The sequence below is a fragment of the Alligator mississippiensis genome, chromosome 2, assembly GCF_030867095.1.
Source record: "Alligator mississippiensis isolate rAllMis1 chromosome 2, rAllMis1, whole genome shotgun sequence".
NCBI lineage: Eukaryota > Metazoa > Chordata > Crocodylia > Alligatoridae > Alligator > Alligator mississippiensis.
The window spans coordinates 1,702,538-1,773,454 of NC_081825.1; the positions used below are offsets into that span (position 1 = coordinate 1,702,538).

A 70,917-nucleotide genomic window follows, 5' to 3' on the forward strand; every position below is an offset into this window, starting at 1 on the left:
GCCACCAAAATTGGAAGATTCAGGAGGAGTACGCTGCTCATTAGGAAAGTGGAGAAGTTAGGTGGGTACCACCTCCAGAGTACAGAGTGGAAATCATAACTGCTTGTCACAGCCTCAGGCACGAGGCATCTGGAGCCACAACAGCTAGGGTACAGGAAATTGCCTACTGGCCAGGGATGTCCAAAGATGTGAAGGCGTGGGTGCAGAAGTGCTTGCGTTTTGCAGGGGAGGGAGCAAAACCAAAAACCCCGGATTCCTCTTCCATCAAAAGCTAGTGGGTCCGTGGCAATGGATCCAAATGGATTACATTGACAAGCTGCCCTGCACAGCACAGGGAAACCAGTACTTGCTAGTGGTTATAGCCTCCTTCAGCGGGTGGGTGGAGACATTTCCTCTGCGCACCCACACCGCTGAAACCACAGCAAAGAAACTCTGGACAGAGGTAATATGCCGGTTTGGAGCTCCTAAAATCATAGACTCAGACCGAGGTCCCCATTTAACTGGGGCTGTTGTTGAACAGCTGCTGCAGGCCTTAGGCATCAGGCAGCAGCGGCACATTCCTCACCGCCCCCAGGCATCTGGGCAGGTAGAGCGGATGAAAAGGACAATGAAGGAGTGGCTAAGGAAGGTGGTAAATCAAACAGGTACAGACTGGGATCTTGATCTTCCTTTGCTCTTAGCTGCTCTCGGGAGTGGGAACCGCTTGGGAACCAGCCTCCAGCCCTAAGAGATCCTATTTGGCAAGTAGATGGCTCTAATACCCACCGGGCTTATCCCATACCCAGACAATCCACAACCCACAGAAATTATTGAATGGGTGAAAGAGCTCCCATATCGTTTGAGGCAGCAGCAGTTGCAGATTAATGAAGCTATTCAGCAAGCTCGGCTGCGGATGGACAAGCAGCTGGAACAGCTTCCCAGGTTGGGAAATTGGACAGTCGGACATGTACCTTAGACTCACCCCAAAGGCACACGTCCTGGAGTCCAAATGGATTGGACCCTTCACTATTATCAATCGATTGATCCCAACCGTGGTCCAAATTGATAAAGGGGAATCAGGAAAATGGGTACATGTGTCCCAACTGAAACTGTTTAAGGGGGCGGAATAGATCTAACCCTGAATCTAGCCTTGTTAATAGGATTCCTTGCGTCATGAGGAGAGCATCCCAGTGACCCAGCTTGGAGAAAAGAAACAAAAAGAAGTGAGCCACCAAGCACCTGACCCTCGAGGAACAGGTAACCAATCTCTGAATCCTGCCGGCCACCCTTCTTGTCTAGCAGGAAGGAACAGCTCTGAGCTGTTGTAGATACGCATCGGATGGGCTGATCAGTGCCCACCTCGATGTTGAGGCAGAAAGAGGCCAGAGAAGTCTTTGACTTGTGATGACCATCCTCCTGTACGTAATTGCTCCGCTTTTTGGCAAAATTCTGGATTAAAACAGGTAACGCCAATTAATCTCCCTCTCCTCCTCCCCTGCCTTTCTAAACCAACCTTTCCTTTAATATAGGACTTTGATACAGAGACCCTAAGCCTATGGGGAGTCCTTGTCCTGTGGATTCTCCCGGCCAATGGCAGCCTTCACTGTCATTTAGACAGTGAACTGACATTACAGAGCAATAGTGTCAAGTGCTGTCTAGAGGTAATTAGTTGTGACAACAGCCTTGAAGGCATCCAAGACTCACAGTGCCCTCTCCCCAGCCAAAAGGATGCCGACTCTGGGCTGCCCAGCGTTGGCAAATTCGAAATGGTTTGAGTGAAGTCAGCCTGCAGGATCCCTTTAACCCTATCATCTTCCTTAAGCCCAGGTGTAATCCCCACGCGGAAAGTGTCCATGTAGGACTAAACCCCGGCAGGGAAATCCGAGATTACCGGGGTGACAAGGTCTGGAGATCCACCAGGATTTCCTTCCCAGCAAGGCAATGGGGAAGAGTAGGGTGGATGCGGGATGGATTAGTAGGGTGCACTGGGCACTCTCTCATCTTCAGACTGGTTCACCCACCAAAACCTGCACCTACCCCCATAGCATCTACAACCCTGCCACCTTCACCACCACCTCCCACTTGCTCCTGTATAGCATGGCACCTCTCCAGCCGCCTGACTGCTGGGGAACACACCATCCAGGTGTGCTGGGGAAGTAATAGTACTAACCCGGATCTCCCAGCACGAATAATCATCACCTCTCCTCAAGGACAGCTACCTGTCGACCTTACCTGCCCAAACCCTGGACCCACAAACATTACCCTCAATGCCACCAGCTGCCCTGAGCAATGCCCTCTGTCCAGCTGTGGCACCTAGTACACAGTTTTTCCCTATCCAGTTCTGGAAGGTGGAGAGTTTCTGCTTCCACAGACCGCCCAGCTCTGACCACAGAAATCATACTACACGAGGAAGCACACAAACACGAAATCAGACCCTTTGTGGTGAGACAAGACATTAGCAAACCTTTATTAACTGACATAACACAGTCTTTATGGCATGTCACTATTAATCCGCAAGCCCACAGTATCACCCAACTCTATCCACAGTGTGGCAATGATGTTATCCCTCTGAATGCTGGCTGGCAGGCATGGACCCAGGAGGGCGGGGGTGTCGTGACACGTGCTGTAGGACCGGGGGGGGGGTGTCGTGACACGTGCTATAGGACCGGGGGGGGGGGGGTGTGCGGGCTGGGAACCGTGCCCCAGGCCGTGGCGAACTCGGTGTATCGCGGGGCGGGTTGGGGTGAGGGTGAGCCCCGAGCCTGAGGGGAGCTGGGGCCGGCGGGGCGGGAAGCAGTCTGGGCCGACCGGCTCTTTGGGAAACTGAAGCAGGGCCCGAGGGGCGCTCGGGGGACACTGCGGCCGGGGCGCGGGTTGGGGGCTCTCCAGTCCCGCCCGGCAGCAAAGGGTTAACGCGCAAGGAAGGGGGGGGAAGGGTGCCAAGCGTGACGCAACGCTGACGTGTGGTGACGTCACGTGTGACGCGTGGGGCGGAGCCGCGGAGCGGGTGAGTACGTAAGGGTGAGCGGGAGCGCAGGACAGCAAAGCAGGCGGGGGGGGCAGGAGGGCGTGGCGGGCGTGCAGCCCCCTGCTCGGCCCAGCTCCCCGCGGAGCCCCCCCAGCTCGCAGCGGGGCACGACCTGCCCGGCCCAGAGACCTGGGGCCCCGTTTGCGGGGCCTGGGCTACGGGGAAGCCGCGGGGCCGCGGGAGGTTTGCAGCCGCCTGCCTGCCTGCCTGCCTGCGGGAGCTGCGTGTGCTCTGGCTGGAGCCCCAGCGCCGCAGCAAGGAGCAGGTGCTGGAGCTGCTGGTGCTGGAGCAGTGCCTGCCATCCTGCCCCGGGGATGAGATGCGGGGGCAGCACCGCCCTGGCGGAGGGGTTTATGGGGCTGGGGCACCACGAGACGCTCCGGGAGAAATGGTTTTGCTCTGATCGTGGATGCTGCTGTCCCCGTCCCCGTGCGATCGGGGGACGTCCCCCCCCCCCCCCCCCAACCCCATCTCACCCACGTCCCGGCTCCACGGTGACGCGCGGATCTCGTCCCCAGGTCGCGGTGAGGGTGAAGGGCGAGGAGGGGCCCTCCGACGAGATGCAGCCCCCGGGGGCCCTGCAGGACCCTGGTGATCCCCGGCGGGAGCAGCCCAGCACCCGTGGTGCGGACAGGCCTCTGGACCAGCCACCTCCCGGCCCCAGAGACGAGCCCCTGCCCCCCCAGCAACCAGGTGAGACGGAGGATGGTGCCCTCCGCGTGGGTGCGGGGGCCCGAGTCTCTGTGCTGCGAGGCTTGCGTGTCTGCCCTGCCCGCGAGGGAGTCGCTACCTGGCTGGGTTGTCACCAGACTTGCCCGCCACTTTGGGGAGTTCTCCTGGATTAGGGGCACGTTTCTGGGGTCTCTGCAACTCTGTCACTGCGCTGCTTGTGTTACTGGTGTTCCCATACGGAGCGGTATCTCTCCCTTCTGCAAGTCCTCACCCCCACTGGAGCGGTCTTTTAGGACTGAGTTTCAGTTTCAGGGCTCCTCCAGCCACCAAATCAGTGAAATGCACGCACGCATGACACCTGACCCGGTGGGGTTGATTAGCACAGACAGGCTGACACCCTCATGTACCAGGAATAAGTTCATTAAGGTAACAATGAACTGCAGTCAGACACAAGCACACAGGTGAACAGAAGACCTCTGAATCCGGCTGGGTGTGCAGCTGACACCCTCGTGGGCCAGCATCCAGTTCATCAGGGCACGTCTGAGCCAAATGGGGTCAATTGGCCTGTACATGCTGATCCATTATGTGTCTGAAACTCAGCACTTCCCGATCTTTTGCCCCAGTTGTCCTAGTAGTGGTAGTCTCTTGATGAGGGGACCCCACAGTATTTTTGGGCTTTAGAGGGATCTTTGGGTCAGGTAACAGAAGCGTTGCTGCAGAGCAACTGGGGAAGGGGAAGTAGAGAAAGAAAGAATTACCCAGTTATCACCAGTTTGACCATAAAAGTTATTTATTGGTAAGGATATGAAATTTATAATGGTGCTAGTAGTAATAGACATGCAAGGGAAAACAACAGGCCTGTGCGAGTCGGCATCGATCCTATCCGGCTTTAGATCCAGCTGCTTCAGATGCCAGGGATCTGCTCTGGAGCTCTGGACTGCGTTTCTGTCTCAATCCAGGGTGCTGCACGTGGGCAGTAGTAACCAGCAGCACACTTATAAGATGGGAAACTCCCTTCTTGAGAGCACGGAGGCAGACGGGGATCTTGGGGTCATCATTGACTCCAAGATTTACATGGGCCGACAGCGTGAGGTCACGGTTGGCAGGGCTAACCGGACCCTAACGTGCATCCACAGGCGCATCTCAAGTAGGGCCAAGGAGGTGATCCTCCCCCTCTACGCAACACTGGTCAGGCCACAGCTGGAGTACTGTGTCCAGTTCTGGGTGCCGCACTTCAAGAGGGATGTGGACAACATGGAGAAGGTCTAGAGGAGGGCCACCCACATGATCCAGGGACAGAAGGGCAGACCCTACAATGAGAGGCTACGGGACCAGAACCTGTTCATTCTTGTTTCCACCAGCACCCCCCGGGATAACAAGGAATAACGGCCACAAGTTGTTGGACAGTAGGTTTAGATTAGACATCCGTAGGAACTACTTCACAGTCAGGGCGTTTAGGATCTGAAACCAACTTCCAAGGGAAGTGGTGCTGGCTCATCCCTTGGGGTCTTTAAGAAGTGGCTCGATGCCTACATGGCTGGGGTCACTTGAGCCCAGTTTCTCTCCTGGCCAGGCAGGAGGTCAGACTTGAAGATCAGCAAGGTCACCAGATTTGCCTACCACTTTGGGGAGTTCTCCTGGATTAGGGGCACGTTTTTGGGGTCTCTGCATCTCTGTCATTACGCTGCTTGTGTTACTGGAGTTTCCATACGGAGCGGTATCTCTCCCTTCTGGAAGTCCTCACCTGCAGTGGAGCGGTCTTGCAGGACTGAGTTTCAATGGGGCTGGGCTCCTCCAGCCACCAAATCAGTCAAATGCGCACGCGCACACCCCCCCCCCCCCCCCCCCGGGTTGATCAGCATGGACAGGCTGACACCCTCATATACCAGGAATCAGTTCATTAAGGTTACAATGAACTGCAGTCAGACACGAGCACACAGGTGAACAGAAGACCCCTGAATCCGGCTGGGTGTGCACCTGACACCCTCGTGGGCCAGAATCCAGTTCATCAGGGCACGTCTGATCCAAACGGGGTCAATCGGCCTGTACACACTGATCCCATTACGTGTCTGAAACTCAGCACTTCCCAATCTTTTGCCCTAATAGTCGTAGTAGTGGTAGTCTCTTGATGAGGGGACCCCACAGTATTTTTGGGCTTTGCCGGGATCTTTGGCTCAGGTAACAGAAGTGTTGCCCACTTCAAGAGCGATGAGGACAACATTGAGAGGGTCCAGAGGAGGCCACCTGCATGATCCGGGGACAGCAGGGCAGGCCCTACAGCGACAGGTTACGAGACCTGACCCTGTTCAGCCTCCACAAGAGAAGGCAGAGGGGGGACCTGCTAACCATCTATAAACTAGGGGGCACCAGAAGGGTTTGGGGGGGGACCTTGTTTCCCCTAGCACCCCCCGGGATAACAAGGAATAACGCCCACAAGTTGTTGGAGAGTAGGTTTAGATTAGACATCCGTAGGAACTACTTCACAGTCAGGACAGCTAGGATCTGGAACCGACTTCCAAGGGAAGTGGTGCTGGCTCCTACCCTGGGGGTCTTTAAGAAGTGGCTTGATGCCTGCCTGGCTGGGGTATTTGAGCCCAGTTTCCCTCCTGCCCAGGCAGGGGTCGGACCTGAAGATCCGCAAGGTCCCTTCCCACGCGACTTCTGTGATTCTATGATCCGGCTGCAGATCCGGCCATAGGGTTTAAAGGTGAATCAATTAAATATCTATAACTTTGTTGTTTTTTGTCTGATTTAGATGAAAATTTCAGGGATGGTAGCCTCTGCCAGGGTCATGAAGCCTGTCAACTTTCAAGAGGATTTATGCAGGGGCTTGGGGGGGAACTGTACCCCAAATTTCTGAAAGCAAAATTCCTGTCACATCTAAGTCACGAGACAGGGAGGTTAAGACTGCAGGGGTGGTAGCTCTTACTGAGGCCACAAAGTCTGCCAGGTTTCAGGAAGGTCGGTGCAGGGGATTGGGGGGAACTGTACCCCAAGCTGCGGACAAGCAAAACTCGTGCCATGGGTGACCCTGTGCATGTTGGGGCGCAGCGGGGTGACAGCTGCAGGGATGGTGGCCCCTGCTGCACCCAAGACGCCTGCCAGCTGTGGAGGAGATCGGTTGGGGGCGGTCTGGGGCCCTGCACCCCTAGGTGCTGACAGGCAAAGCTCGTGCCATGGGTGCTTGTGGGACTGACTGTCTGTTTTGGGGCAGCTGATTGTTTGTGTTTATTCTTTCCTCTCCTTAGTCTGGGTTTGTAGGTACGAACTGCTGGCAATTAACTGGCTACATTAGCTAGGTCCTGTGTATTGCGCCGGTCCCTGTGTGAATCATGATTGATTGGTAACTGGTAACACAGGAGCTTAGCAGCTAGGCCTGCAGTAGTGCCTCCCACACCCCAAGACACACACAGTCATTCCCACAAGCACCCCTGGCATGAGTTTTGTCTGTCAGCAGCTAGGGATGCAGGGCCCCAGACCCCACCGCACCGATATCCTCGACAGCTGGCAGGCTTCGTGGCCGCAGCAGGGGCCACTGTCCTTGCAGCACTGGGAAGCCTAACGAGGCCAGCGCTTCGACCCGGATGTGCTGCTTTGGACCCCAAAGCGTCCGAAGCTTCTCTGGATCCGAAGGTCTGTCCGAAGCCTCACACAGCCCTAGAAAACAAAAGAGAGAGTGAGAGCTGGGATCTCCCCCTTCCAAGGCACTCGGGTGTTTTGTTGACAGGGAAAGTTGCCAGCACAATCGTTGAAGGTTAACCAGGCAACAGAAAGATGGTGTCAGAGAGATTTCTCTCTCCTGAAGCACACTGTTTTCTGCTTTACAGCTTTCTTATACCCTTAGTCCACCGTCTTCAAAGCATTCTTTTAATAGTGTAGATCAAGAGGGTCCCAAGCCATAATTGACAGGGAAAACCCTGTTATAGAAACAGTTTCCATTTAAATGAATTGCCTTTTTCAGTGACAGGGGGTTATCTGGTTTGGAACATCTCAAGAAACTGATTCACAACAGGAAGATCATCAAGTTTTAAGAAGTAACCAGACACCTAGGAGCCAGCTTGAAATTATTATGAATACATAAGATGGACTTGAAGGGCTTCTCAGATGGCCTAGCTATGCTTGCACTGTGAAGTCAGCATCGGTGTTGTGTGTTTTACCTCTTGTGAACAGACCTCAGCTCAGCATGACTTTCAGATCATAATGTTGTCTTTGAACACACTTAAAGGGATTGATTACTTGAAGTGTTCATAAACATTGTGGAGAGGACTTCCACCAGTCATGCTGGGAAAAGTATGACAGCATTTGTGGTCGGGGCTCCACTTGGCCGGACGCCGCGATGAACCCTGAACCATTGTTCAAGTGTCGCCCGTACCCGCTCTGACTGAGTCTCTTTCCTCCGCATTCCCCAACCCAGCAACCGAGTTTTACTGAATCAAGTTTAAATAGGCCTCCCATAGTGGGACCGGGGAATGTACGTCCCAAGATGCATATCAAACTTTCCTTCTGCTTAGTTTTGGTTAGATGAGGTGGGAGAGGAGAGGGGAGAAAAATTGCTTGGTAAATCCAGCCAGCTGGGTGCCAGGGCTCCCTCAGGAACACAGAGCTGACAGGTAACAGGGTGGGCAGCTTCCAGGCCGAGACCCGGATCTTCCTCCCTGCACGGGTGCAGCCCCTGCACAGAGAGGCTTTACCTTGCTTGGGGCTTGTCGTGCTGCCACAATAACTTCACATGCCTGCAGTCAGTGTTCACTGCCCTTTCTTCATGTCCCCGTGAGCCCTCTGTGCCCGAGAAGGGGCTGGTGTAGGTGATGGGGAAATTAGATTCCCCAGCAGGCCTTGACTAATGAAGGTACAGCTAACCCAGGCCTGTGTGCTGCTGCAGACTCCCCTGACCTGGAGCAGACCTGGGAGCTGTCCGCAGACGAAAGCTGCTCAGGCTGGTGGCCCAGGCGAGGCTTGATCCCAGGGGCAGGGAAGGGGCGGTGGGTCTCCACTCTCCAGCAGCGTGAGCACCGTCCCGCGGTGCAGAAATCTCCCTTCCACAGCATGGTGGCGGGGTCAGTGCTCCACAGATCAGTGGTTCTTGTTCTCCTGGTGCCCCTGCAATCGTTTCACAGCCCAGGAGCAGACTGACCTTGCGTTTCCCCTCCCCTGCCCTTAGGATGTGGATCTGGTATGGACCCAGCATCGCTCGAGCTATTTTCCCCAGGAGCGATGTCCCTGCAGGCTCTGTTGTGGTGCAGCAATCACCTCCCCACGCTGGGACAGAGTTACCAGGGCTCATCTCCAGCCTCATGCCTGTGGAGGTGTGTTAGCAAGAGCTGCGGGATTCTGAGTCTTCTTTCTCCCCCCTCTTCCACACACTGAAGCCCCCGTCTCCTCAGTCCCAGGACAGTGCAGGAGACTCGCAGGGCTTTCCCCATGTCAGCAGCACCAGGGCTCACGTGTGCACTCCCTTCCCCACGCGCAGGTGCTGGGACCCTGCAGAGAGCTGAGCAGCAGCCTGCTGAGGAGGGGCCGGTGATCCTGGAGCTGCAGAGGACATGCGCAGGGAGCCTGGAGGAGAGGAGCTTCCTGACCCCTGAGCCAGGCCAAGTGCAGAAGGGGCAGGGCATGCCTCCAAAGCAGGAGGAGAGCTCGGAGGTGAGCAGGGCACCCAGTTCACTTGTGGTGGGGAGTACAGGTGGGGCAGAGCGCAGGAGTAGCTGGGCATGCTGTAAAGAATTTGGGGAGCAGAGAGACCTGAAGAGCATGAAGGCTGCATTGATGGAGGATGCAAACACCCCAAGCTGCATTAGCAGGAGCTCCCTCCCGAGTGCAGATACCAGGGGTGCTGGCGCAGGCATGGCAGGTTACAGTGCGTGGAGCCGGGGCTCCCTGCCTCTAAACATGCTGGCCAGACTGCCCCAAAGGACCGAGCAAATAGATCGTGATGAGCTGGGCTAAGGTCAGCACATCTGCTCCTGTGTCCACATCTGCATCCACATCACATGTCTGCTGAAGACTGGGGAGTTGTGTCCCCTTACCTGTCATGGCTAGCATGGGAAGCTAGCATACTGCAGAGTGCACGACTACACGGCCAGGTGGGTGGCCAACTGGCTTAGGGACCACACCCAGAGAGTGGTGGTGGATGGTTCCTTCTTGGCCTGGTGGGAGGTGGGCAGTGGGTTCCCACAGGGTTCGGTCCTCGGACTGATATTATTCAATATCTTCATCAGCGATTTGGATGAGGGCGTGGAGAGCACCCTCTCCAAGTTGGCTGATGATACCAAGTCATGGGGCAAAGCTAGTACACTGGAGGGCTGGGAGCAGATTTAAGCTGAGCTGGATAGGTTGGATCAATGAGCAAAGAGAAATAGGATTCAATTTAATAAAGATAAATGTAAGGTACTCCACCTGGGAAGGAGGAAGCCCCAGCACACCTACAGATTGGGGAGTGTCCTTCTCAGCAGCTGGGAGGCAGAGACGGATCTTGGAGTTATAATTGACTCCAAGAGGAACATGAGCCGGCAGTGTAATGAGGCCATCAACAAGGTCAATCGCACCTTGTCGTGCATTAGCAGGTGCATGACCAATAGATCAAGGGAGGTGATGCTCCCCCTCTATGCGGCACTGGTCAGGCCGCAGTTGGAGTAGTGTGTCCAGTTTTGGGTGCCGCACTTCAAGCGGGACGCGGGGAATCTGGAGAGTGTCCAGAGGAGGCCACTCACATGTTTAGTGGTGTTCATGATAGACCCTACGGGGGGAGGTTGGGAGAGCTGAATCTCTTCAGCCTGCACAAGAGACGGCTGAGGGGAGATCTCTTGGCCGCCTTTAAATTTATTAGGGGAGGTCAATGGGGAATAGGGGAAATGCTGTTTACTAAGGCGCTCCAGGGAGTGACTAGGAACAATGGGTGTAAACTAGTTGAAGGTGGATTTAGGTTAGATATTAGGAAGAAATTTGTCATAGTAAGGGTGGCCAGGATCTGGAATGGGCTTCCAAGAGAGGTGGTGCTATCACCTAGCTTGGAGGTTTTCAAGAGGAGGCTAGATAGTCACCTGGCCGGGGTCATCTGACCTCGGTCCGCTTTTCTGCCAGGGGCAGGGGGTCGGACACGATGATCCATTGTGGTCCCTTCTGACTCTACAATCGATGAATCTATGGCTAAGATTGCAATTCGTGGTAGTACCCAGTGATTGCAGACAGGGCTGTTGGGCCGGGATCAGCTGGCGCAGGAGACACTGATGGTGCAACGCTTGTGCCTGCAGCTCCGGGAGGTGTTCGAGGACGTGGCTGTGTATTTCACGCGGAAGGAGTGGGAGCTGCTGGACGATGAAGACAAGGTGCTTTACCAGGACCAGATGCTGAAGAATCACCAAGCCCTCGTTTCCCTGGGTAAAGCTCTGGGTTCTGCTTCCCCCCAGAGATATGCGAACTGTGCAGTTTTGTAGTCACCTCCCTGTTTCAGTAGTCTCATCCTCATGAACTTATGGCTGGAGGTTTAAATCCCCTTCCTCCCCACTGCCCTGCCAGTGATCAGGCCTCCCTCACATTTCAGACTGAGATCTCCTCCTTCATTTGCTCTAGCCGCCTTCACCTGTGCCTTCCCCGTTCTTGTGACTCCTGGTTCTTCCGTATGCAGCAGTTTCTTGGCAACATGATCTCCCTTTGCCTTCTCAGCATGTTCACATCATCTCCAGGTCATTGTACATGAATGCACTAAGAGGTGTTCCTTGGGGGAGGATTCTGATTTTCTCCATCTGAGCTAGGGAGTCGTCTCCAGACGATCCTTGCATGCTCTGTTCTGTGATATCTAGGTCCCCTTTCTCCTGTCATTATGACCTGGCAGAAGTTAATAGAAAGTTTTATCTGCCTCTGCTGCTACAACGGGAAGAGGCATTTCCTTAACTGCTCCTCTAGCGACATGTGTACATGAGATGTAAGCCAGGTTTGTCTGCCAAGGGGTCGCTGGAAGCTCCCGTCCACATCCCTTCCTAACATCTTCATCTTCGTAGGTCAGAGATTCTCAAGCTCCCTCTGCCCCTCTCAGAAGTTTTCTTGTGCTCTTCCTAAAATCCCTCTGCTGATCGGATGCCCATCATTGTGACGACAAGAAGTGGGCTAGCTGCAGGACCTAGTGAGAACCAGTTTTCATTTCCAGAGGATCTCTAATACAGGGGCTTGTACTGGCTTGTGCTCAGGGTTGCAGTACTGAGCTTTTTTTACTAGGTCAGTTTGCTTTTCTGATGCTTTCTTTCCCCCGCCTTTCCCCCAGGGGATTTCCTTAAGGAAGTGCTTCTGTGTTTGGTCTAGCTTAACAAAGATCATTTAGACCATTTCTATAATATGGCCTTTCATGTGCTGTTAAATGTGTCTCTATCTGCCTTCTTTTGTCCGTATCCACAGCTCCCAGGAACTTGGTGTTCAACCCCTCAGTACTTGCCAATCTGTGCACTCATCGCCCCTCCTGGGGTGATCCTCCCAATGGACAGGATGATAGCTATTTTGCACCTACAGGTATAATTTCCTGTCCCTGGTGATGATGAATTAATTATTCTCTCTCCCAGAAAAAAATGTCATTGTCGCCTATGTGACATGTATGCTTTTCCCTGCCCTAAGTCCCCTCACTAAGCTCATTTTCACTTCTTTTCCTGGTATTACACTGATAAGATAAATATTATGCATCCATAAGTGTGTCCAATATTTCTTCCTCTTGGGACCTTGAAAGCAGTGAAAGTTTTTTTTTTGCTCCGTGGTTCATCATGGGTCAGTGCATCTCTACACTTGTCCCTGGTGATGCTGTCAGTTTAAATACCCGTCCTTCCTTGTCCATCAAGCCTCTAGCAGACATCTTGGGTTCACTGGATGCATTCCCGAATGCCAGTTGGATTCTGCATCCCGTACCCGGTCACAAATGCTCTTTAACCACTGCCCAAACAGGCTATCGAGGTCCCACACCTGACTTAATCTGCAGCATCCAGCAAGGACGGGTGGATCTTTGGACCTGTGCTGATGAGGACTGTGGGGAAATGTCAAGAGAGGAGGACCTAGTGCCAGGTGAGTTGTGGCTGTCCCTCGCTCCCGACTGCTGTCAGTAAAGCTCCATGTCCTGAGTGCCAGCAGGACCTGGGAAGTGCACGCCTGCCCTGTGTTGCCATTGCTGTGTGCTGGCCTCAGACACAGTATATTATGCTGTAACACAGGGACAGGCAATTATTTAGGCTGGAGGGCTGGGTAAGCAGTTTTGTTGAGTTGTCAAGGGCTGCAAGGGTGGCCCCATCCCTTGATTGCCATCTTGGAACCAGACGTCCTGTCCTAACCTCTGATCTTTGCCACCAGAAGTCCCTCCCCTTGTCCCGAAATGTACTCCTTTTGGGAAGGGGATTAGACATCCTGGAACGGGAAAAAACCAAAAGCCAATTGTATACTAAAAATCAAATATCCATAATAATACCTTTTAATTTTATTTAAAAAATATATTTTTGCCCTGATTTGTGAGTGTGTGTGCTGTGTATCTTTAGGAATGAGTGCATAATAGCTCAGAAAGAAGTCTTACTCTTGTATATCGTGTGGGGGCGGGGGGGTTGTGTGTGGAAGACTGTTAGAGGTGCACCCATATATTGGTCTGATATTGGATCAGCACTGATATAAAGAATATTGATGGTATTGGAAATCGGCCTGATGTGGCCAAGAATTTGGCGGATCAATGCCTGTGTGTACGGGATTTGTGTGGGGCAGTGGGGTGCGTGGAGGGGGAGGGGAGGTGCGTGTGTGCGTGTGTGAGGTGTGTGTGCATGTGGAGGCGAATGGGTCTTCCCCCAGAGGCTTGCGGGTGTGAGTGTAGGGGAGGGTGTGGGGTTTATGGGGTGTCTGATTGCGTGGGAGATGGTGTGGTTGTGGGGTTTGTGTTGAAGGGTTTGAAGGTATGTGGGGTGTGCATGGGAGCCCCTGTCCCCACCCCTGCCCCGCAACAGCCCAGATCCTGTATACCTGTGGATTTTTTCCCTGCCACAGCCAACAGTGCACAGCCCCCGCATGGCCCAAGCCTGCTCCTCCCGTACATGGGACTTTCAACCGACCTGGGCATTCAGCATGGCTAGGACAGCTCCTTCTCACTGCCACCGCAGCTGCCCCCAGCTCCATGGTAACAGCGGGGGCCACTGCTTGCACCCCCAACCCCATGCGCCCTGTGCCAGCTCTGGGCTCACCCCTCCAGGCTGAGCAGCAGCAGCTGGACAGAAACTTACTCATTGCGGGGGGAAAAACAGGCCCTCCCCCTTGCTGCTGCCAGGCAGTGTTTGGTGCGGCTCCCCGCGCCATGCTGGGTTTCCCTGTGACACGGTCACCACCGACTCTGGGTGCCCTGCGACTGCTCTGTGCTGCCACTGCTGCCCTGCCAGGCAGCTTGGAGGTGACGGTGATGTGGTAGAGACTGAGGGCAGCTCGGCACGGGACGCTGTCACTGTTTAGCCAGAAAGGCGAACCTGAAGCTGCTGTGGAGCGCACGAGATCAGGGCTGCGTGCACTGGTACCTGCCACTGCACCCCGGCTTGCAGCCAGAAGGAACATGCCCGGCAGGCAGCAGGATGCAGCACAGCTGGGGAATGCCTCAGCCAGGCTGGACCAAGGAACTCTGTGTGCTGACAAAGCCCCTCCGTGGGTTGGATGTGGGCCACCGGCTGTATTCTGCCCAACCGACTGTAATGTTGTTACCACTCTGTGAAACTGAAGAAGGTGGAAACAAGCAACTCTTCCCTTCTTCTTCTTCTAATGACACATCTTAGGGCACAGTCAGGTTTGCTGTCTTGATTGTCGTCCCAAATCTAATTTCCGTGGGCTGCCACGATCTCAAGTTGCCATCTTCACTCAGCAAAATAAGCATTCATTCCCCAGCCCAAGGTAGCCATATCTGTGTAACACCCTCTGCCAGGGTATGATGGGATTTGTAGTCCCCCATTGAAATGATCATGGTATACAGAGGGTTTGTGTAGCCATTCCTGTTGGTCAAGAAAGAAGCTGCGGCTGTCCCTGACTTCTTCTGGTCAAGTTGACCTGGAGCCCAGGAAACGTTTCATCCTGGTCTCAGGCTGCAATTAATGGCTCCGTGGCACGGGTGGGATTACTAAGATTTCAGGTTGTGGGAGGAAGTGAATTACCCATGGTTTGCATCAGAATTGTCCCCTCCCTGTTTCCTCTCTGGGGCCTTGAGTGTCAAGAAGCCTGAGACTCAGCGCAGAGTCCTGGTTCAGGGTCATGCCAAGGCCTTAGGCCCTTTGCAGATGCCTGTGACATGCAGGTCATCTGGGACCGGTCAGCAGAGGAAAGCTCCATGGGTGCATTCGCTGCACAAGAGCTTTCCCTGGAAGCAGGCAGGAAGCACAGCCCTGCTCCTCTCCCCAGAACAGGGCGCCACAGCTCTACATCCTCCCCTCAACCTCAGCCCATTAGAGCATGAAGTTATTCAGGAACTGCCCAAATGTACGTCCCACATGTGCTTGTCCCAGCAGGGCCTGAAGTGATGGTATGGACAGCAGGGCCAGAAACTCTTGAGAGTCGGGCTCTGAACTGGACTGAGTAGGGAACATTAGCCCAGCACAGGGACCTGGCCCTTCCTCACCCCAGCACTTCAGGTTTTGGCAGGAAGACCTCGTTTTCTTGAGGGAACACAAGTGCCAAGGTCCAGACCTCCTCTGAGGCTTATCCAAGCAGAAGGAAAGCAGTGTTTGCTCTCTGCCAGCAGCGTAGGGACAAATGTGGAGTGTCTCTTCCCCATGCAGGAGGTGCCTGGCTGCTGAGCAGAGCTGAGGAGCAGCCTCCTGTGGAAGAGTCTGCAGACATGGAGCCAGCGCAGACTTCCCCAGGGAGTATGGCTGAGATGGACTCCCTGAGACCTGAGAAGGAGCGATGCTACGAGAGTCAGGGGAGGCCCCAAAAGCAGAAGCAGAAGGAGAAGGTAGCCACAAGCCAGGTACCATCTCTAGTTGGGCATGAGGGTGGAGAAGGCCAGAACCTAGAAAGAGCCTGGGTGCAGGCAAGAAGTTGTGCAGTTGAGAGACCTAAAGAGCCACTGGAAAGATGCACTGCATGCAAGCAAAGGCAGTGGAGATGACCTTGGAGGGAAGCAGGAGCTCAGTGCCCAGCACAGGGGCAGAGCTCAGCCCTAGCTGAAGGTCAGGAAAACCTTTAAGTGCTCATCACTCCTGGCTCTTCACAAAATAAGGTAGACTGGGGAGAAGTCCCATGTATGCACTAAGTGTGGGAAGAGCTTCACCTGCCTCTGCCCTGGTTGCTCACCGCTAGACCCATTCTGGAGAGAGACCCAAGCACTTCACCAAATTGGGGAAGAGCTTTGTGCTCCCCACAGACCTGGTCAAGCAGCTACATGTGCAGAGGGGGAAGTGTCAGACACAGCTGTGGCACAAGTGGCAAGACCTTAACTGCTTTCTCTCCTTGTCCCAGGACCGGTGCATCCCCCGAGGGAGGATCACTCACCACTGCACTGAGTGCCGGAAGAATTTCACCTGCTTGCAAGACCTGTCCCAGCATGAGTGTGTGCGGAAGCACTGCACCAAGTGTGGGAAGAGATTCAGGCAGCTGTCCAACTTGGCGAGGCACTGGTGCATGCACACGAGAGAGAAGCCACATCAGTGTTCAGAGTGCGGTAAGACCTTCGCTCACTCCTCCAGGCTGGCTCAGCACCACCGTATCCACACAGGGGAGAAACCCCATCAGTGCTCAGAGTGTGGGAAGAGATTCACTCGCTCCTCCAGCCTGACTAAGCACCAGCGTGTCCACACAGTGGAGAAGCCACATCAGTGCTCAGATTCTGGGAAGAGTTTCACTCAGTCCTCCAGCCTGGCTCTGCACCGGCGTATTCACACAGGGGAGAAAACACATCAGTGCTCAGAGTGTGGGAAGAGCTTCACTCTCTTCTCCAGCCTGGCTCTGCACCGGCATATCCACTCAGGGGAGAAGCCACATCAGTGCTCACAGTGTTGGAAGACATTCACTCGGCCGTCCCACCTGGCTCAACGCCAGCGTATCCACACAGGGGAGAAGCCCTATCAGTGCTCAGAGTGTGGGAAGAGCTTCACTCAGTCCTCCAGCCTGGCTCTGCACCGGCGTATCCATTCAGGGGAGAAGCCACATCAGTGCTCACAGTGTGGGAAGACATTTACTTGGTCTTCCAACCTGGCAAAACACCAGCGTATCCACTCAGGGGAGAAGCCATATCAGTGCTCGGAGTGTGGCAAAAGCTTCACTCAGCCGTGCAGCCTGGCTCAGCACAAGCATATCCACACAGGGGAGAAACCCCATCAGTGCTCAGAGTGTGGGAAGAGCTTCACGCTCTCCTCCCACCTGGCTCGGCACCAGCGTATCCACACAGGGGAGAAGCCACATCAGTGCTCAGAGTGTGGGAAGAGCTTCACGCTCTCCTCCCACCTGGCCCAGCACCAGCGTATCCACACAGGGGAGAAGCCATATAAGTGCTTAGACTGTGGGAAGAGCTTCACTCAGGCCTCCAACCTGGCTGATCACCAGCGTATCCACACAGGGGAGAAGCCCCATCAGTGCTTAGAGTGTGGGAAGAGCTTCACTCAGGCCTCCCAACTGGCCCGGCACCACCGTGTCCACACAGGGGAGAAGCCACATCAGTGCTCGGAGTGTGGGAAGAGCTTCACTGTCTCCTCCTCCCTCACTGACCACCAGCGTATCCACACAGGGGAGAAGCCACATCAATGCTCGGAGTGTGGGAAGAGCTTCACTGTCTCCTCCCACCTGGCTCGGCACCAGCGTATCCACACAGGGGAGAAGCCACATCAGTGCTCAGAGTGTGGGAAGAGCTTCGTTCAGTCCTCCCACCTGGCTGTGCACCAGCGTATCCACACAGGGGAGAAGGCACATTAGTGCTCTGAGTGTGGGAAGAGCTTCACTCTCTCCCCCATCGTGGCTAGGTACCAGTGTATCCACAGAAGGGTGAAGCCAACTTCATCAGAACTGAACACCACCAGGTGCAAACTGCCCCTTCTGCCCTCCTTCCCTCCATGCCATTCTCGAGAGCAGCATCCTTGGTAATCAAGCCCAACAATTTAATGCGATCCCCCTGTGGTGGTTCCCTACATCCTCTCAAGACCTATGAAATGCGATAATAGAGGTAAAGAAGGTGTATGCTGTGACATGTCCTGCCCCTTGTGTGGAAGGGCGGGGAAAGAATGAAGGCATCCTCTGGGTGAAATGCATCTTGTTGTAATCTCCCTTTTGGTAATACTGAGGCTTTCCTCCTTGAGGCTGAACAGGTTCAGGTTCTTCATTCTCTCCACGTAGGGCCTGTCCTGCTGCCCTCTCACCAAGCGGGTGGCCCTCCTCTGATCCCTCTCCAGGCTGGCCACATCTCTTTTGAAGTGCGGCGCCCAATACTGGACACAGTACTCCAAATGCGGCCTGACCAAAGTCGCATAGAGTTTGAGCATCACCTCTCTGGACCGGCTTGAGATGCACCTTTGGATGCATGACAAGGTCTGGCTGGCCTTGCTGGCTGTGGTCTGGCATTGGCGGCTCATGTTCATCTTGGAGTCAATAATGATTCCAAGATCCCTTTCCGCCTCTGTGCTTTCAAGGGGAGAACTCCCAGTCTTTATGTATGCTGTGGATTCCTTCTCCCCAGGTGCAGCACCCTGCATTTGTCTGCGTTGAACCCCATCCTATTTTCATCTGCCCACTTTTGTAGTCTGTCTGAATCTAGATGCAGCCTCTCTCTCCCTTCAAGTGTGTCCACCTCGCCCCACAACTTAGTGTCATCAGCAAACTTGGACAGCGTGCTTTACACCCCCTTGTCCAAGTCGCAGATGAAGCACTAGCGTATCCACACAGCCTCTCTCACCTTTGAAGTGTGTCCACCTTGCCCCACATCTAAGTGTCATCAGCGTTCCACCCCCTCATCCAAGTCACGGATGAAGATGTTAAACAGTGCGGGCCCGAGGACCAAGCCCTGGGGGACCCTAGTGCTCACATCTCGCCAGGGTGAGGACAGCTCATCCACCACTACTCTGGGTGCGCCCCATCAGCCAATATTTTACCCATCCTACTGTGCAGGCAATGATGCCACAGTCACTTAATTCATTGATGAGGATGGGGTGAGAGACAGTGTCAAAGGCCTTTTTAACGTGTAGAAAGACTATGTCCACAGCGACACCATCATCCAAGGAATTAGTTACTTGGTCGTAAAAGGCAATCAGGTTGGTCTGGCAGGAACTGCCTTTGGTGAACTCATGCTGATTGCCCCCAAGCATGATCTCCCCTGCAGGCCTTCCACAGATGTGCTCCTTGATGATCCCCTCCTAGAGCTTCCCAAGCACCGAGGTGAGGTTTACAGGCCTATAGTTACTCGGGTCCTCCTTCCTCCCTTTCTTGAAAATAGGGACCACATTAGCCAGGTTCCAATCCCCCGGCACCTGGCCAGATGACCACGAATGCTCATCCAGCCAGGCCAAAGGGACCCCTGCCAGCTACCTCAACACCCTTTGGGTGGAGGGCATGTGGACCTGCAGATTTAAAAATGTCTAGCCCTTCCAGATGATCCCTAACTACATCTGCACTGACTGAAGGCTTGATAGAGCTATCCCCAAGGTTGTCCCTACCTCTGGTAGGTGGGATATCCCAGTCCCTGTTCAGGAAAACAGAGGCAAAGAAACTGTTAAAAATATCAGTTTTCTCTTCCGGTGTGGCCACCAGATTACCATTTGTGTCTTGCAGGGGCCCTACATTGCCTGGTGCCCTCTTCTTGCTCCCTATGTACTTGAAAAAAGACTTTTTGTTGTCCTTAATCCTGGATGCTCGCCTGAGCTCCATCTCTGCCTTGGCCTTCCTAACAGCCCTCCTGCACCCCTGGGCTGAGGAGAAGTACTCCTCCTTGGTGACAGTTTCTCCCTTCCACTGGTTGTATGCCCCGCGTTTAGTCCTCAGGCATTGCTGAATTCCCCTGCTGAGCCAAGGGGGTTTCTGAGCGCTCTTACTCCCTTGCTTCTCTCAGGGACTGTTATCCTTTGGGCCTGGAGGATCTTCCTCTTAAGGTACGCCCATCCCTCATGGGCTCCCATCTCGTCTCCCTTCTAGGCCCTTAGTGCCTGCCCCACTAATCTCCTAAACTCATTAAAGTTGTTTTCTCATTTAGTCTGGAGAAAAGAATACTGAGGGAGGCTTGAAGGGCAGCCTTCAACTCCCTGCAGGAGGGTTCAAAAGAGGATGGAGCTGGGCTGTTCTCAGTGGTGGCAGATGCCAGAACAAGGAGCAACAGGCTCAAGTGGGAGCAAGGGAAGTTTAGGTTGGATATTTGAAGTATTTTCTTACTAGAAGGGTAGTAAAATACTGGGCTAGTGTACCCAGAGAGGTAAGTGGTGGAAGCTTTATCCTTGGAAGTTTTCAAAACCTGTCTAGACAAAGGTTTGTCTGGGATGATCTAGTTGGAAATGGCCCCTCTTTGAGCAGGGGGTTGGGCTAGATGACCTCCTGAGGTACATTCCAACCCTCATTTTCTATGGCTTTTTAGAGGCATGCCTGTTCTATACATTTGGGAGTATTGGTAATAGCCCTGATGGTCTTCCCTGGCATATATTTGCATTTTCATAGACCTGCATTTTGCATATTGTCTTAAATTTCTATTCCACTCAGGAGAGCCCACAAACACCAGCATAATCATCCTGACTGAAGAAGGGTGTTTGTGCCCAAAAGCTCGTACAGAACTATTATTCCAATGATTTAGTTGATCTAATAAAAGATCTCAAGTTTACCCAAAGAACCTTGTCTGTGTTGCATACATCGTCATCACTTGTTGGATAGGCTGTACTATACTTTCTGATCATTGAGCTCTCACCTGCATTTCATTCTTAAAGCTGCTAGCTGAATGAAGCTACATGGAGGTTTGTGAGTCATTTTGGTGGGACCACCTCTTCAACATTTTTTGGTGCCCATAAGGACTCGGGTTTACTAGGTGTCCCCTGAGCCCTCAGGCTTTGTGCTGTTTGGGGAAGAGGGCTGGAGGGCACTGTCCCCATTTTGTTGCATTTTGCTTCAAATAATTTGCTCCTTTTCAGCCATGGTTTGTCATATAGTTCCATAGTTGGTCGGGTCAGGAGGGACCGGAGCAGTTCATGAAGTCCGTCCCCTGCCGTGGGCTGGAAAGGATGCTGGGGTCAAACGACCCTGGCAAAGCGTTCACCCAGCCTCCTTTTGAAGACCCCCTAGGGTAGAAGCCAGCACCACTTCTCTTGGAAGTTGGTTCCAGATCCTAGCCGCCCTGACAGTGAAGTAGCACCTCCTGATATCTACCCTTAATCTACTCTCCATCAACTTATGGTCTTTATTCCTTGTTACTCCCAGTAGTGCTCGGGGGACCAGAGACTCTCCCCTTGCCTGCTGGTCTCCCTTGGCCAGTTTATAGATCACCACCAGATCCCCTCTCAGCCTTCTCTTGTGGAGGCTGAACAGATTCAGGTCCCTCAGCCTTGACTCATAGGGTTTGCCTTGCCACCCCCGGATCATGCGAGTGGCCCTCCTCTGGACCCTCTCCATGTTGTCCACATCCCTCCTGAAGTGCAGCTCCCAGAACTGGTCGCAGGACTCCAAATGTGGCCAGACCAGTGTCATATAGGGGCAATAGGATCACTTCCTTGGATCCACTCGTGATGCAGGAGTGGATGCATGACAAGTTGCGGTTGGCCTTTCTGACCGCGTCCCCACACTGTCCGCCCATGTTCTTGGAATCAATAATAACTCCAAGATCCTTTTCTGCCTCTGTGCTGATGGGAGGGGATTTCCCCAGCCTGTAGGTGTGTTGCTGCTTCTTTCTCCCTAGGTGCAGCACCCTGCACTTGTTAGTGTTGAATCCCAGCCTGTTTTCATCCTTCCACCACTGTAACCTGTGCAGATCCAATTGCAACCTGTCCCTCCCTTCTAGCGTGCCCACTTCTCCCCACATCTTATTGTTGTGGTGGGCCGGTATGGGGCGCTCCTGCGTTGAGCCGCCCACCTCCCTGCGCCCGCCCACCTTCCAGGCTCCAACTGCCTCCCTGGGGTGCCTCCCATCCAGCCGACCCCTTCCCTGGAGCACACCCACTAGCCTGGGGTTCCCGCTGCCACCATCCAAGGCTTTGGTCCCAATTCTAGCTCTGCGCACCTTGGAAAACACAGGCCTGATCATCCAGTGGGTACTGGACCCAATACAGGCACTTGGGGCACTTCCCCTAGTCAGGGGCTTATTAGAAAAATTCTCCCTTAGTCCACAGACCGAAGGGGCCTCCTCGGCATAATTTAGAACCACCCCTCAATAAGTATCCCACACCGGTCACAAAGGAGAACTTTATTGATTACAGGGGGTAGGGTGAAAACAGGGTAAAAGGTAGAGAAATATCAGAGGACTCCCATAGAACAAACCAGTGTGGCTGAGTTAGCCGTTTGCACACACATTTGAGTTACTGTAAGGTAAATATCTAGTCGGATCTCCAGTAGCTTACTCACACGCATCATCCAGAGGTGGTTGGAGTTTTTCTCTGAAGGCAGGTCACTCTGAGCATGCGGTTATGAGGAAAGAGCCAGTTTCAGATCCACCTGGATGACCACATGGCTAATGGGTCCCCTTCTTCCTGGCCCGGGCCCTTAAATAACCTCTCTGACCTCAGCAGCCCGGTCCAATCAAAGCTGCCCGTGCTGGCCACTAGCTGGAAGAAGAGGAAAAAAAAAAAGAAAACCTGAAACGAGTTATAACCATAACATACAGAAACCATAAAACCTGATGGCAGTCTTACACTAGTGATCTCTTCACTAGTCCTGAGTCCAGAGGACCCACTACCCAGAGTCCTTTCGTGACAAGGCATCCGCTATCACATTCTGGCTTCCCTTGATGTGCTCAACAGTGAAGTTGAGCTCTTGAAGCTGCCAGGCCCATCGCTGCAGCTTGGCATTGGTGTTTTGCATGGTCTGTGTGGAGCCTGTGACTCAGTCCGCCTGGCCTATCGGGGTGTTGCCCCTCCCCTCAACTCGCCTGCCACGACTTGGATATAATCAGTTACCTTCAGAGGGGTCTACAGTGGAGAATCTTTATCCTGGGTGGGGCCTCCTGATAGTGTTACTCACGGTTGTCTGACGCGGTGATCCACGGGGCTTTGCCTCCCCTACACCCCTTCCACACACCAACCGCTGGGTGATGCGTTCCAGATGTTTCCAGGCCCAGTATGACGGCCTCAGACCGGTTCCCCGGTTCCCGGTCGTTCTCCCTCCTGCTGGGAGTGATTCCTCGTTTCTCCTCTCTTACAGAAAATACTCCTCCGAACCAGGAGGAGCTGATGGGTGCTCCCCCTGGTTCCAGCTCCCTCCTGGAGCCTCCGCTGTCTCCCCTCTCCTACCGTCAGCAGAGCGCTCCCCTTCCTCCTGAGCGTCAGCCACTTCAGGATACTGAGAGAGTGCCTCGGCTTGCACTCTCTGACTGCCTTTCACTCTGCTGTTCACAAAAGGCTTACAGCTCTCAGCTAAGCTGCCTGCTTGAGACCCGCAGGCTGGGTCCTCTCCGCTTCGTGCGTGAGCCCGCAGCACGGGCAGCACACCCGTACTCTCTCTCCCTGGCTCTCTCTCTCTCCCTGTCCTGCCGGTGTTTTTAAACCTTCCCGCAGCGGTCACTATGGCCGCTGGGATTGGCTCAGCTGTTCACCGCTCTGGGAACAGCTGTTGCCAGAGCCAGCGTAATGGCGGTTCGCGCGGCTGCAGCCGCGGATGCGGCTCCTCCTCCCGCTGCTCTTCAGCCGGTACGTATGCCCCTCTGGGGGCTTGCTTTTGGGGTCTGGGGTCTGTGGGTCCTCCCTTCTCTCCCTCACTAGCCTGTGGGGGCACTTCGCGACCACAGACCTCCCCCCTTAAGTTGCCTTGTGGCGGCTGATTTTCTCTCGTGACGGCATGTGTCACCTGCTGCTCCTCCCTATGGATGTGGCCCGTACCTTCCTCTGCGTCGTCTGCGCCTCCCCACCTGGACAAGAAGTCAGCCACAAAGTTATCTCTGCCAGGACAGTGTATCACCGTGAACTTAAATGGCTGTAAAGCCAAAGCCCAGCGGGTGATCCTGGTGTTCATGATCTGTTTCTGTGTCAACCACTGTAGTGGTGCGTGGTCTGTTACTACCACGAATTCCCTCCCCATCAGGTAGTACTTAAAGTATTCTATTGCCCAGCGTATTGCCAGGCACTCCCTCTCGATGGTGGCATACCTGGTTTCTGCAAGGCTGAGTTTCCTGCTGGCAAAGGCAATTGGGCGCTCCTCCTGCCCGTGTTTCTGGAGTAACACTGCTCCCAGCGCCCGTCCTGATGCATCCGTCTGTAAAACGAAAGGGGCGTTAAAGTTAGGCGTGTGCACGACAACGTCATGGCGCATTGCTTCTTTCAAATTCTGGAAGCTCTTTCGCATCCCCGGTGTTCATTTCAGTGGCGTTACGGATCTCCCAGCTAACGCGTCTGTAAGTGGTGTGGCGAGCGTTGCGAATCAGGGTATAAATTGCCAATAATCGTTAACGAGTCCCAAGAAGGAACGCAGTTGTTTGCGGGTTCGCGGTTCCTGGAACTGCCTTATAGCCTCAATCTTATCTGTGAGTGGCCGAACTGTCCCTCGGCCTACTCGAAATCCTAGGTATGCTGTTTCTTTCCCCGCTAGTTTACATTTCTTCGGGTTGGCAGTCAGCCCTGCTGCTTGGAGTTCTCCCAGGACTGCTCTGAGGTCTTGGAGGTGTTGTTGCCGGCTGGCGGAAAATACAATGATGTCATCAATGTACGCCGCCGCGTATGCTACGTGGGGTGCCAATAGGTTGTTCTTCAACCTCTGGAACATCTCAGCTGCTCCGCTGAGGCCAAAGGGCATCCACGTGAATTCGAATAGGCCCCATGGGGTCCCGAAGGCTGTTTTGGCACAATCCGTGGGGCGCATCCCTTTGCCAAATCAAGCATGGTTATATACTGTGCTTCACCGATTTTCTCAACGAGGTGAGTGACATGGGGCATCGGAAAGGCATCAAACGTAGTCAGGGCATTGAGCTTCCTGTAGTCTATACATATGCGCAATGACCCATCCGGTTTGACGATGGGGACTATGGGGCTCCGCCATGGACTGCGGGACGGTTGTATAATCCCTTGTTCTTGCATTCTCATGATCTCTTGCCGTATTTCCTGTTGCCACCGCTGAGGTATCGGCCTCCATCTCTCCCTCACCAGTGCTCCCTGAGGTGTCCTGATTTCATGTTCTACTCCCATTACTCGTCCCCGGATCTCTTGGAACACTGCCCTAAATTCCTCTATCAGAGCTAATAATTCTTGCTGTTGGTGATTGCCCAACTCCTTGCCCATTTGTACTGACCCCTCCTCCCCGGGTCTCCCTACCCCGGGACACGGCGGTCCCAGGTCCTCCTTTGTATCCTCGTCTAGGGCCAACCAGCCCTGAGAAGTTTTCCACTCCTTGAGCAGATTCACGTGGTAAATCTGTCGTTCCCGGCAGTGGCCCGGTTTAAGTAATTCGTAATCCACGGGCCCTACTTGTCTCACCACGGTAAATGGCCCCTGCCACATGGCCAGCTGTTTGCTGGAGGATGTTGGCAGCGATACCAAAACTTTGTCCCCTGACTGGAATGTCCGTGTTTTCACCTTCTGATTGTAACGCCTTTCCTGTATGCCTTGGGTGTCCCTCAGGTTTCGCCTGGTGATTCGTTGGGCCGTGGAGATTCGGTCTTGTAGCTCTTCCCAGTACTCTCCGCCGACACCCCCAAGCCTATTGGCTTCTCCCATTCTTCCCTTATGATTTGTAGCAGTCCCCGAGGGCTATGGCCATACACCAACTGAAACGGAGAGTACTGGGTTGACTCTTGCGGAGCGTCCCTTATGGTGAACAACAAGGGTGTCAAGTTAGTATCCCACCTCTGCGGGTCTTCCTGGGCACACCACCTGAGCATCCGCTTGATGGTCCCATTTAACCTTTCTACCAAACTGTTAGTTTGGGGATGGTAGACTGAGGTCTTTAGCTGAGTGATGCCGAGGGTCTTACATAAAGCTTTCATTACCCCAGACATAAAGTTTGTTCCCTGGTCTGTGAGTATCTCCCGAGGTATGCCCACCCGTGCTATCCACTTAAGAAGTTCTTCCGCTACTCGAGTGGCAGTTATGGACCTTAGGGGCACGGCGTCTGGGAAACGGGTGGCATAATCTACCATCACCAGGATATATTGGTATCCGTTATGCGACCTGGGGAGGGGTCCTACTATATCCAGGGCGACCCGCGAGAACGGTGTCTCTACTATTGGCATGGGCTTCAGGGGTGCCCTTGGGGGCTTCCATTCCTGGGCCCTCTGACACTCTGGGCATGCGGCCCCCCACCTTTCCACGTCCTCTTGGAGACGAGGCCAAAATAATTCTTGGGCCAGCCTCGCCCGAGTCTTGTTACGTCCCAGATGGCCACCCAGGGGTGAGTCATGGGCCAATCTCCACAACACTTGGTAAAGTGAGGACAGGACCACTAACTGTCTCCCCCGTATGGTACCCTCCTCACCCCGTTGGACCCGATATAATAGTCCCCCTGTTACCTCGAAGGCGGGGCACCTCTGTGAGGGTCCTTCCCCGGGGTCGGCGTCCCACATCCACTGCAGTTCCGGGTCCTCATGTTGTGCCCTACAAAATTGGGCCGCACTCACGAACTGTTCTAGGTCGATGTTGTCTGCCATTGTCTCATTGCGATGGGCTGGGCCCTCACCGGCCCATCCGTCTCCCCTCTTGATCCGGGTCCTCTCCTCTTGCGTAGCCCTCACTCGCTCGAGGACTGTATAGAATGGCCCCCATTCTCGGCCTAGTATCATCTCACACGCCAGGGTCGGGGCAATTCCAACTCGTAACTCTCCGCTAAACTCCATCACCCTAAGCGGAACATAGCAAGTTTGGAACTGCATCTCCCCCCCAGTATGCAGGTCATCATCAGGGGCCCCTCACTCTTCCGTTCCCTCTGCGGAGTGAGGTCTGCCCGAAGTAGGGAGTGGGAACACCCCGTGTCCAATGTGGCCTTAACCGCCCTGTCTCCAACCCATGCGGTTATTACGGGCCGGTTCCATCCCTCGTTCTGGGTTGCCGACCCAAAACTGCAATCCATGGGTTCCCCTCTCTCCGCCTCTTTGCCTCTATCCTGGGAGGGTGGATATCCTGTTGGGGTGCGACTCAGCTCGCTCAGGCCTTTCCCCACATTCACGGGAGATGTGTCCGGTTTGCCCACAGCGGTAACACACCACCCCTTTCGGTGGACCTCGTCTCGAGACCGTTCGCCTTTCCCCTTCGCTTGTGGGTCCCTCTTTTGTGCCTCGGGAGCCTCGTCCGTATCCCCGTTCCCTTTCCGAATTCGCGAAGGCCTCAGCCAAGTGAAGTGCCTCTCCACTAGTTTGTGGCTGATGTCTGCGTACCCATCTCTGGGCATCCTCCTCCAAATCCCATATGAATTGTTCTAACAGGATCTGGTCCATCACGCCCGCACGGTCAAACTTGCCGGCTGGCAACCATTTGTTGAGTGAGTCCCTTAAAGCTTGCAACAACCCCCGGGGTCGCCTGGCCTCCTTGGACTTTCGGGCTCTAAAGGCCTGCCGGTGACTTTCCGGTGAATTCTCAAGGCTGTAGAGGATTGCTGCTTTCACTGCCTCGTAATCGTGAGCTTCGTCCCTTGATAGCGCTCAGTAGGAAGCTTGGGCCTGATCTATCACCAGCGCCCCCAGGTGGTGGCCCCACTGACCACAGTCCAACCCTGTCTGGATGGCTGTCCTCTCGAATGCCTCGATGTAAGCTTCTGGGTCTTCCTCCCTAGTCATCCGGGGCATTTTAAATAAAGTGGCATTTCGCTGTATCCACTCCTGCTGGTGTGCGCCCTGTTGTTGCTGCACTGCCAGCACCTGCCCTATGGCCTGGATTGCCTGCGTAAGCAGCTCCGTGGGCGCAAGGGTTGGCTGCTGCATCGCTATCAGGTCCCGGGTCGGGACACTGTCCCGTTAACACCGTACGAGAATGACGCTGTTCCCAGCCAATGCACCACTGTGGAGCCTGTGACTCGCTCCGCCTGGCCTATCGGGTTGTTGCCCCTGCCCTCAACTCGCCTGCCACAACTTGGATGTAATCAATTACCTTCAGAGGGGTCTACAGTGGAGATCTTTATCCTGGGTGGGGTCTCCTGATAGACGGTGTTACTCACGGTTGTCTGATGCGGTGGTCAACGGGGCTCCACCTCCCCTACACCCCGTCCACACGCAAACCGCTGGGTGATGCGTTCCAGATGTTTCCAGGCCCAGTATGATGGCCTCAGACCGGTTCCCCAGTTCCCGGTCATTCTCCCTCCTGCTGGGAGTGATTCCTCCTTTCTCCTCTCTTACAAAAAATACTCCTCTGAACCAGGAGGAGCTGATGGGTGCTCCCCCTGGTTCCAGCTCCCTTCTGGAGCCTCTGCTGTCTCCCCTCTCCTACCGTCAGCAGAGCGCTCCCCTTCTTCCTGAGCGTCAGCCACTTCAGGATACTGAGAGAGTGCCTCGGCTTGTACTCTCTGACTGCATTTCACTCTGCTGTTCGCAAAAGGCTTACAGCTCTCGGCTAAGCTGCCTGCTTGAGACCCGCAGGCTGGGTCCTCTCCGCTCCGTGTGTGAGCCCGCAGCATGGGCAGCACACCCGTACTCTCTCTCCCTGGCTCTCTCTCTCTCCCTGTCCTGCCGGCGTTTTTAAACCTTCCTGCAGCGGCTGCTACGGCCGCTGGGATTGGCTCAGCTGTTTGCCGCGCCGGGAACAGCTGTTGCCAGAGCCAGCGTAATGGCGGTTCGCGCGGCTGCAGCCGCAGATGCGGCTCCTCCTCCCGCTGCTCTTCAGCCGGTACGCATGCCCCTCTGGGGGCTTGCTCTTGGGGTCTGGGGTCTGTGGGTCCTCCCTTCTCTCCCTCACTAGCCTGTGGGGGCACTTCGCCACCACAGTCTGCAACCACTGCAGTGGGGCATGATCTGACAGGACGGTGAACTGTTGTCCCCATAAATAGGGCTTCAGCTTGTTCAGGGCCCAGATGATTGCCAAGCACTCCTTCTCGATGGATGGCAGCTTCCGCTCCCGAGGGATTAACTTCCGGCTGAGATACGCCACAGGGTGCCATGTCTCTTGGTGCTCCTGTAAGAGCACAGCTCCCAGTCCTACGTCGGAGGCATCCATTGCAACGTAGAAGGGTTTATCATGGAGCGGTGCCTTCAGGATCGGTTTTCATAGATGTTACATGTTAGGGTTGGAAGGGACCTCAATAGATCATCAAGTCCGACCCCCATTGTTTGACCAGGGCAGCCTTGAGGGTGTCAAATGCTTCCTGTCACCCCTGTTTCCAGACCACCGGGTCCGTGCTGCCCTTCTTGGTCAGCTCCTGCAGTGGGGTGGCAGATACTCCAAACCCGGGGACAGACCTTCGGTAATAACCTGCCAGGCCAAGGAAGGCTCTGACTTGCTTCTTGGTTTGTGGAGACGGCCAGTCTTTGATGGCCTCAATCTTGTCCCACAAGGGAGCAATATGACCTCCACCTACAAGATGACCCAAGTAGTCTACCTCCGATAGTGCCCACTGGCACTTTTTGGCTTTCACAGTAAGACCAGTTTGCTTGATCTTACCTAATACGGTGGTCAGGTGAGTCAGGTGCGACTCAAAATCCTGACTGAAGATGGCGATGTCATCAATGTAAGCCATGGCAAACTGCTCTCACCCTTGCAGCAGATTATTGATCAGTCTCTGGAAAGAGGCGAACGAGTTGCGCAAACCAAAAGGTAAAACTGTGAACTCATATAGCCCCGTAGGTGTGGTAAAGGCAGACTTGGCTATGGCATCCGGGTCCAGTGCCATCTGCCAAAATCCTTTAGACAGATCGAGAGTTGAGATCACCTTGGCTGGGCCCAGGCGATCCAGCAAAGTGTCCATCCTGGGCATCGGGTATGCATCAGGGGTTGTAATGGCATTCAGTTTCCTGTAGTACACACAGAATTGGATGGTCCCATCCTGCTTCCGGACAAGTACCACCGGACTGGCCCAGGGACTCATCGAAGGCCGGATTACCCCCAACTCCTCCATCTCTGCAATCTCCCATTTTATTTCTTGCCTCGCCTTCTCATTGACTGGGTAATGTCGAGAGTATATAGGGCGATGGCTGCCCGTCTCTATCGAGTGTACTGCCAGGTCCGTTTTACCTGGTTTGTTAGAGAACACAGTCTCAAAGTCCTTGAGTGCTGCGAGCAGCTGGTCCTTGTCCTGGGAGGGCAGATGGTCCGGCAGGCAGAGTTCCTCGATCCCTGCCTCGTCATCCCAGTCCCCATAAATGACTGGCTCCTCCGGGTCCTCCGGTGTTCCCTCAACGGAGGGAACCCAGAATACCAGCTCCTTTCTGTCAAAGTAGGGTTTAAGCATGTTCACATGAACTGTCTTAGGCTTCCTATCCCTAACAGCCACTACATAGGTCACATCATCCAGTCTGTCCAGGATAGCATGAGGAAATTCCCAAGCGCCTTGCAGCTTGTCTGTTTTTAGTGGCAGGAAAACCATCTCATTATCACCCCGCTCAAAGGTACGTAAGGGGGCCTTCTCATCATACCAGGACCTTTGCTTCTCCCGAGCCTGTCCCAGGGAGTCTCGTGCCACCTTCATCATCTTTGAGCATCAAGGACAATAAAAAGTCCTTTTTCAGATATGTGGGGAGCCGGAGGAAAAGCAGGGGCAACGTTGGACCCCTGCTGAAACAGATGGGGCAACTGACAACTGGCGCCCAGGAAAAAGACAACCTATTAAATAGGTACTTTGCGTCGGTCTTTCATCAGCCCCATGGGACGCCGGTGCCTGCTACAGGGCCGGGAAGTCCGGGTGAGGGTGATCCCCTGCCCTCCATTAATGTTGACTTTGTGAAGGAACATCTTGGGAAGCTGGATACCTTCAAGTCAGCCGGCCCTGACAATCTTCACCCCAGGGTACTCAAGGAGCTGGCGAGCATCATAGCCCAGCCTCTACCGCGGATCTTTGAAAACTCTTGGCCCTCTGGTGTAGTGCCCGAAGACTGGAAGAAGGCCAATGTGGTGCCTATCTTCAAGAAAGGGAGGAAAGTGGATCCGGCTAACTATAGGCCCATCAGCCTGACTTCTATCCCGGGGAAAATCTTAGAAAAGTTTATTAAGGAGGCCATCCTTAACGGACTGGCCGACGCCAACATCTTAAGGGATAGCCAGCATGGGTTTGTTGCGGGTAGGTCTTGCTTGACCAATCTCATTTCCTTCTACGACCAGGTGACCTATCACCTGGACAAGGGAGATGAGATTGATGTCATATATCTTGACTTCAAAAAAGCCTTCGATCTGGTGTCCCATGATCGTCTCTTGGAGAAACTGGCCAATTGTCGCCTTGGGTCCCCCACGATCCACTGGCTGGAAAATTGGCTCCGGGGTCGGACCCAGAGGGTAGTAATTGATGGAAGTCACTCATCATGGTGTCCTGTGACCAGTGGGGTCCCCCAGGGCTCTGTCCTTGGACCCATACTGTTCAACATCTTCATTAACGATGTGGACACTGGAGTCAGAAGCAGACTGGCCAAGTTCGCCGATGACACCAAACTTTGGGGCAAAGCATCCACACCAGAAGACAGGCGGGTGATCCAGGCTGACCTGGACAGGCTCAGCAAGTGGGCGGACGAGAATCTGATGGTGTTCAACGCCGATAAATGCAAGGTTCTCCACCTTGGGAAGAAAAACCCGCAGCATCCTTATAGGCTCGGCAGTGCTATGTTGGTTAGCACTATGGAAGAAAGAGACTTGGGGGTCATCATTGACCACAAGATGAACATGAGCCTGCAGTGCGATGCTGCGGCTAGTAAAGCGACCAAAACGCTGGCTTGCATCCATAGATGCTTCTCAAGTAAATCCCGGGACGTCATTCTCCCCCTGTACTCGGCCTTAGTGAGGCCGCAGCTGGAGTACTGCGTCCAGTTTTGGGCTCCACAATTCAAAAAGGATGTGGAGAAGCTTGAGAGAGTCCAGAGAAGAGCCACGTGCATGATCAGAGGTCAGGGAAGCAGACCCTACGATGAGAGGCTGAGAGCCCTGGGGCTCTTTAGCCTGGAAAAGCGCAGGCTCAGGGGTGATCTGATGGCCACCTACAAGTTTATCAGGGGTGACCACCAGTATCTAGGGGAACGTTTGTTCACCAGAGCGCCCCAAGGGATGACGAGGACAAATGGTCACAAACTACTACAAGATCGTTTCAGGCTGGACATAAGGAAGAATTTCTTTACTGTCCGAGCCCCCAAGGTCTGGAACAGCCTGCCGCCGGAGGTTGTTCAAGCGCCTTCATTGAACACCTTCAAGATGAAACTGGATGCTTATCTTGCTGGGATCCTATGACCCCAGCTGACGTCCTGCCCTTTGGGCGGGGGGCTGGACTCGATGATCTTCCGAGGTCCCTTCCAGCCCTAATGTCTATGAAAATCTATGAAATCATGTCAGTCAATTTCTGACGAAAGTTAAGCACATACTCCACCACTGAGGTCTTTGTGGTAGGGATCTTCCCTTCCCACTCCTTTCTCACCAAACCAAGAGGACCTCGAACTTGCCTCCTGAACATCAACTCGAAGGGCGAGAACCCAGTGGACTCTTGGGGCACCTCCCGGTAGGCAAAGAGCAGATGCGGCATTTCTCATCCCAGTCCTTGGGGTTGGAGTCCACATAGTCCTTTAGCATCCCTTTCAAGGTGCCATTGAACCTTTCCACCAGCCCATTTGTCTGAGGGTGGTAGGCTGTGGTCTTAAGGTGTTGCACCCCACAGCAGTCCCACAGGCACTTCATCACCTCCGCCATGAAGTTCTCACCCCGGTTCGTCAGGATCTCGGAGGGAAAACACAGCTGACAGAAGACCTTGATGAGGGTGTCAGCAACCACGGGGGCCTCAAGGGAGGTCAAGGCAACTGCCTCCTGGTACCGAGTTGCAAAATCCACTAGAGTCAGTATGTATTTCTTTCCTCTACGAGTCCTATGCTTCAGTGGTCCCACAATGTCCACGGCCACCCTGTGGAAGGGTTGATCGAAGATAGGGAGGGGCTGCAGGGGAGCTTGTCTGTCCCCATTTTTGCCGGTCCACTGGCATGTCTTGCAAGATTTGCAGTAGTCCATCACATTCTGGGCAATTCTGGGCCAAAAAAAGTTCACCTGCAACCGCTGGCGTGTCCGTTCCCTGCCCATATGACCAGCACACGGTGGATGGCATCCTGCAGTGAGTGAGGAGATCACCTCCATACAAATGGGACCAGAACGTGAATGCCGAGCTACAGGGATGAAGCCATTTCCTCTGTGGACACATAAGTTTCTCAGACACAACTCAGGTTTCTGCATCTGCCTGAAGCCACTGTTAGAATTTTTGTACTGGGAGTGTCCTGCGAGGAGACGAGCAGTGGGCCTGTACCCTCCGAGCCGAGCTGGTGAGTGAAGAGGCACCAAGACCGAGAGTGGAACATGGAAAAACTGCTAGCAGTGTTAAAGGAGGAGGAACATGGGAAAGGGCAGAGAAGGGTCACTGGATGATTCATGGATTGCAGAAATTGTCTTCCAGGGAGAGACCTGGGGCGCCCAGTTTGTTCAGATGAAGGATGAGAGGCTACCAGTGCCACGGGGGGGTGGGGTGCCGGTGCAGACTAGGGGCTGGGGGGGGGGGTTTAGGGATGAATGAGGGGCACCAGCAGAGCTAGGGGTGGCTGCAGGGGGCTTTTAATTTTAACAATGAATTTTTCGGGTTTTTAACAGAGAATTTGTTTTTGTTATTTTTATCAGAGAAAACCAGGCTCCCTGCTGAAGACGTTCTGAGATGGGCGGGAACCTGCTCCCTTTGTCTCAAATTTCCCACTCTTGCCAGCCAGGTGACCAGGTCTCTCACCTGTCTATCACTCTAGTTGCTAAGCAACCCTATAGCCTCCATGTGAGGCCTCAGGTATCAGGGAGGGGAGTTAACCCCCTATTGTCTTAGCAAGGACCCCAGGAGTGGGAGAGGGGCTGGAGCCCCTACCAGTCTACCTGGCATCCAGTGATGCATTTCCAATTGATTGGGTTGTAGCCAACTTTAGCTAGTCTCCACTGGACGCCATAGTGAGGTCATAAGGTGTATATAAGTTAAACTGCCCAGGAGGGGCGGCGGCCATGACAAGGACTCTCAGAGAAGCTGGACCATCTGAAACTCGCTGTCTCTCTTGAAACTCATGGTCACTGAACTGCCTGCTTCCAGAGGGAATCTCCCCCTGCCTCTAGATGATGCCTGTGAGTAAGCTCCTTGAGATACATCTAGGTAGATAGCTTACTGTACTGCATATGCTTAATCAAATCCCAGCCACATTTTGCTCTAAGGATGGTCTTCAATACTTCTCTATCCTGAACCCCTACCCCAAGCCTTCCCTTTGTAACTAAGGAAGTTCTTCACTGTTCTCAAGTGTGGTGAACTCCTTGGGAAAGGCATGCTTTGGTGCCCTTTGGTCTGGCTGACTAAGGGAGGCTGCTATTTGAGGTTTTGACTAACAGAAGCACCCCCAGGTTCTTGCAGACAGTCAAGCACCTTCAAGTTCTATAAGACCTGTGTATCTCAGGGGGCACAGGGCCACCAACTGACGGAGACTACTCAGCGATGGCAGCAGTGAACCCCTGGCTGGTGAGTACACCCCAAGAAGGGGGTCGGCCAGAGGTAAGGCGCTCCCAGGAGGCACCCGTAGCCTGTTAGGTAGATGGGTGTAGTGAGGCAGGTGGCTCAGCACAAGAGCATCCCCTACTGGCCTGCCACACGCCTGTCTAGGTCTACCTGTATCTGTAGGCTATCTTCAAGCGTGACCACGGTCCCCCATAACTTTGTGTTGTCTGCAAACGTGGTCAGTGAGCTCTTCACCCCCACATCCAAATTGTTAATAAAGATGTTGCAAAGTACTGGAGCCAGCACTGACCCCTGCGGGACACCGTTGCCCATTTCTTGCCCGGATGACACAGAGCCATTCACTACAACTCCCTGGGTCCTATCCTGCAGCCAGTTTCTCACTGACCTGACTGTCTTGGAGTTAAGCCCACAATCTTCCCATTTTTTCATGAGGACATTGCGGGATACTAGATCAAAGGCCTTTTGGAAGTCACGGGAAAGATTGCCAACCTGCTGTCTTGTGTCCAGGTGGCGAGTTACCTGGTGCTAGGAGGAGATGAGGTTGGTAAGACAAGAGCTGCCCATGATGAACCCGTGCTGGCTGTCACTCACAATCATACCTTCTGCAAGCTTATCGCAGATAGATGGTTTGATGAACTTTTCTAGGATTTTCTCTAGGATGGAAGTTAGGCTGCCTGGTCTATAGTTACCCGGGTCCTCCCTCCTGTCCTTCTTGTGGATGGGCACAACATTGGCCCCCTTCCAGTCCTCAGGCACTTCTCCAGAACACCATGAGTTGTGGAGGTGTTTTCCCAGGGGCTCCACCATGACGTAGGCCTGCTCCTTCAGCACTCTCAGATGAAGATCATCCAGTCCCACTAACTTCTATATGTCTAATTTTTTAAATTGGTCATACACCAATTCTACAGCAATAGTTGGAAGGCAATTGCTCCTACCTTGCTCATCCTGTTCTGTACCCAGCATTGTTTTCCTCTTGGTCTGGTGAAAGACTGAGGTGAAGTAGTCATTCAGGAGTTCAGCTTTCTCTTGGGTGCCGGTAACCAGCTCTCCTGAGTTGTTGAAAAATGGCCCCACTCTCCCATTTGTTTTCCTCCTGTTCCCTATGTGCCCAAAGACGAACTTTTTGTTGTTCCTGATTCCTGTTGCTAATCTAAGTTTGGTCATTGCTTTAGCTTTTTGTCTCTGTTCCCTGCAAATGCCATTGTGGCCATTGTGGAATAGTCCTCCTTGGGGCCCGCCCTGAGCTTCCATTGTTTATAAGCCTCCAAATCTTTCTCTTTCCCCAAATGAGAAGCTTTTGAACTTCTCCAAGTGCAAGTCATTTAGCTCCGAACTAGATCAGTTTATTCATAATTGCAAAGTATTAACTACTGATATACATATAAATATAGTTTTACCCAGAAATTCAATTATATATGCATATTACCAGTCCTATGAATACAGGTTTCCCTTGATCTGTGCTATACATGTGTTCGTGGAGAAAGGTGCATAAATTGAATTTGCATAAAGTGAACCCACTTGACAATGTAACAAATAGGGATAGGTTCCCATGGCAGGGAGGGAGGGAGTGGGGCTGGGACTAGGGAAAGGGTGTGGGGAGGTGTGCTGCTCCCTGGGCTGCACAAGACAGCAAAGCAGAGGGAACAGAGTGGCACTCACCCCAGCTCCTGGAGCGGCTGGCGGGAGCTGCCTGCAGCTGCCTGGCTGCACCATGCTCCGCCTGTCCCCACTCACCTCTGCTCCTGTGCTCTGCCATACCCTGGTGCAGGCAGCTTCTTTTGGCTGCTCCCAGGGCCCCTACAGCATGGGCTGGGGTGAGTGCGGGCAAGCAGAGCCCCGGGTCATGTGGGACATGGCACTCACCCTGGTCCCTTCTGCAGCAGCCCCAGGAGCAGCTGCCACCAGCTGCCTGTAGCTGCTGGGCTACACCATGCCTCGAACCTCCTGGGGCTCTGCCTGTCCCTACTCACCCCAGTCCCTGCTGCAGCAGCGCCAGGAGTGGCTGCCACCAGCTGCCTGTAGCTGCTGGGCTGCACCATGCCTCGAACCTCCTGGGGCTCTGCCTGTCCCTACTCACCCCAGTCCCTGCTGCAGCAGCCCTAGGAGTGGCCAGTGCTAGCTGCCTGCAGCCTAGCATGGTGCAACCAGGGAACAGAGGTGAGTGGGGACAGGTGGAGCACGGTGCAGCCCAGTGGCTGCAGGCAGCTGGTGCCAGCTGCCCCTGGGGCCGCTGCAGGTGGGGCTGGGGTGAGTGGGGTCATGGCCCTTTCCCCTACCCTCACAGGCTTGTCTGCTTGGGCAGGGGAAGCGCCTATGTGGATTGCATAAGAGTGAATTTACCTTGCATATAAGGAAATATGGGCTTAAATATGCTCATTGCATAAGAGCTCATTCATATATAAAGAACCCGTGTAAATCGAGGGAAACCTGCACACTTCTCTGTCAGCTGGCAAGGCAACACAGAGCTGGCTGGTTCCCTGAAGGAAGACTAGATGCCTTTCAGTCTTTAAACACTATCAGGATTGGAGAGGAAGCAGCTTGTTTTTTCTCTTTTCAAGATGATGATATTTATAATCCTTTAGTCATGTAGCCACCAATTAGGTAAGTTTTTGTTTTTTATCAATAGGTTTCTGTTTTTGATGAACATACTGCTTTGTGTCTTCCTCTATCCATAGTCATCTTCTCAGTACCAGGGTTCTCCTGCTTCAGATATGGGTGAGATCTGTGCTAATAGTCTATTTTGTCAGAGCTGTCACTCGGGAACCAGCAGTGGGAAGGAGAGGAGCCAGGTACACGTGTGTCCCTCACGCACGTGTGCCCCTTTACCAACTTTACCAACTGACTGACCGGAGGCGGCAGCAGCAGCAGCAGCAGCAGAGGAATCGGCAGCAGGGGCAGCAACGGCTGATCCCCCGAAGGTAAGTGGAGTGGAGGGACCCAGCACAGCTGAGCTGGATCTGGAGGGGAAGCCCCCAGGGTCCCGTATAGCTGAGCCGGTAGGTAGCTGCCCTCCTGAGCCGCGCAGCATGAACAGAGCACCCAAACAGGCTGGGCTCTGTAAGAGCGCGCCGGTGATTGCACAGGCGTTCACGCCTGCGGGCAGGCAGAAAGGGCCAGGAGAGAGACTCCTGTACGGGTAGGGAATAGACACCAGACAGATCCACAAACAGCAGCTTATAGAATGGTGTTGATGAGGAGTGCTGCTAGGGTCTCTGCCCAGGGGGACAAGGCTACCCGGTGCTGGTCTGAGGCCTCCACTCAGACCGAGCCCATGGGGGAGCTGATGTCCCCCTACCTCCTGGCCTGCGGGGGATCCCCAGCAAGGTCGGGCAGGGCAGAGATTGGGGGCCCCCACACCTGTCCGGCAGGTGCCCATCTTAGGGCTCTGGAGGCACAGGTGAGGGAGCTCCGGGAGGAGGTTAGCAGGCTGAGGGGGATCAGGGAGGCGGAGGATGAAATTGTCAGTTATTTCCTTTCCCTGCTGGACCAGGCACTGAAGGAAGAAGCACCCTGGGGAGTGCCCTCCACAGCAGAGTGGCAGAGGGCCACATCTAGGACTGGAGATGCTTGCAGCGAACTGATACCAGTTCCTCCAGTCTGACTGGAGAACAGGTACAAGGCCCTGGCGACCCTGCAGGAAATGGAAGGAGAGGAGGAAACCCTTGGGCAGGAAGCAACACCACATTCTCCACACTCCGAACAGGTCAAGAGATCCAAGTGGACCCAGAGGAGCAGGCGACGAGTGCTCATCATAGGCAACTCCATCCTTAGAAGAACGGAAGGGCACATCTGTCGCAAGAGCCCCTCAACATGAGAGGTATACTGCCTGCCCTGAGCAAAGATTTGGGATGTGAAGGAAGTAATCCAGGCCAGGATCAAGACCACCAATTACTACCCCATGGTCCTAGTCCATGTGGGTACTAATGATGCAGCCAGGAGAACCCCTGATCAGCTGATGGCAGACTACAGTGCTCTGGGCAGCGTGCTGAGGGAGATCGGTGCACAGGTGGTATTTCTTCCATCCTACCAGTGAATGGACGTGGAAGACTGCATGAGAACTGCATCAGAGAGACCAACCGGTGGCTTTGGCAGTGGTGTCTCGAGGCAGGCTTCGGCTTCCTGGCAACAACTCGCACATTATGACGAGGGACATGCTCAGTTGGGATGGGCTTCACCTGTCCCCGTAAGCGTGTGTTTTCTTCTAGGTTGGCGGATCTCCTCCGGTGGGCTTTAAACTAGGATCATCAGGGGGAGTGGAAGATGAGGGCGGGGGAAGCTTTGGACCACCAAACCATGTGGCACCCACAAGGACAGCCCAGCCTGAAGAAGGAGAACATTGGGAACCTAATAGCCATGGCACGGCCAGCAGTACGGCACAGGTAAGCAATGAGAAGGTAAGAAATAAGGGGCCCCTTGGGATTCGGAGAGCGGAGGCAGCAAAGGCACCAGTCGCAGGGCTCAAGTGCCTATATACTAATGCTAGGAGCATGGGGAACAAGCAGGATGAACTAGCGCTCCTGCTTGCACAAAACACCTATGACTTAGTGGGGCTAACGGAAACCTGGTGGGATTCGTCCCATGACTGGGCGGTATATATTGAGGGCTATAGATTGTACAGAAAGGACAGGGTGGGGAAAAAAGGGGGAGGGGTTGCGCTCTATATCAATGAGCAATATACTTCGACCCTCATCAAGACGGAATCGAAGGATGAGGAAGTAGAAGGATTGTGGGTTAGGCTACATGGGGGGCAAGGAGAAAGGGATTTGGTGGTAGGGGTCTGCTACAGACCCCCACACCAAGGCGAAGAACTAGATTCGGGGCTCCTGAGGCAGCTCTTGAAGACCATAAAAGCTAAGGAGGCAGTAGTCATGGGGGACCTAAACTACCTGGACATCTGCTGGGAGACGCAGACAGCAAAGTCCCACCGCTCAACGCAGGTTTCTAACCTGTGTACAGGACCTCCACCTGACACAGGAGGTACATGGTCCCACTAGCGGGAATGCCATACTGGATCTGGTATTGGCAACAGGGGATGACATGATAGGGGACCTACAGATCCGTAGCCATCTGGGGGACAGTGATCACCAAATAATAGAATTCACCATAAGACGGTGAGTGGGTAAGGTAACTAGTAGGGTGAAAGTGCTAGACTTTAGGAAAGCTGATTTCAATGAACTCAGGCGATTAGTCAAGGACGCACTGCAGAGTAGGAGTTTTGAAGTGATGGGAGCCCAGGAAGGGTGGCTGTGCCTTAAGGAAATGATCCTTCAGGCACAAAGCAAGACAATCCCAATGCAAGGAAAAAGAGGGAAAGGGACCAGGAGGCTTCCTTGACTGACCACAGAAACCCAGGGTAGCCTAAGCGCCAAAAGGGGATCACATAAAAAGTGGAAACAGGGAGAGGTCACCAAAGAGGAGTATACCTCCTCTGCTCACGCTTGTAGGGAGGCAGTTAGACGGGCCAAAGCTACCATGGAGCTGAGGATGGCATCCCAAGTAAAAGACAGCAAGAAATTGTTTTCTAGGTATATAGGGAGTTAAAGAAAGGCACAGGGAGGAATAGGACCCTTACTAAATGGGCAGAAACAATTGGTGATGGACAGGGGGGACAAGGCTGAACTCCTCAATGAGTTCTTTGCCTCAGTGTTCCTAAGTGAGGGGCATGACAAGTTTCTCACTGGGGTTGTGGAGAGGCAGCAGCAAGGTGCCAGACTAACATGCGTAGACCCTGAGATGGTGCAGAGTCACTTGGAGGAACTGGACGCCTTTAAGTTGGCAGGCCCGGATGGGCTCCATCCGAGGGTGCTGAAGGCACTGGCCGACATCATTGCACAGCCACTGGCAGGAATATTTGAACACTCGTGGTGCATAGGCCAACTCCTGGAAGACTGGAAAAGGGCCAATGTGGTCACCATCTTCAGGAAGGGAAGGAATGAGGACCCGGGCAACTATAGGCCAGTCAGTCTCACCTCCATCCTTGGCAAAATCTTTGAAAAAATTATCAAAGCTCACATTTGCGAGAGCCCGGCAGGACAAATTATGCTGAGGGGAAACCAGCACTGGTTCGTGGCAGGCAGATCGTGCCTGACCAATCTAGTCTCTTTTTATGACCAGGTTACGAAACGCCTGGACACAGGAGGAGGGGTGGATGTCGTATATTTAGACTTCAGGAAGGCCTTTGATACGGTATCCCACCCCATACTGGTGAACAAGTCAAGAGGCTGTGACTTGGATGACTACACAGTCCGCTGGGTGGTGAATTGGCTAAAGGGTCACAACCAGAGTGTCATAGTGGATGGGTCGGTTTCGACCTGGAAGGGTGTGGGCAGTGGGGTCAAGCAGGGCTCAGTCCGGGGACCGATACTCTTTAATTTTTTCATCAGCGACTTGGACGAGGGAATGAAATGTACTCTGTCCAAGTTTGCAGATGACACAAAACTGTGGGGAGAAGTGGACACACCAGAGGGCAGGGAACAGCTGCAAGCAGACCTGGATAGGTTGGACAAGTGGGCAGAAAACAACAGGATGCAGTTCAACAAGGAAAAATGCAAAGTGCTGCACCTAGGGAGGAAAAATGTCCGGCACACCTACAGCCTAGGGAATGACCTGCTGGGTGGCATGGAAGTGGAAAGGGACTTGGAGTCCTAGTGGACTCCAAGATGAACATGATTGGACAGTGTGACGAAGTAATCAGAAAAGCTAATGGCACTTTATTGTGCATCAGCAGATGCATGACGAACAGATCCAGGGAGGTGATACTTCCCCTCTATCGGGTGCTGGTCAGACCTGAGTTGGAGTACTGCGTGCAATTCTGGGCGCCGCACTTCAAGAAGGATGCGGATAACCTGGAGAGGGTCCAGAGAAGGGCCAATCGTATGGTCAAGGGCCTGCAGACCAAGCCCTACGAGGAGAGACTAGAGAATTTGGACCTTTTCAGCCTCCGCAGAAGAAGGTTGAGAGGCGACCTTGTGGCTGCCTATAAGTTCATCACAGGGGCACAGAAGGGAATTGGTGAGGATTTATTCACCAAGGCGCCCCCGGGGGATACAAGAAACAACGGCCACAAGCTAATAGAGAGCAGATTTAGCCTGGTCATTAGGAAGAACTTCTTCCCAGTTCGAGTGGCCAAGGTCTGGAATGGGCTCCCAACGGAGGTGGTGCTCTCCCCTACCCTGGGGGTCTTCAAGAGGAGGTTGGATATGCATCTAGCTGGGGTCATCTAGACCCAGCACTCTTTCCTGCCTATGCAAGGGGTCGGACTCAATGATCTATTGAGGTCCCTTCCTTCCCTAACATCTATGAATCTATGAATCTATTCAGTCTCCAGAGGAGAGATCTGTGAAGGCATCTGGTGGCCGTCTATAAACTCACCATGGTTGACCAGCGGCATATAGGTGAGGCTCTGTTCCCCTGGGCACCAGCTGGGATAACAAGGAATAACAGCCACAAGTTGATTGAGAACAGGCTCAGGCTTGATATCAAGAGGCATTGCTTTATAGTTAGGGCTGCCAGGCTCTGGAATGGGCTCCCAGGGTGGGTGCTCTCTCCTACCTTGGGGGTCTTCAAGAGGAGGTTGGATAGATATCTGGCTGGCGTGTGATGATCTGTATACCAATGCCTGTCTACCAATGCTTGTAGTATGGGGAACAAAGAGGAGGAACTGGCCCTCAGAATAGCCAGTTCAAACCCAGACATAGTAGGGATCACAGAAACGTGGTGGGATTCATCCCACGACTGGGCAGTTAGCATTAGGGGCTATAGGCTCTAGAGGCGGGATAGAGAAGGAAGGATGGGAGGGGGTGTGGCGCTCTATGTCAAAGAGCAATACACATCTTCTGCCAGCAAAATGGGGTCAGAGGAGGGGCAAGCTGAAGTTCTCTGGTTTCATGCGTGCTGTTTAAAAGGGCCCTCCGACAGGAAAAAAGCCACAGTTAGGCTGGGAAGCGGTGAGATATGCGCGGGTGAAAGCCCACTGCGCCCCTGCACCCCCGAAGCCCCCCACAAACCCTCCAGGAGCCGTGGAGCCCCCCGCCGACTCCCAGCACAGCCGGAGGTTAACGGGGCCCATGGAGAGAGGTGGCTAACCTCTTAGCGAGTGGGAGGAGGTGGCTGAGCGGAGCTGGGCCAGGTCAAATCCTGCCCAGGTCCCTACTTCAGCTGGCCCCCCAGGGAGCCAAGAGAACAGTCTGTGCAAACAGGCACACTTCTCTGCCCGCGCGTGAATTAGCGTGGAGTTCGCAGGGGAGGGCCCGGGACCCTGCCTGCGCACCGCTTAGGGTAGACAGTCCCAGCCGTAGCCAGCCTACCAGAGGCATGACACGGATCGGCACGCGCTGCACCCTGAGGATCCCCTCTGGCACCTCAGAGACTGCCACCCAGATGGAGCCCCTGGTTCCGGGCTCCACGTGGACGGAGCCCCTGGCTCTCATCTGCGGGGGATGCCTGTCCCTTTTTCAGGCTCTGGGGCCTGGGAGCATGGTTACCTCTACTTGTGGGGTCTGCTCCCTTTTGGGGTCTCTGGCACGCCAGCTGGTGAGCTCCAGTCCACAGTCCAGAGACTGCGAGCCATCAGGGACTGCGAGCAGGAGATAGACTCCTACTGCCAGGCCTTTCTCCCTTGGGAGGTGGAGGGTAGACCACAGTCTCCCTTCAGGCCAAAGGAGGACTCCGGGCGCTCCCGCTCTGTCCAGCCAGGGGCAAGAACCAAGGTGGTCAAGGGCCCTAAGGCCTGCCGCACCAAGGCCCCTGCCCGGCCAGAGCTGAGCAACAGGGACGCACCTCTTGCTGCTCCAGCAGAGCCTGCTGAGTTGTCGGCTCCCACAGGCAACATGGGCCCAACTGCAGCTACCGCCCCTGCTCTCCCCAAGACAAAACGTAAGGTGTTTGTTGTGGGAGACTCCCTCCTGAGGGGGACTGAGGGGGCAATCTGCCACCCCGACCCCTTAGCCCGGGAAGTCTGCTGCTTCCCGGGGGCCCACATCTGGGACATTGAGGAGAGGATCCCAAAGCTCCTCAAACCCACAGACCACTATCCCAAGCTCCTTATTCATCTGGGCACCAATGACACGGCTCGGAGGGCTCCCAGCTGGGTCATGAGGCGCTACAGGGATTTGGGAGCGGGTCTAAATGGTCTGGGGCCACAGGTGGTATTCTCATCAATCCTCCCAGTCTCAGGCTATGGGCTGAGGAGGGAGAGGAGGATCTATGTGGTCAACCAAGGACTGCAGCGCTGGTGTCATTGGGAAGGCTTTTGCTTTCATGACCACAGCCCACTCTTTGGTGTGAGAGGCAGTGAGCTGCTGGGAAGAGATGGCCTCCACCTCTCTCCCCTAGGGAGGAGGCTCTTCTCAGCCAGGCTGACTGACCTGCTCCACCGGGCTTTAAACTAAGCCTGCTGCGGGACGGGGGGACTACCGCCACTGCTGGCCAGCTGAGCAACCTTGCAAAGCCATCGGATCAAGGCACTTAAGGGAGCCCACCCCAGCCCCAGCCCTGGTAAAATCTGTGGGCAAGGAAGGAGCCCCCCAGGGGGCACTTGCCTGCCTGTACACAAATGCCAGGAGCTTGGGGAATAAGCAGGAGGAGCTCATCCTCCTGCTCAGTGCAAACAATTATGATGTCATAGGGATAACGGAGGCCTGGTGGGACACCACCCATGACTGGACCACGCATATAGATGGCTATACCCTGTACAGGAGTGATCATGTAGATAAAAGGGGTGGGGGTGTAGCTCTCTATGTTAAGGAAAGATAGATGTCCCTGCAAGCCGATATTGGTGACCAGGGTGGACGACTGGAGACCCTGTGGGTTAAAATCCATGGGGAACACGGTACAGGGGACACAATCGTGGGAGTCTACTACAGACCTCCCACCAAAGTCCTGAGCCTGGCCAGGAGTTTGCCCGGGAACTGGCTGAGGCGGCATGCTCCACGACCATGGTTGTCATCGGAGACTTCAATTACCTAGACATCTCGTGGGAGGATCGCTTAGCAAAATCTGAGTGGTTGCAAAGCTTTCTCTTGTGTGTGGATGACCTCTACCTGACTCAAGAAATCTATGGGCCAACGAGAGGCAAAGCACTGCTCAACCTAGTATTGGCTACTGGGGATGACCTAGTCGGCGACCTAGTGATCAATGGGAAGCTGGGTGACAGCAACCACAAGCTGATCACCTTCACCATCCGCCAAAAGGTGGCAAGTCAGTCAGCAACACGCAAGTCCTTGACTTCAGGAAAGCCGACTTTGACAAGCTCAGGAGGCTTGTCAGTGAGGCCCTAAGGGACTGTGACCGCAGGGAGAGGGGAGTTCAAGAAGAGTGGTTGCTCCTCAAGGGAGCGATCCTCATTGCACAAACTAAGTCTATTCCCTCTCGAAGGAAAGGCAGCAAGAGGGCACAGCAGCCCCCCTGGCTCTCCAGGGACCTACCAGACCTCCTAAGGCTAAAAAGAAAGGCCTACAAAGGATGGAGGATGGGAGTCACCTCCAAGGAGGATTATTCTGTACTGGTCCGGTCCTGTAGGGAGCTGACCAGGAAAGCCAAGGCTGCAACGGAACTCCAGCTAGCTTTGAGCATCAAGGACAATAAAAAGTCCTTTTTCAGATACTTGGGGAGCCGGAGGAAAAGCAGGGGCAACACTGGACCCCTGCTGAACCAGATGCGGCAACTGACAATTGACGCCCAGGAAAAAGCCAACCTATTAAATAGGCAGACAAGGTTTTTCATAGATTCATAGATGTTAGGGTCGGAAGGGACCTCAACAGATCATCAAGTCCGACCCCCTGCATAAGCAGGAAAGAGTGCTGGGTCTAAATGACCCCAGCTAGATACTCGTCTAACCTCCTCTTGAAGACCCCCAGGGTAGGGGAGAGCACCACCTCCCTTGGGAGCCCGTTCCAGACCTTGGCCACTCGACCTGTGAAGAAGTTCTTCGTAATGTCCAGTCTAAATCTGCTGTCTGCTAGCTTGTGGCCATTGTTTCTTGTAACCCCCGGGGGCGCCTTGGTGAATAAATCCTCACCAATTCCCTTCTGTGCCCCCGTGATGAACTTATAGGCAGCCACAAGGTCGCCTCTCAACCTTCTCTTGCGGAGGCTGTAAAGGTCCAGTTTCTCTAGTCTCTCCTCGTAGGGCTTGGTCTGCAGGCCCTTGACCATACGAGTTGCCCTTCGCTGTACCCTCTCCAGGTTATCCGCATCCTTCTTGAAGTGTGGCGCCCAGAATTGCACGCAGTACTCCAACTGCGGTCTGACCAGTGCCCGATAGAGGGGAAGTATCACCTCCTTGGACCTATTCGTCATGCATCTGCTGATGCACGATAAAGTGCCATTGGCTTTTCTGATGGCTTCGTCACACTGCCGGCTCATGTTCAACTTGGAGTCCACTAGGACTCCAAGATCCCTTTCCACCTCCGTGCCACCCAGCAGGTCATTCCCTAGGCTGTAGGTGTGCTGGACATTTTTCCTCCCTAGGTGCAGCACTTTGCATTTTTCCTTGTTGAACTGCATCCTGTTGTTTTCTGCCCACTTGTCCAACCTGTCCAGGTCTGCCTGCAGCTGTTCCCTGCCCTCCGGCATGTCCACTTCTCCCCATAGCTTTGTGTCATCTGCAAACTTGGACAGAGTACATTTCAGTCCCACGTCCAAGTCGCTGATGAAGACATTAAAGAGTATCGGTCCAAGGACCGAACCCTGCGGGACCCCACTGCCCACACCCTTCCAGGTCGAAACCGACCCATCCACCACGACTCTTTGGGTGTGACCCTCTAGCCAATTCACCACCCACCGGACTGTGTAGTCATCCACATCACAGCCTCTTAATTTGTTCACCAGTATAGGGTGGGATACCGTATCGAAGGCCTTCCTGAAGTCCAGGTATACGACATCCACCCCTCCTCCTGTGTCCAGGCGTTTCGTAACCTGGTCATAGAAAGAGACTAGGTTGGTCAGGCACGATCTGCCCGCCACAAAACCATGCTGGTTTCCCCTCAGCATAATTTGTCCTGCCGGGCTCTCACAAATGTGAGCCTTGATAATTTTTTCAAATACTTTACCAAGGATGGAGGTGAGACTGACCGGCCTATAGTTGCCCGGGTCCTCCTTCCTCCCCTTTTTGAAAATGGGGACCACGTTAGCCCTTTTCCAGTCCTCCGGGACTTGGCCTGTGTGCCACGAGCATTCGAATATTCCCGCCAGTGGCTCTGCAATGACATCGGCCAGTGCTTTCAGCACCCTCGGATGGAGCCCATCCGGGCCTGCCGACTTAAAGGCATCCAGTTCTTCCAAGTGACTCTGCACCACCTCAGGATCTACGCATGGCAGTCTGGCGCCTTGCTGCTGCCTCTCTACAACCCCAGTGAGAGACTTGTTGTGCCCCTCGCTTAGGAACACTGAGGCAAAGAACTCGTTGAGGAGTTGAGCCTTGTCCCCCCTGTCTGTCACCAATTGCTTCTGCCCATTTAGCAGGGGTCCTATTCCTCCCTGGGCCTTCCTTTTACTCCCTATGTATCTAAAAAACAATTTCTTGTTGTCCTTTACCTGGGTTGCCATCCTCAGCTCCATGGTAGCTTTGGCCCGCCTAACTGCCTCCCTACAAGCACGAGCAGAGGAGGTATATTCATCTTTAGTGATCTCACCCTGTTTCCACTTTTATGTGCTCCCCTTTTGGCCCTCAGGCTGCCCTGGATTTCTCTGGTCAGCCATGGAAGCCTCCTGGCCCCTTTCCCTCTTTTGCCTCGCTCGGGGATCGTCTTGCTTTGTGCCCAAAGGATCGTTTCCTTTAGGCACAGCCACCCTTCTTGGGCACCCATCCCATCAAAACTCCTTCTCTGCAGTGCGTCCTTGACTAATCGCCTGAGTGCAATGAGATCAGCTTTCCTGAAGTCTAGCACTTTCACCCTACTAGTTACCTTACCCACTCGCCGTCTTATGTTGAATTCTATCATAAGGTGATCACTGTCTCCCAGATAGCTACCGATTTGGAGGTCCCCTATCATGTCATCTCCCGTTGCCAATACCAGATCCAGTATGGCATTCCCCCTAGTGGGACCATACACCTCCTGTGTCAGGTGGAGGTCCTGTACACAAGTTAGAAACCTGCGTGAGCGATGGGACCTTGCTGTCTGCGTCTCCCAGCAGATGTCCGGGTAGTTTAGGTCCCCCATGACTACCGCCTCTTTAGCTTTTATGGTCTGCGAGAGTTGCCTCAGGAGCCCCGCATCTATTTCTTCCCCTTGGTGTGGGGGTCTGTAACAGACCCCTACCACCAAATCCCTTTCTCCTTGCCCCCCATGTAGCCTAACCCACAATCCTTCTACTTCCTTAGCCTCGGATTCTGTCTTGATGAGGGTTGATGTATATTGCTCACTGACATAAAGTGCAACCCCCCCCCCCTTTCTTCCCCGACCTGTCCTTTCTGTACAATCTATAGCCCTCAATATGTACCGCCCAGTCATGGGATGAATCCCACCAGGTCTCTGTTAGCCCCACTAAGTCATAGGTTTTTAGTGCAAGCAGGAGCGCTAGTTCATCCTGCTTGTTCCCCATGCTCCTAGCATTAGTATATAGGCACTTGAGCCCTGCGACTGGCGCCTTTGCTGCCCCCCTGCTCCCAGTCCCATGGGGCCCATTGTTTCTTACCTTCTTGTTCCTTACCTGTTCTGTTGTGCTGGCCTCCCCATGGCTTTCAGGTTCCCAATGTTCTCCTTCTTCAGGCTGGGCTGTCCTTGTGGGTGCCACATGGTTTGGTGGTCCACAGCTTCCCCTGCCCTCGTACTCCCCTCCCCCCGACGAGCCTAGTTTAAAGCCCGCTGGAGAAGATCCGCCAACCTAGAAGAAAACAAGGTTCCTTGGGTGAATTTGATATCTTTTATTAGACCAACCCAAATGGTTGGAGAATAATTGTTAGGCAAGCTTTCTTGTTCAAAAACCCTTCGTCAGGCTAAGGACGCTGCAGCAGTTGCTGCGTGCTCTTCCTGGATGGAATGAAAAGTAAACAAGCCAGGGTCTGGGCTGGGCTGGGGAGTCAGTTGCCAGGCAGATTGTAATCTATCAAAAATCCAATGTCTGTGTTTAGTCCCTGATCTCTAGTATCCAGCAGGTTGATGAAATGGAGCCCATAGGCTCATCTCTGGGAAGTGTTGTGTAAGTTTCCCTTGAGGATCAGGACTGAGAGCTTGGAGAGAGAGTGGCCCTCCTGTGAGAAATGTGCCCCCACCGGTAATTGGGTGTTTCTGTCTTTGATGGATTTCCGGTGTGCATTCATTCTGGTGCGCAGTTGTTGTCTGGTCTCTCCTACATATCTTCCATCAGGGCATTTGGTGCATTGGATGAGGTATATCACATTTCTGGAGGTGCAGCTGTAAGATCTGGGGATGCTGATGGCTCTGTTGTGGGGTGTAGTCATAGTGGGGTGTGGAGATGTGTTGGCAGGTTTTGCATTTCTTGTCCTGGCACGGTCTGGATCCTTTTGGTGTGTTCTGGGGCTGAGGAAGTTTGCTTCTTGTGATGAGGTTGGCGAGGTTCGGTGCTTGTCTGAAGGCTTGGATGGGTGGCTCTGGGAAGATCTTTTTAAGAATAGGGTCTTTTTCTAATATGGGTTGCAATTTTTTGAGGATTTTCCGTATAGTTTCAAGGGATGGGTGATAGGTCATAACCAGCGGTGTGCGATTTGTGGGTGTTTTTCTTTTGTACTGCAGCAGTTCTTCACGTGGTATCCAGGTGGCTCTTTCGAACGTGCGATCAACCTCTCTGGAGGAGTGTCCTTGCTGGGTGAAAGCCTTTTTCAGATTGGTGAGGTGGCAATCCCGGGTGTTCTCTTCAGTACAGATGCGGTGGTATCTGAGGGCTTGGCTGTATATCACAGCTTTTTTGGTGTGTTGTGGGTGATTGCTGGTTTTGTGTAGATATGTGTGTTGGTCTGTGGGTTTCTTGTATACTATGGTCTGTATTTTACCCTTCTGGATACTGATCCTTGTGTCTAAAAAGGGGGTGTTGGTGCTGGAGTATTCTAAAGAAAGTCGGATGGAGGGATGGTGACTGTTGAATTTCTGGTGGAACTCAATCAGATATTGCAGGTTCTCACTCCAAATGATGAAGATGTCATCGATATATCGTTAGTACAGCAAGGGTTTGATGGTGCTGTTCTTGAGGAAGTCTTCTTCCAGGTGGCTCACAAAAAGGTTGGCATACTATGGGGCCATTTTAGTGCCCATAGCTGTTCCCATCGTCTGGAGGAAGTGTTGATTATTAAAAGTGAAATTGTTCAAATTCACCCAAGGAACCTTGTCTGCCTATATCCTTAGACCAACACGGCTACAACCTAAACCCCTGCAACCTATTAAATAGGTACTTTGCGTCGGTCTTTCATCAGTCCCATGGGACGCCCATGCCCACTATGGGACAGGGAAGTCTGGGTGAAGGTGATCCCCTGCTCTCCATTAATGCTGACTTCGTGAAGGAACATCTTGAGAAGCTGGATACCTTCACGTCAGCCAGCCCTGACAATCTTCACCCTAGGGTACTCAAGGAGCTGGTGAGCATCATAGCCCAGCCTCTAGCACGGATCTTTGAAAACTCTTGGTGCTCTGGTGTAGTGCCCGGAAGACTGGAAGATGGCCAATGTGGTGCCTATCTTCAAGAAAGGGAGGAAAGTGGATCTGGCTAACTATAGGCCCATTAGCCTGACTTCAATCCCGGGGAAGATCTTAGAAAAGTTTATTAAAAAGGCCATCCTTAAAGGACTGGCCGAAGTCAACATCTTAAGGGATAGTCAGCACGGGTTTGTTGTGGATAGGTCTTGCTTGACCAATCTCATTTCCTTCTACAACCAGGTGACCTATCACCTGGACAAGGGAGAAGAGATTGATGTCATATATCTTGACTTCAAAAAAGCCTTCGATCTGTTGTCCCATGATCACCTCTTGGTGAAGCTGGCCAATTGTCGCCCTGGTCCTCCACGATCAACTGGCTGGAAAATTGGTCCATGGTCAGACCCAGAGGGTAGTAATTGATAGAAGTCACTCATCATGGTGTCCTGTGACCAGTGGGCCCCCCCAAGGCTCTGTCCTTGGACCCATACTGTTCAACATCTTCATTAATGATGTGGACACTGGAGTCAGAAGCGGACTGGCCAAGTTCGCCGATGACACCAAACTTTGGGGCAAAGCATCCACACCAGAAGACAGGCGGGTGATCCAGGCTGACCTGGACTGACTCAGCAAGTGGGCGGATGAGAATCTGATGGTGTTCAACGCTGATAAACGCAAGGTTCTCCACCTTGGGAAGAAAAGCCCGCAGCATCCTTATAGGCTCACTAGTGCTATGTTGGCTAGCACTATGGAAGAAAGATACTTGGGGGTCATCATTGACCACAAGATGAACATGAGCCTGCAGTGCGATGCTGTGGCTACTAAAGTGACCAAAACACTGGCTTGCATCCATAGATGCTTCTCAAGCAAATCCCGGGATGTCATTCTCCCCTTGTACTCGTCCTTGGTGAGGCCGCAGCTGGAGTACTGCATCCAGTTTTGGGCTCCCCAATTCAAAAAGGATGTGGAGAAGCTTGAGAGAGTCCAGAGAAGAGCCACGCGCATGATCAGAGGTCAGGGAAGCAGACCCTACGATGACAGGCTGAGAGCCCTGGGGCTCTTTAGCCCGGAAAAGCGCAGGCTCAGGGGTGATCTGATGGCCACCTACAAGTTTATCAGGGGTGACCACCAGTATGTGGGGGAACGTTTGTTCACCAGAGCGCCCCAAGCGATGACGACTAGGTCAAACGCTCATAAACTACTACAAGACCGTTTCAGGCTGGACCTAAGGAAGAATTTATTTACTGTCAGAGCCCCCAAGGTCTGGAACAGCCTGCCACCAGAGGTGGTTCAAGCTCTTACATTGAACACCTTCAAGAGCAAGCTGGATGCTTATCTTGCTGGGATCCTATGACCCCAGCTGACGTCCTGCCCTTTGGGCAGAGGGCTGGACTTGAGGATCTTCCAAGGTCCCTTCCAGCCCTAATGTCTATGAAATCTATGAAATCTATGAACATACAAGGGGGTCGTGGGGAGAGGGATTTAACGGTGAGGGTCTACTACACAGCGGGGAAGAGCTGGACCGGGAATTTTCAGGCCGGCTTGCAGAGGCACTTAAGGCAAGGGATGTAGTTGTCATGGGTGATCTAAATTACCCAGACATCTGCTTGGAGGAGCAGTCAGCCAGGTTGGACCCTTCTAGGAGTTTCCTGGCCGAGATACAGGACCTCCACTTAACCCAGGAGGTGCACAGTCCCACCAGAGGAAATGCCCTGTTGGCCCTGGTGCTGGCCACAGGCGATGATCTGGTAAGGGGGCTCCAGGTCCTGGACCACCTGGGTGATAGCGATCATCGCTTGCTGGAATTCATCCAGTGCACGGTGTCAAGGGCCTGCAGCAAGGCGGTAGCCCTAGACTTCAAAAGGGCCGACTTCAACGAGTTGAGGAGATTGGTGGGAGAGGCACTGGGGTTCTTGAGGGCAGGGGAACTCAGTGCCCAAGATGAGTGGTCGTTCCTTAAGAAGACGATACTCGGGGCCCAAGAGGTGACTATCCCAACAAGAAGCAAGGGGGGCAAGAGTACCCGAAAGCCTCCCTGGCTCACCAAGGACATCCAGTAATGCCTGGTTGCCAAAAAGGTGGCGTACACCCGGTGGAAGGTTGGGATTATCTCCAAAGAAGAGTAGAACTCCACTGCTCGGGCCTGTACGGGGGCTGTTAGGAAAGCTAAGGAAGACATAGAGTTAGGACTAGTGTCCAAGATCAAGGATAATAAAAAGTCCTTTTTGAAATATATAGGGAGGATGAAAAAGGCGCTGGGAAATGTGGGGCCCCTGCAAAATGCGCTGGGAAATCTGGTGTTTGCGTCAGAAGAGAAGGCAGACCTCTTTAACAAATTCTTCACTTCCATTTTCTTGTGCAGGGACCGGGACTCCCCCACTGTGTTTCCGGACGGACTCGAGGGGAACGCCCCAAGACCTAAGGTTGAGGAGGACCAGGTTAGAGAGCTTCTGGAGGGGCTGGTCATGTTCAAGTCAGCAGATCCAGATGCTCTCCACCCCAGGGTGTTGAGGGAGCTAGCAGGGGTTATTGCAGGGCCCTTGGCATGGCTTTATGAGTGCTCGTGGTGCTCGGACCAGGTGCCACATGATTGGAAGATAGCCAATGTGGTTCTCATCTTTAAGAAAGGGAGGAGGGAGGACCCAGGTAATTATAGGCCCGTCAGTCTTACTTCAATCCTGGGGAAACTCTTCGAGAATATCATCAAGGAGCCCATCTGTGACGGGCCAGCATCGGGGATGATGGTTAGGGTCAACCAGCACGATTTCATTAGGGACAGGTCATGTCAGACCAACCTGATTGCCTTTTATGATCAGGTCACAAAAGGATTGGATGCACGTGTCGCCGTGGATGTAGTCTTTCTGGACTTCAGCAAGGCCTTTGACACTGTCATCCACCCCATCCTCATTAAAAAACTAGGCGACTGTGGCATCGATGAGTACATGCTCAGATGGATTGCTAATTGGCTGATGGGTTGTACTCAGAGGGTGGTGGTGGATGGGTGATATTCGACCCGGGGGGAAGTGGGCAGCAGAGTCCCCCAGGGCTCGGTCATTGGGCCCACGCTGTTCAATTTCTTTATCAGTGATTTGGACGACGGGGTGAAAAGCAACCTGTTCAAATTTGCTGATGATACCAAAATCTGGGGTGAGGTGGGCACACTAGCAGGGAGGGACACACTGCAGAAAGATCTGGATAGGTTGCAGGGGTGGGCTAACAAAAACAGGATGCATTTCAATACGAACAAGTGCAGGGTGCTGCACTTGGGCAGTAGTAACCGACAACACGCTAATAAGATGGGAAACTCCCTTCCTGAGAGCACGGAGGCAGAAAGAGATCTTGGAGCCTTCATTGACGCCAAGATGAACATGGGTCGACAATGCGAAGTCACGGTCGGCAGGGCTAACTGGACCCTATCTTGCATCCACATGTGCATCTCAAGTAGGTGCAAGGAGGTGATTCTTCCCCTCTGCTTGACACTGGTCAGGCCACAGCTGGAGTACTGTGTCCAGTTCTGGGCACCCCACTTCAAGAGGGATGTGGACAACATAGAGAGGGTCCAGAGGAGGTCCACCCACATGATCCAGGGACAGAAGGGCAGACCCTACAATGAGAGGCTACGGGACCATAACCTGTTCATCCTTGTTTCCCCCAGCACCCCCTAGGATAACAAGGAATAACGGCCACAAGTTGTTGGACAGTAGGTTTAGATTAGACATCTGTAGGAACTACTTCACAGTCAGGGCATTTAGGATCTAGAACCAACTTCCAAGGGAAGTGGCGCTGGCTCCTCCCTGGGGGTCTTTAAGAAGCAGCTCCATGCCTACATGGCTGGGGTCACTTGAGCCCAGTTTCTCTCCTGGCCAGGCAGGAGGTCAGACTTGAAGATCAGCAAGGTCCCTTCCAACCTGACTTCTATGATTCTCTGATGTCAGCACTCGTTCCTGCCCAGGGCAGGAGGTCGGACTTGATTATCTGTTCAGGTCCCTTCCGACCCTAGAAACTATGAATAATGTCTTCCCTTTTCCTCTGCAGTCCACTCCACTCTTCCTTTCTACTCTGCCTCCGTCCTTTCCTATACTGTCTCTCTGTCTTTAAGACAGTGTCTTAACTAACTCCTCTGCCTTGCTTGGCCCAGCTCCACCGCCACATAATCACGGAACAACTATCCTATCCAGCCTGGTTCTTTGCACGTGTGACTTCAGTCCGCTGAGAAACAGAAACTGAAAGCCCACAACTTTCAAGAAGCAAGAGCTGGTCGTTAGGCTGGACAGACAGACTGGAGCTGTTTTCACAAGTTGAAAAACTGAAATGAATGCCCATGTTTGATTGGTAGGTAACTCCACATGTGTGAGTGTGACAGAGCCATTCATTCATTTTTATGAGACGGTAAGTGTAAGTTTAACATGTTTGTGATGAGATTTAATTGTAACTGTTATTTTTTTAAATGAGAGAGAAATTGATTTTATTGATGATTTTAAAAAAAGAATCCAATTTAAATTTAAAAACATCTGATTAAAAAAAAATGTGTTTATCTACCCTACATTTGGGGGCAGTCCTGGATGTTTGGACAAGGGCAAATCTAGCACCATTCCTTAAGAAATGGAGAAGGACAGTTCAGGGAACTACAGACCAGTCAGCCTCACCTCAGTCCCTGGAAAAACCATGGAGCAGGTCTTCAAGGAATCCATTGTGAAGAACTTGGAGGATAAGGGGATGATTGGGAGCAGTCAGCACGGATTCATCAAGGGCAAGTCATGCCTAACCAACCTGGCTGCCTTCTATGATACGACGGCTGGCTCTGTGGATGCAGGGGTAGCAGTGGACGGCATATCCCTTGATTTTAGGGTTTTATATCTCCCTACCTGCCATCTGACACCTCCAGGGAAGGAATTCGACCTGATCAACGCATCAAAGAGCTACTCAACACAGCTCACAAAGACACTCTCATGGACCCAGAGGGACAGCCTTCCTGCTTCAGCTACCTCTGTGCAAAAATGAAGTTTCTTTCCTACTTATGGGAACTTTTTACCATCTTGTACCATCTACACTTTTCCCAGACCCTGACAAAGGGACTTTGATCCTGAAAGCTTGCAGAAAAGGACATTTTTCTTCCATTTTCCAGTTGGTCTAATAAAAGGTATCATTTTGGAACCAAGAGTTCTAGTTTTTGAATATTGATTTTAGCAAGGCTTTTGATACAGTCTCACACAGCATTCTTGCAAGTAAGCTAAGGAAGTCTGGGTTGGATGAATGGAGTGTAAGGTGGACAGAAAGCTGGCTTGATCATCAGACTCAACAGGTAGTGATCAATAGCTCAAGGTCTAGTTGGCAGCCAGTATTAAGTGGAGTGCTCCAGGGTTTGGTTCTGGGGCAGGTTTTGTTCACCATCTTCATTAACAATCTGGAAGAAAGGATGGAGTGCACCCTAAGCAAGTTCACGGATGACACCAAGCTGGGGGAAGTAATAGCTACACTACAGGGTGAGTCTAGGATTCAGAGTGAACGAGACAAATGGGAGGATTTGGCCAAAAGAAATCATATGTGGTCCAACAAGGACACGTGCAAAGTCCTGTACTTAGGATGGAGCAATCCCAGGCACCGCTACAGGCTTGAAACCAACCGGTTAAAGAGCAGCTCTGCAGGAAAGGACATGGGATTACAGTGGAAAAGAAGCTGGATAGGAGTCAGCAGTGTGCCCTTGCTCCCAAGAAGGCTAATGCCATCCTGGACTGCATTGGGAGGAGCCTTGCCAGCAAATAGACAGAAGTCATTATTGCCCTCTTCTCCATTGGTGAGTACTCATCTGGAGTACTGGGTCCAGTTTTGGGATGCCAACTTCAGAAAGGATGTGGGCAAGTTGGAGCTAGCCAACAGAGGGCAGTGAAAGTGCAGAGGGGGCTGAGGGACATGATTGGAAGGAGAGTCAAAGGGAACTGGACTTTAATATCCTGGAGAAACGAAGACGGGGGTGTGGATTTGATAGCAGCCTTTAGTTACCTGCAGAGTGGGTCCAAAGATTCATAGACTGTAAGCCTGGAAGGGACCTCGGACGATCCCAAGCAGGAAAGATAACTGGGGTCAGGTGACTCCAGCTAGGTGATTGTCCATTTTCCTGTTGAAGATTTCCAGGGTCGGTGATTGCACCAGCTCTGGAGGGAGCTTCTTCCACAGTCTGGACACTCTAACTGTAAAGAAGTTTTTCCTAATGTTGAGCCCAAAACGGTCTTCCAGGAGCTTGTGACCATTACTCCTGGTGCTCCCCCGAGGGTGCTGTGATGAACAGTTGTTCACCGAGCTCTTGCTGTACTCCCCTGATGTAGTGGTAAGCTGCTACCAGGTCCCGCTCAGCCTTCTCTTTTTCAGGCTGAAGAGTCCCAGGTCCCTCAGCCTTTCCTCGTATGGCTTGCTGTGCAAGTCTCTGATCATGTGGATGGCTCTTCTCTGGACTCTCTCAAGCTTTACCATTTCCCTGCTGAAGCGCGGTGCCCAGAACTGGATGCAGTACTTCATCTGCGGTGTCACCAAGGCTGAGCAGAGTGGAAGAATCACCTCCTTGGTTTTGCTGGAGAGGCATCCGTTGATGCATGTCAGAGTATCATTTGCTCTGCTGGCTATAGTTCTGGGTTGGATGTGGAGAAGCTTGAGAGAGTCCAGAAAAGAGCCACTTCCATTATTAGAGACCTGAAGAGCAAGCCATACAAGGAAAGGCTGACAGACATGGGATTGTTCAGCCTAGAAAAGAGACGACTTTGGGGAGATTTGGTGGCAGCTTACAGTTATATCAGTGGCTAGGCGAGCAACTATTCACGAAAGTGTCCCAGGGGAAAACCAGGACCAATGGTCACTAACTCCTAGAAGAAGGTTTCTGACTGGATATGAGGAAATACTTCTTTACGGTTTGTGTGCCCAGACTCTGGAATAAACTGCCAGTGGGTGTGGTGCAGGCACCTACCCTGGGGGTCTTCAGAAGGAGAGTGGATGCACACCTTGCAGGGGTTATTTTATCTCAGCAGTATACCTGCCCAGAGCAGGGTGGTTGCACCCGAGCATCTTTTGAGGTTCCTTCCAGCCTTTTATTTCTGTGACTCTAAAAGTAGGCAGAAAGACACATTTCAGAGCATGTGAAATTCCCGAGTGTACAAATGGTCTGTATGGTCTTTCTTTAGCTCGAGAAAGCATTTGAGCACTTCCCTAAGGAAATTCTCTGAGGGAAAGACAGGAAAAAGAAAGCAAGAGAAAAGCTAACTGACCTTTTGAAACATAAGTACCTCAACCCCGTGCACAAGTTAGAACAAGCCCCTGTACTAGAGATCCTCTGGAAATGAAAACAGGATTCCCTAGGCCCCATTCCTAACCTACTTCTTATCACAGTGATGGGCATCTGATCTGCAGAGGGATTTGAGGAGGACATGAAAACTTGTGAGAATGGCAGAGTAAGCTGAAGAGCCCAGGTCTTAATGTTAATAGAGCAAAGCAGCCAAAGTATCTGGTCTTTGGAGAAGAAGATGTTAGGAAGGAACGTGGACAGAAGCTTCTGCGTACCCTGGTAGAGGTATCTGGGTTACATCACGTGTACATATGTCACTAGAGGCAGAGTTAAGGAAATGCATCGTCCATGTGTTGTAGCAGCAGAGGCTGACAAGACTTCCATTAACTTCTGCTGGGTCATATCAGGAACGGTGTGAGAATCCACCCAGGTGCTTATGATCAACAGGCTATTGGAAAGTCAGGCGGGAAGGGTCCTCACACGGTCATCTTGTCCAGCCCCCTGCTTAAGGCGGCACCAGCCCTCACTATGTTAGGCCCCAGCTCAAGTCTGGGTTCGTGCCTGGTATGCAAAGGCCAATAAAGATACCAGGGGTGAAAGTATAAAGAAGATTTATTGCTAGCAATAAAAGGTGCAAGCGGAATAATCTCACTGAACAAGCACAGCAGATATGCAATACTAAGGCCCTTATATACAAGGGTTTGAATCTTCATAAGCATCCTTGTTTGCTAATTGGTTATAAAGGAGTGACGCAAGGAGTTCTTTACTGAGCATGTCTCTATACCTGTGTTTTAGCTATGTATCTCATTAACATACATATATGTTTCATTAGCATATATCTTCCCTGCCTAAGGGTGTGATTTTTAGTATTTTAATGAGCTCTTTGTTCCAGTACCTCTGATTCTGTTTTTGTTTTCAAGCCTCCTCTATCTAAGACTGTCTGCTCCTTATCATTGCAGATGGGCATTCGTCACATAACATTCACTTTTGCTTAGGCTTTGCATAGTAGTTTCTAGGTCGAACCTTACATTTCCCTCATCTGGAGCATTCATAATTATTATTAATTATGATTGCTCCATTCAATTTGACTTAACACAAATCTAGTATTCTCAGCTTTCTTTGTTTGCAAAATCATTTGATTTACCTTAGGCCTGAAGATAGATGGGATACAAACAGGTATACATTGGATACAGAAACAAACCATAATCCCTATAAAACAAAACAGAACAACCATACAAAATAACTGTTTCAACCATCCAAAATTGGGAAGCCAGGAAGTTAACCAGGAAAAGTCAAAACCAGATGATTCTTTCAACGTCTGTGCCAATCTTTGTAAGGCACCAATTTTGTCTTCAATTAGCACAGAATTATCAGTGAGGTTGAAGCAGCACATTCCTTCTAAGGTTTCACACCCCAGATTGTGTCGTAACAAGAGATAATCAATAGCGGCTCTATTCTCTAAGACAGCGTCCCTTAGTTGTTTTTGCTCAGCATTCAGGGCTGAGAGCGCTCTTGATGTAGCATTTAGTCCTTTTGCTAAAACACAGGCTACTGCATTAAGATTTCTGCTATTACTTACAGCAAGACCCGGAACCCCCACCATAGATGCAGCTAATGCTATGTATTCTGCCTTAGATAATAGTCCAGGGGAATCATTCTCGTCACAATCAGCAGTGAGAGTAGTGTATGCTCGTTTAAACCTCCCACCAAGAGGGGTTTGTTCAGCGTGCATTAGGTCAGATTTCCTTGGAAGAGCTGCAGTTACCTGGGCAATGGTGCATGGTCCCCCAGTAGCATTTGCTGGAAGGTATGAACATATCATTCTCCCGCAGGCCAGAAACCATCCTCGAGGAAGGATGGTATGTGTGTATACATAGGATATTTGACTGGTTTTATTACAGAAGATTTTTCTACCTTGGTTCAATTCAAAGCAATTATTGGTACAATTCACTATTAAGAAACATTCAGAAGCATTAGCTGTTGCCTGAACCCGTACAGAAAACATGTCTCTGCTTTTCTCTTTTACAATAGTCCCCCACTTATATATATCCTGATATGTACTTTCCTTCTCTACATCTTTCAGCATAGTATAATTCTGTAAAATTTTCAAAGGGGTAGGTACTGCAATTAAGCATGAGGTAAAAACCAGATGAGCATTGATCCCTCCTGCCAAGCAGAAGTCTGTTCTATTTAATATTTCCTGGGCCAGATAAATCCAGACATTTTCCTGAGGGTCAAATTCTTGTGGTAAAAGATTTTCCCCTCCTATAAGTAGGAGTGGACAGATCAGGGTGCCCCACACTAAAACCTTGAACAATTTCATAATAAGGCTTGTAAAACTTGATCAAAGATTGACAAATTATTCAAAGTTCCTTTCTTTTGAATAGGAATTTTAAGTCCCTTATTGGCTCCACCTTCCACTGTTGTCTGCCTCCGGTCCCGGAGTTTGCAGGAGTTTCTTCTTGACTGGTTCAGCCACCGGCTTTAGGCGACTGGAATGTATCCAAGTCTTGATTCCTTCGAGCTTTGCTGCCGTTGGGGTCGTTAAAAGTACTCTATACGGGCCCTTCCATCTGGCTCGAAGTGGTTCCTCGTTCCAATCTTTCACAAGAGCGTAACTTCCAGGTAATAATCGATTTTCCGGGGCAGGAGACTGGTTCTTTGTCTGCAGCACGTCCCGTACCTGCTGATGGATGGAAGACAAAACAGAAACCAAAGACCATACATATTCTCTAATCATTCCCTCTCCTAAAACATGTAACTGTTGTTCAGTACCCATGGGCAGACTCAGAAGGTAATGCTTACCATACATTATCTCAAATGGGCTTAATCCCAATTTAGAATGTGGTGCGACCCTTACTTGCAACAGGGCCAAGGGTAGGGCCTCTGGCCATTTGAGTCGAGCTTCTTGGCAAATCTTTGCAAGGTGTCTTTTTAAGGTCTGATTCATACGTTCCACCTTTCCACTGGACTGGGGTCTCCAAGGGGTGTGTAAATGCCAGCTGATTCCCAGGAACTCAGAAACCTTCTGAGTAATTTGTGCAATGAAATGTGGGCCATTGTCTGACCCTATTCCTTTTGGAAGTCCAAAGCGAGGTATGATTTCTCGTAGGAGTGCCTTGACCACCTCTTGGGCTTGGGCAGTCTGACATGGGAAGCACTCAACCCAATTAGAGAAAGTGTCCACAAAGACAAGGAGATATCTCATCCCCTGTTGCCGGGGCAACTCAGTAAAATCCACCTGCCATTCTTCTCCTGGCCCATTGCCTATTCTCTGATGTCCTGAAGTTTCTTTTCTCCCTCCTTTTGGGTTATTTCTCTGGCAGACCTCACGTGTCCCTGATACCTTCTTGGCAGCCTCTCTTAATCCCACTCCAGTTACATAGTGACTGATCCACCTTATCAGGGCCCTGGGTCCATAGTGGGTGCCATGATGAGCTCTCTTCACTACCACATGAACCCAGGCAGCTGGGATGATAATGCGGCCATCCTTTGCTACTAGCCACCTGTGCTCCCCCTTCTTTGCTTGAAACTCTCTTATCAATTGTTTGTCTCTTTCCCCGTACTGTGATGTGTCAGACTGGTATAAGTCTGGGAGGAGAGGTAACAGATTACTTACTTCGGGCAGCAAGTCTGTCTGAGGTTTTTTAGCTGCTTTCTTTGCTGTAGCGTCAGCATATCGATTACCTTTTGTGGAGGGATCATTTTTTTTTTGATGTGCTTTGCAATGCATTACCGCTACCTCTTTTGGTTCCCAGACTGCCTTGAGGAGGGCTTTTATCTGCTTGCTATGCTTAATGCCTGTTCCTTTTGAATCAAGTAGACCTCGCTCTCTGCATAGCGCTCCGTGAGTATGTAAAACAAGGAAAAAATATTTAGAGTCAGTATAAATATTGACAGTTTTGTTGGCCGCCAATTGCAAAGCCCGAGTCATAGCAATGAGTTCAGCCTTTTGAGCTGAAACAGATGGGTTTAAAGGTCCTGCTTCTATCACATTCTGTGCAGTCACGATAGCGTATCCGGATTTTCGAATTCCATTCTCTATACTCGAGCTGCCATCAGTGTAGAACTCCAGGTCAGCTTTTTCAAGAGGTCTGTCTCTCAAATTTGGTCTTGAAGAATAAACAGTTTCCAATGTTTGCAAACAATCATGCACAAGATCTGGTGTGTCACCCATAGATGGCAACAGTGTTGCTGGATTTACATTGCGAGAAATGGCTAATTTTATTTCAGGCTTATCTAGGAGGATGGCCTGATATCGAGCCATTCGTCCTGGAGTTAACCAGTTCCCTCCTTTCTGTTCCAAGACTGTAAGTACTGCGTGAGGAACATATACAATCATTTCATGGCCTAGGGTTAATTTTTCAGCTTCTTGTATTAGCAGACAGGTAGCAGCAACAGCCCGGAGACAAGCAGGCCATCCACATGACACCAAGTCTAATTTTTTTTGAAAAATATGCCACTGGTCGTTGCCAGCTACCCAATTTCTGTGTTAAGACTCCCACGGCTACCCCACCTCGGTCATGCACAAAAAGGGAAAAAGGCTTACTCATGTCCGGTAGTCCTAAGGCGGGTGCTTCAATGAGAGCCTGCTTTAACTGGCAGAATGCTTGCTCACACTCTTCAGTCCATTCGAGTACCTTTTCATTTCCGTGTGTTGCTTCATACAGAGGTTTTGCAATAACCCCAAAATTTGGAATCCAAATCCTGCAAAAACCTACTGTACCTAAAAATCCTCGTAGTTTGTTATTAGGGGTGCCAGCCGGCATATAGCTTCTTTTCTTTCAGGCAACAGGGCTCTCTGACCAGGCTGTAATTCAAATCCCAAGTATGTGACTTTCTGGGATATGGGCTGCATTTTATTTCTGGATACCCAATATCCTTGTTGACCCAGAAAATTAAGGAGGCAAATTGTTCCTTCCAGGCAGCTTGCTTCAGTGGTGGCTGTTAAAAGCAAGTCATCCACATATTGCAGGAGGGCACAGGACAGTGGCAATTTTAGCCTGCGTAAATCCTTGCTTAATGCATTGCCGAATAGGGTTGGGCTGTTTTTAAGTCCTTGGGGTAAAACAGTCCAGCACAACTGAGTCTTAATGCTAGTATCTGGGTCTTCCCATTCAAATGCAAATATTTCCTGAGATCCCCTCTCTACCAGTATACAGAAGAAAGCATCTTTTAAATCAATAACCGTAAACCAGTTATGATCTGGGTTCAAGGCAGACAGCAAGGTGTACGGATTAGGCACGGCCGGGTGTATACTCACAACCACTTTATTTACAGCTGTCAAGTCTTGGATGAAACGATATTCATTACTCTTAGGCTTCTTCACAGGCAAGATGGGTGTGTTAAAAGCTGATGTACATTCACGGAGAAGGCCATACTCCAGGAACCGTTCAACTAACGGCTTCAGTCCTTTCCTGGCTTCCATCCGCATTGGATATTGTTTCACACATGGAGGCTGGGCCCCTGGCAAAAGCTGAATCTTCACAGGGTCAGCATTTTTAGCCTTCCCGGGTCGGTGACCTGCCCATACCCATGGAACAACAGCATTGAGCAGGGGTTGAGGAATATCCGGTGTACTCTCCTCTTGGAGAAGGCCGAGAAGGCAAGCCTGCAAATGCCACCCCTTTTCAGGAGGCACTGTTAAAAACATTTGCCCATCCTGGAACGACAATGTAGCTTGCAGTTTACAGAGGAGGTCTCTCCCTAAAAGAGGAACAGGGCAGTTTGGCATGTACAAGAATTGATGGGTGACTTCGGCCTGCCCAAGATTACAGGTCATTGGCTGTAGGAAGGGTCGTGTTACTGCCTTCCCTGTAACCCCTACCACCGGCACAGTCTTTTTACTTAAAGGTTTCAGTTTTTGAGTTAAGACAGAATGGGCAGCACCTGTATCGACGAGAAAATCTACCAATTCATCTCTGTCCCCTAGTTGCATTTTAACCAGAGGCTCATCAGGGGACACTGGGATCTGGGTTATCTTTCCCTCCCGGGCCTCCGGTCCCCTTCAATCTGAATCCCTTCCAAAAGCGAACAATCCACTGCTCTCCTCTTTCTTCTTTTCACCTTCCCCAACTTTTCAATAAGGGCATTCCCGCTTCCAATGTCCTTTTCGTTTGCAAAAGGCACATTGATCTTTCTCTAATGGACCCCGTCTCTGCGGCTGTCTCCAGGATCCCTCATCTCTAGGTTTTCTCGTGATTGCCGCTGCCACTAGGGCTGTCTGCATTTTCATCTTTCTCTCCTCTTTCTTGTCCTGTTTCTTTTCCTGAACACTTTAACGGTTAGTAAATAATTGGTAAGCAATGTCTACTAGTTGGGAAATAGGCATACCTGTTGCTCCGTCTGCCTTCTGCAATTTCTTTCTAATGTCTGGTGCACTCTGACCTATAAAGATCATATTTACCATGCGAGCGTTCGATGCATCCTCCGGATCCTCACGAGTGTATTGCCTGAAAGTATTGTAAATTCTTTCCAAAAAAGCACTCGGGGTCTCATTAGTCTCCTGTCGAATCTCATACACCTTACTGAGATTTTGAGGTTTTTTCACAGCATCTCTCAATCCTCAGAGGATATATTCTCAATAGGCACGGATGGAGGTCATATCTTGGTCTGGTTTCCAATCTGGCTCCTGGATGGGGACATGATCGTCTCTATTTCCTTGCAGGTTCCCTGCAGTAATTTCCTTTTCCACGTACTCACGAGCTTTGTTCACTACCATTCTCCTTTCCTCTGGTGTCAACAGGATATCTAAAAGAGACTGAATATCTGCCCAAGTTGGGTTATGGGTTTTGAAAATCGTTTTAAACTGGTTTTGTACCTTTTCAGGATTGTCTCTCAAGCTGGGGTTATTGTTCTTCCAATTATACAAATCTGAGGTATTAAAAGGAACGTGCACAAAGGTTCGACGGTAGGTTGGCTCACCGTCATCTTCGAGAGGCCCGGGTACCACTTGTTCTCTAGGGGAAATACCCCATTTCCCTTCCCACGGCCAGGATCAGATTCCCTGTGATGTTTTCCCTCAACCCTGGAGTCTGCTTCTAACTGTACTCTCCATCCTCCTCCTGGGCTTATATCAGGAGAAGTCGGGGAGTCTGGAGATTGCCAAGCACCTGACGGCCATAGATGGCGCTGTTCCAGATCCCTGGGTCAGGGAGTATTCACAACTTCTGCCTCGGGGGGGAGAAGAAGGAAGAGCAGATGCCAACGAGGAATCAGATGAATCAAGAGGAGGAGGAGGAGGGGGAAGAGGAAGAGAATAAGGTAAAGGCAGGAGAGGGGGGGGAGCCTCTGGCTCCAGACAGTCCAGGACAGGATTTGCAGTTGGTCGAGCCACAGCCATCTCAAAGATCCCAACTCCCTCCCCCAATCCACATTCCTCCAAAACTCTCTTATCTCTACAAAGAGACATAAACGCTTGAGCATACATCAATTCCTCCCATTTACCATTCTGCCGGCAGAACAAAATCAATTGTAAGATGGTATTATAATTAACACTTCCCTCCCGAGGCCAATATTCTTTATCATCTAGCTGATACCGTGGCCACGCAGTTTCACAGAAGAATTTAGCTTTCTTCTTAGTCATAGCATCCTCACCAAACTCTGCCCAATGTCCCAATACACAAGAGAGGGGGGTACATTTCCTAACCTTACTGTTAATAGTACCCATCTCAGGGCTGCCTTCCCGGTTCTGACCGTCCGACTTACCTGGGATCCAGGGATCTGTTCTTAGTCCTCGTCCTCACAGGGGAAAAATCACTGGTCTTGGACTCGGGCCAGACAGAATACTTACAGAAATAATCCCAGGCAGACGTACTGACGGTAGGCCTTATGCCCTTTCTACCCTCTCACCCAGGTGCCTGTTACTGATACTTTCACTCTGTGGCGTTGCACCGTTAGGCTACTGCCGCCTCAGCGATCCAGCTCCTCCTGAAACAAAAGTCTCACCGGGAAAAGAAATCCCGGGGCACGCCCGACATTTGATAAGGAAAAGTAAATCAGCTGGTCGTCAGTTAGTCCGGGCAAAGCTTATTTACGGCAGTCCAATCTGGGTCGCCAAAAACTGTTAGGCCCCAGCTCAAGTCTGGGTTCATGCCCGGTATGCAAAGGCCAATAAAGATACGAGGGATGAAAGTATAAATAAGATTTATTGCTAGCAATAAAAGGTGCAAGCGGAATAATCTCACTGAACAAGCACAGCAGATATGCAATACTAAGCCACTTATATACAAGGGTTTGAATCTTCATAAGCATCCTTGTTTGCTAATTGGTTATAAAGGAGTGACGCAAGGAGTTCTTTACTAAGCATGTCTCTATACCTGTGTTTTAGCTATGTATCTCATTAACATACATATATGTTTCATTAGCATATTTCTTCCCCACCTAGGGGTGTGATTTTTAGTATTATAATGAGCTCTTTGTCCCAGTGCTTCTGATTCTGTTTTTGTTTTCAAGCCTCCTCTATCTAAGACTGTCTGCTCCTTATCATTGCAGATGGGCATTCATCGCATAACATTCACTTTTGCTTAGGCTCTGCATAGTAGTTTCTAGGTCAAACCTCACAACTACACCATCCCAGATAGGGTTCTGCAGCCAGCTCATGGGACCTGCCAGGGATGGAGACTCCACCACGTCTCTAGGGCTTGTTCCTGCCTTTAGTCCTGCTTGGAGTCACAAAGTTCCTCATCTCAGCCTCCTATTCCCCTGCTGAATCTCAGGACCGTTGCTCCTCGTTCTGTCCTCTGCTGCCACAGAGAAAAGCCCATCTCCCGCCTCTCTGCCATTGACATGCAGGACTTTGCAGACTGGTCAAATCCCCACTCAGTTTTCTCCTCTCCAGACTCAATCCCCCCAGCTCTTCCAGCCTGTGTTCACCTGTCTTGCCTTCCAGGCCCTGATCATTTTGGTTGCTCTGCATTCGGCTCTTCCCAATCTGTCCACGTCCTCCTGGTAGTGCGGGACCCAGACCTGGGCAGTTTCCAGTGCAGGATGGAGCAGGAGAACCACCGCCCTGCCCTTGGCAGGGACTTTCCTGTTCAGGCAATCCTGGAGGCTGGAGGCTTTGTCTGCAACAAATGCACTGGTTTACCTGGGTTCTCAGGCTAAAAGCACAGGTCTTTGTGCCCAAAAGCTTGCTTCCTGCCCCAGCCAACTACCAGCTGGATCAAGAAAAGGGATCATAAAAAGGTCCTGGATTCTCCAGCATATTGTGGCAGGACTCGGCAGGTAGCACTGTTATTCACCATACTGTGATGTTATAGGATTGGAAGAGACCTCAAGCATCTAATCCAGGCCTCTGCATGGAGGCAGCAGGACACTCTTCCTAAGCCACTACACACAGCCCCATCCAACCTCTGCTTGGAAACCTCCAGGGAAGCAGGGTCTGCAGCTCCCTGGGGCAGCTGGTCCTGTTGCCCTGCTGCTCTGACATTAAGAAAGATTTTTCCCCTGTGATTTCCTCACCATCTGTTTTGCTGCACTTAAAACCCTGGTTGCATGCATGTTCTGCTGTCTGGGAATGACTGTCACAGGAGCATGAAGATTTCCAGAGTCTCTCCCAGATCCATTCACACTGGCTGTCAGGAGTGAATGGTGCAGGCCAGTCAAAGCTGATCTTCCTTTGTGTCGGGTGTCTGGATTCAGCCCAAATGTGCAAAAGTCAGGGGAAGATGTGGGTGTATACTAGCGGTGCTGGCTGCAGTGGTCAGGATGGCACAGGGGCAACATGCAGGGGTGGATGCTGCAAGCTCCCTGAGGGCAGGGAATGTCCCATGCTGCAGCACTTGCAGGTTGGCCTTGACCAGCATGAGCTGGTCCGGTGCCAGGGCAGCACTGGGCCAGGTGCCCTCTTCCCTGTGCTCTGAGCCTCCATTCACAAAAGACAACAGAAAAGAACATTTCTTGCTCCCACTTTGTTCCCCTCCATCTCTGGCTCTGGGTACCCTTAGGGACTATTTAGAAAAGCTGGATATATACAAGTCTGTGGGGCTGGACAGGATGCACCCGAGGGTGCTGAGGGAGTTTGCTGATAAGATGGTAGAGCCACTGACCATCATCTATGAAAACACATGGGGATAAGGAGAGGTCCTGGATGATTGGAAAAGGGCAAACATAGTGCCCATATTTAAGCAAGGGAAAAATCAGGATCCAGGGAACTACAGATGGGTCAGCCTCACTTCAGTCCCTGGAAAAAATCATGGAGCAGATCCTCCGGGAATCCACTTCTAAGCACTTGGAGTAGGAGAAGGTGATCAGGAAGAGTCAGCGTGGATTCACCAAGTGCCAGCCATGTCTGACTAACCTGATTGCCTTGTATGCTGAGATGACTGGCCCTGTGGATGTGGGGAGGCCAGTGGATGTGTGGTAGCTTGATTTTAGCAAGGCTTTTGCTATGGTCTCCCACAACATTCTTGCAGGCAAACTAAGGAAGTCTAGGCTGGATGTATGGACTGTAAGGTGAATAGGAAACTGGATGTAGCACCGGACTCAGAGGATAGTTATCAATCTATTGATGTCTAGAAAGCAGCTGACATCAAGTGGAGTGCCCCAGGGATCAGTTTTGTTTCATATCTTCATCAATGTCCTGAAAATAGCATAGAGTGATCCCTTCTAGCAAAAAAGCCCCCTTTTCCTCTTGCCTACAGTTGCTCTCCTCTCCTTGGATACGTTTTACCTCTTCTACCTTTTCTTCCTTCCTCTTTCTTTCACTTTATGATAAGGAATTCTGTTTTAAAATTGTATGTGTGCATTTTGTATCTCCCCTCGTATTTTGGTATTGTTATTTATTTGTGTCATGGCATTACTCTTGTAGCTTATATTTTATACTTCTCACCTTTCAACTTTCAACTAAATCTGTTTAGTTTCAAGAGTAAGTTACACATTGTAACAATGTTAACAAGAGCAGGAGTCAAACTGCCAATTCCCGGTATCAGGGGGGCCCCAGAAAGAGTGAGTGAATCAGTGATTGAATGCGTAACACAGTAGCAGGCAGCCATTAGCACCTGGGAAACCACAGAGCAACAAGGGGAAGAAATCAATAGAAGACAATGTAGCAACCCGGACATGTCTAAACACCACCAATCAAGAGCTAGAAGCCCTGGCCTGAGTTAGTCAATGCCAGGGATCAACATTTGGGCTGAATATTTCCAGATCGACTGCTGCCAGAGCCCTATTCAAAATCCATCAACGGACTCCCAAACCTGCAAGTACATGCGGATGACTCCTGGGGCTGACAGATGCCATCCAGTAGCCACCGAGGGGGGGAAGTCCCACAAGGGTCAACGAACCCTGGATTAGGCAAACCTGAAAACTGGGGAGTCACCAAGGTCTGCCAAGGACATGTAAAAAGGAGTGAAAAGTGACCCTCAGCAGTGTGCTCTTCATCTCCAACTTGACCAGCACCCCACATGTCCAGCAGGACCAGCTGGCAACCCCCTTCTGGAGGATAACAACACACTGCAAGAAGCCTCGACTGGCCATCGACGGCAGACTCTAGTGCTTGTAGGATAGGTATACCCGACTCTTGTAGCTTCCTACTGTGTGTGTGCATGTGTGTGTGTGTGTTTGTCTGTTGGGACCAGCACCAAGGTTTATGATTTAACTTCATTAGTGTTTCAATCCGCCTAATAAACCAGAATTTTAAGGATTCCGAGTTGGACATTTGTAGCCAACATTATTTGGTGGAGAATGCAGGCATTATAATAAGATTATTAGTGGATGGGTAATCGGGGTGACCATGTCTCCAGATAGAACCCACATCCATGGAGGTGGGTGAGCAATAGTCACCCGAGGGAGTGGGCAGACTCAAGGAGGGTCTGGATTTAGTTGTAACCTAAGGGGGGGCGGGGCATATCACAAGGAAGGGATTTGGTAGTAGAACTGCAGGGGCAGGGGCACAGTCAGTTGGGAGCGCGAGGGCTCAAGGAAACTGACAGGCTTGAGGCGTGGTGAGGAAAATGTCTTTGTTTATTAAAAAAACCCGAAGGTTGGATCTGGAGGCCAAGAAGATAAGTGCATACGGAGGGAGGAAATTGTACAGCCACTGGCGGGAATATTTGAACACTTGTGGCGCACGGACCAGGTCCCAGAGGACTGGAAAAGGGCCAATGTGGTCCCCATTTTCAAGAAGGGGAGGAAGGAGGAACCAGGCAAATATAGGCCAGTCAGTCTCACCTCCATCCTAGGCAAAGTCTTTGAAAAAATTATCAAGGCTAACATTTGCGTGAGCCCGGCAGGACAAATTATGCTGAGGATAAATCTGCACGGGTTCATAACAGGTAGATCATGCCTGATTAAACTAGTCTCTTTTTAAGACCAGGTTATGAATCACCTAGAGACAGGAGTAGGGGTTGCTGTCATATACTTAGACTTCAGGAAGGCCTTCGATACGGTATCCAACCCCATACTGGTGAACAAGTTAAGAGGCTGTGACTTGGATGACTACACAGACCAGTGGGTGGCGCATTGGCTAGAGGGTCACACCCAGAGAGTCGTAGTGGATGGGTCAGTTTCGACTTGGAAGGGTGTGGAGAGTGGGGTCCTGCAGGGCTAGGTCCTTGGACCGATACTCTCCAATGTCTTCATCAGCGACTTGGATGAGGGAGTAAAGTGTACTCTGTCCAAGTTTGCGGATGACACAAAACTGTGGGGAGAAGTGCACACGCCGGAGGTCAGGGAACAGCTGCAGGCAGACCTGGACAGGTTGGACAAGTGGGCAGAAAACAACAGGATGCAATTCAACAAGGAGAAATGCAAAGTGCTGCACCTAGGGAGGAAAAATGCCCAGCATACCCACTGCCTAGTAAATGACCTGCTGGGAGGCACGGAAGCGGAAAGGGATCTTGGAGTCCTAGTGAACTCCAAGATGAACATGAGCCGGCAGTGTGACAAAAGCCATCAGAAAAGCAGAACCAAGGAGGTGATATTTCCCCTCTATTGGGCGATGGTAAGACCGCAGTTGGAGTACTGCGTGCAATTCTGGGCACCGCACTTCAAGATGGATGTGGATTACCTCGAGAGGGTCCAGAGAAGGGCCACTCATATGGTGAAGGGCTTGCAGACCAAGCCCTATGAGGAGAGACTGGGGCACCTGGACCTCTTCAGCCTCCGCAAGAGAAGGTTGAGAGGCAACCTTGTGGCTGCCTATAAGTTCATCACAGGGGCACAGAAGGGAATTGGTGAGGCTTTACTCACCAAGGCGCCCCCGGGGGTTACAAGAAATAATGGCCACAAGCTAGCAGAGAGCAGATTTAGACTGGAGATTAGAAAGAACTTCCTCACAGTTACAGTGGCCAAGGTCTGGAATGGGCTCCCAAGGGAGGTGGTGCTCTCCCCTACAATGGGGTCTTCAAGAACTGGATGCCTTTAAGTCGGCAGGCCCAGATGAGCTCCGTCTGAGGGTACTGAAGGCACTGGCCGACATCATTGCAGAGCCACTGGTGGGAATATTTGAACGCTCGTGGCGCACGGGCCAAGTCCCGGAGGACTGGAAAAGGGCCAACGTGGTCCCCATTTTCAAAAAGGGGAGGAAGGAGGACCCGGGCAACTATAGGCCAGTCAGTCTCACCTCCATCCTTGGCAAAGTCTTTGAAAAAATTATCAAGCCTGACATTTGTGAGAGCCCAGCAGGACAAATTATGCTGAGGGGAAACCAGCACAGGTTCGTGGCAGGCAGATCATGCTTGACCA

General features: G+C 52.0%; 1 protein-coding gene across 1 annotated transcript; it reads left to right on the forward strand.

The window, feature by feature from the left end:
* The first annotated feature begins 3,283 nt into the window (after positions 1-3,283).
* Positions 3,284-20,456, forward strand: LOC132248242 (zinc finger protein 345-like). Its single transcript, XM_059721202.1, has 6 exons — positions 3,284-3,700; positions 9,150-9,322; positions 10,930-11,056; positions 12,602-12,718; positions 15,439-15,614; positions 16,121-20,456. The coding sequence occupies exons 1-6, from the start codon at positions 3,322-3,324 to the stop codon at positions 17,567-17,569; spliced, it is 2,421 nt and encodes an 806-aa protein (XP_059577185.1). The 5' UTR covers positions 3,284-3,321; the 3' UTR covers positions 17,570-20,456.
* The last annotated feature ends 50,461 nt before the right edge of the window (positions 20,457-70,917 follow it).

Excerpts from the sequence above, each read along its gene's own strand:
- LOC132248242 (XM_059721202.1), top strand. The coding sequence starts at position 3,322 with ATGAGATGCGGGGGCAGCACCGCCCTGGCGGAGGGGTTTATGGGGCTG. Across the intron at positions 11,057-12,601 it reads CCAAGCCCTCGTTTCCCTGG|GCTATCGAGGTCCCACACCT; the intron begins GTAAAGCTCTGG and ends CTGCCCAAACAG. Across the intron at positions 15,615-16,120 it reads AGCAGAAGCAGAAGGAGAAG|GACCGGTGCATCCCCCGAGG; the intron begins GTAGCCACAAGC and ends TCCTTGTCCCAG.